Source organism: Pelmatolapia mariae, linkage group LG10_11, assembly GCF_036321145.2.
Source record: "Pelmatolapia mariae isolate MD_Pm_ZW linkage group LG10_11, Pm_UMD_F_2, whole genome shotgun sequence".
NCBI lineage: Eukaryota > Metazoa > Chordata > Actinopteri > Cichliformes > Cichlidae > Pelmatolapia > Pelmatolapia mariae.
In genome coordinates, this window is record NC_086236.1 from 74114134 (window position 1) to 74184778 (window position 70645).

The window sequence follows — 70645 nt, forward strand, 5'->3', positions numbered from 1 at the left end:
AGGCAGGCAGGTGTGAGCCTGGTTGCTATAGTGACTGCACCCAATGGCTCCATACACACGCACACAGACATGCACCTCACTTTTGCTGCTTAAAATGAACAGAAAAGTCAGCCCCAAACAAATCCTTCCCGAATGAAAAGTACACATCGTATTGACAAAATTCTTTCACCATGAGCGGCAGCAATGTCTAGTCTACTTAATTCTCAGCTTTCATGCCTGTGGAGTTTATTATATGGACGTAGTGACAGTGTAAAGACACCATGCTCTTCTGATTTTCAAACGAACCTTCTGAGCCATTTTAACATTGGAGTCTATGGAGGAGTTGGAGGGAGGAGGCTGTGCATTGGTGACATTTATGACAGAACCATAACGCCTAGTATAATAGTAAACACATTGGATGAAAGAGGACAGCGATGGCTACATTTTGAGGGTAAAATCATACCTGTAGAGCAAACGCTGTTGACACAGCAGCAGTTTTAAAACAGATTTTAAGATTAATTCCCCCTCTCCTCTCACTCTACCAGTTGAGCTGTCTCACTCTAGCGCCAACATTCCGTCCCATACACACCCATTATAAACTCTGAAACGGCTGAAAAAACATCATGAAACTTAAACTGGAACTGAAGATAAAGTATAATAGATATTGAAAAGATAAATACAAGTTGAATAGTTGAATGTCTTGTCTTCGTTTTAAAGTTTGAATGGTGGCTCTATGTCAACGTATGTGGAAGTAGTAGGAGTTTTAAAATGAGTAAGTTGAATGAGGATTTAAAGGGTCTCCCCATTGAAATACATGGGAAATTTTTGTTGAAAAAAGTTGAATAAAATTAAAAATATAAATGTTAAAAATGAGAAAAATAGAAGCAGTCATGTCCTAAAGAAGAGGAATCTAACGGTGTTTGAATGGTTTTTCTAAGTTGAACGGTTTTGAAGGAGTAGGACTTCAAAAAACGTACGGAAGATGATATAAAAAAAATAATAACTAGAAAGTGCATTTTCTGAAGAAACTGCAGTGTGAATGCTTGAATCTGAATGTGTGCACTGAAATGAATTAATTGCTGAATTTTAACTTAAAAATGTTGAATGAGATGAAAAATACAGAAATTTGCACCTGAAAACAAAAGTGCTGAACTGCTAAAAGCTGAAATCCACACAGAAGAAGTTGGAAAAGAGCTGAAAATGTTTTAAATGTAAATTAGAAAAACCTAAGTAATGAGAAAAGAAAATTTAGAGTCAGAAAACATCTGAATGAATATTAAAAGTTCATATTCTTTGAATCACTGAATGACTGAAATGTGTGATCCCTCCACTTGGATCCACACAGTTTAAAAAGTTTATATTTCTGAGCTTTGAAAGACATGCTGTTGGAAAGAGAACATCGATGGCGACGTTTTGAGGGTAAAATGATGGCTGTAGAGCAAACACTGTGGACACAGCAGCAGTTGAAAGAGAAGTGTTTAAAATGAATCTTGGCACAGTGAGAGAGAGAGCTCGTTAAGCAGGCAGGTGTGAGCCTGGTTGCTATAGTGACTGCACCCAATGGCCCCATACACACGCAGACATGCACCTCACTTTTGCTGCTTAAAATGAACAGAAAAGTCAGGCCGAAACAAATCGCTCCCAAATGAAAAGTACAGCTCGTATTGACAAAATTCTTTCACCGTGAGCGGCAGCAATGTCCAGTCTACCTAATTCTCAGTTTTCATGCCTGTGGAGTTTATTATATGGACGTGGTGACAGTGTAAAGACAGCCTGCTCTTCTGATTTTCAAAGGACCTTTCTGAGCCATTTTAACATTGGAGTCTATGGAGGAGTTGGAGGGAGGAGGCTGTGCTTTGGTGACATTTATGAAAGAACCATAACACCTAGCACAATAGTAAACACATTGGATGAAAGAGGACAGCGATGGCTACGTTTTGAGGGTAAAATCAGACCTGTAGAGCAAACGCTGCGGACACAGCAGCAGTTTTAAAAAAGATTTTAAGATTAATTTTGTCGCTCCTCTCACTATAGCAGTTGAGCTGTCTCACTCTAGCAGCAACATTCCGTCCCATACACACCCATTATAAACGCTGAAACGGCTGAAAAAACATCATGAAACTTAAACTGGAACTGAAGAAAAAGTATAACAGATATTTAAAAGATAAATACAAGTTGAATAGTTGAATGTCTTGTCTTCGTTTTAAAGTTTGAATGGTGGCTCTATGTCAACGTATGTTGAAGTAGATACAGTTTGAAAATGAGTAAGTTGAATGAGGATTTGAAGGGTCTCCTCATTGAAATACATGGGAAAATTTTGTTGAAAAAAGTTGAATAAAATTAAAAATATAAATGTTATAAATGAGAAAAATAGAAGCAGTCGTGTCCAAAAGAAGAGGAATCTAACGGTGTTTGAATGGTTTTTCTAAGTTGAACGGTTTTGAAGGAGATAGACGGCGAAAAACGTACGGAATCCAGAATAAAATATAATAACTAGAAAGTGCATTTTCTGAAGAAACTGCAGTGTGAATGCTTGAATCTGAATGTGTGCACTGAAATGAATTAATTGCTGAATTTTAACTTAAAAATGTTGAATGAGATGAAAAATACAGAAATTTGCACCTGAAAACAAAAGTGCTGAAGTGCTAAAAGCTGACAACCACACAGAAGTTGGAAAAGAGCTGAAAATGTTTTAATTTTAAATTAGAAAAACATAAGAAATGAGAAAAGAAAATTTAGAGTCAGAAAACATCTGAATGAATATTAAAAGTTCATATTCTTTGAATAACTGAATGACTAAAATGTGATTCCTCCACATGGATCCACACAGTTTAAAAAGTTTGTATCTATGAGCTTTGAAAGACACGGTGCTGGGAACAGAAGAACGATGGCGATGTTTTGAGGGTAAAATGATATCTGCAGAGGAAACACTGTGGACACAGCAGCAGTTTAAAGAGAAGTGTTTAAGATGAATCTTGGCACAGTGAGAGACAGAGCTCATTAGGCAGGCAGGTGTGAGCCTGGTTGCTATAGTGACTGCACCCAATGGCTCCATACACACGCTCACAGACATGCACCTCACTTTTGCTGCTTAAAATGAACAGAAAAGTCAGGCCGAAACAAATCGTTCCCAAATGAAAAGTACACGTCGTATTGACAAAATTCTTTCACCGTGAGCACCAGCAATGTCTAGTCTACTGAATTCTCGGTTTTCATGCCTGTGGAGTTTATTATGTGGACGTGGTGACAGTGTAAAGACACCATGCTCTTCTGATTTTCAAACGAACTTTCTGAGCCATTTTAACATTGGAGTCTATGGAGGAGTTGGAAGGAGGAGGCTGCGCATTGGTGACATTTATGAAAGAACCATAACACCTAGTACAATAGTAAACACATTGGATGAAAGAGGACAGCGATGGCTACGTTTTCAGGGTAAAATCATACCTGTAGAGCAAACGCTGTGGACACAGCAGCAGTTTTAAAAAAGATTTTAAGATTAATTATTTTGCTTCTCTCACTCTGCCAGTTGAGCTGTCTCACTCTAGCGGCAACATTCCGTCCCATACACACCCATTATAAACTCTGAAACGGGTGAAAAAACATCATGAAACTTAAACTGGAACTGAAGAAAAAGTATAATAGATATTGAAAAGATAAATACAAGTTGAATAGTTGAATGTCTTGTCTTCGTTTTAAAGTTTGAATGGTGGCTCTATGTCAATGTATGTGGAAGTAGATACAGTTTGAAAATGAATAAGTTGAATGAGGATTTGAAGGGTCTCCCCATTGAAATACATGGGAAATTTTTGTTGAAAAAAGTTGAATAATTTTAAAAATATAAATGTTATAAATGAGAAAAATACAAGCAGTCATGTCCAAAAGAAGAGGAATCTAATGGTGTTTGAATGGTTTTTCTAAGTTGAACGGTTTTGAAGGAGATAGATGCACAAAAACGTACGGAATATGATATAATAATAATAATAATAATAATAATAAAGATTACAACAACAATACTGTGAATGCTTTTACAAGCATTCACACTAATAAAGATTAGAAGAACAATACTGTGAATGCTTTTACAAGCATTCACACTAATAAAGATTAGAAGAACAATACTGTGAATGCTTTTACAAGCATTCACACTAATTATTGTTGAGGGGCACAGACAGGACTCCGCACGCACACACACATTAAAAAAATAAATAAATAATTTCTTTTTAAAAAGTTGCCTCAACAAAAGGGCACTTTGGGCACCCATCAGGAAAGGGGCGGGTGCTCAAGCCCCTCCAGCCCCCCCCTCTGCACGTGCCTGGACGGGAGGAGGAAGAAGAAGAAATCAGGAGAAACGCGAAGTGACTATTTCGTCCTGCAGGGGGCAGTAATGCGCCAGTGGAGGCCGCACTGACAGCGGAAGGATTTCCGGGTTGTTGAGAGGTCGTGGTGCTCGTGCTGCGACGTCCTTTTTAGATTTCATTGGAATGCCGTCAATACTTTGACATTAAGCGGTCAGAGTTCCGATTCCTTCCGCCGGTGTGGAGTCTGTTTGTCCTGGACTCTCAGCAGGTGTGTGGAGCGAGCAAACTTCCGGTAACCCCTGTGTGTGTGTGCGCGTGCGTCCTGAAGCTAGCCGATGTTAACCGTTAGCCACGCTGTCTGTACGTATAAACATCACCGCGTGCACAGGTGTGCTCTTTCCACAGGTAGGTGAGTTTAGTGGAACAACTGCACGCGTTCAGTTTAGTTCTCGTGAGTTTAACAGACGTGCCGCCAGACTGCGCTGGCGCGTGCACGAGGACCCACCGAGAGCTGCTGCGTGCTCGCGCGTAAAAACAAAGGTTTAATCTCCAGTAATTCTAAATAAGCCCACAGAAAGCTCGTGTTCTGCTGCCAAGATGAACCTTTTAGTTTCTTTTCAGCTTTTTTGTAATCAGATTAATTCATGTTTCATATCCAGCAGGTTAGATTATGGTAACACGTCACTGGCTCCCAGTTCTGCACAGTCACATTTTAAAATGGTTTCCATCCGCTCATAAAGCTCTCAGCGGGTTGTTCACACCGGTCAGTCACCAGCTGCTGGTCTTTGTGCCCAGATCAGATCTCAGAGCTGAGGATGCTTCTAGTTACTGTGGTGCTGTTCTTTGGGACACGCTGCCTGCTGACCTGAGGTCAGTTACAGAAACTGTTGTAAGTGTAGCTGTGACCAACCAACACCACCTATACTGAAACGAGATGGCTCTAAACATGCTGTTAAAAACTTTATAAAGCCTTATTTCTTAAATCCAGCTTCACACACAGAGTTACATCGATGTCAGTTTTAGAGAGCAGGGCTCCATGATGCAAATTAGCCTTTATGCACAAAGTGTTTCACGTCCAGTTTAAGACGCTGCAGAGCTGCAGTTTTATATTTTTGTACTGTTACAGGTGCTGACGTGTAATAACAGCCAAACTGACCTCGCAGGGAGGAAGTGAAGTATCACCGCCGATGAGCGAGTCCAGCTGTTAGTGAGCTGTTTGATTTGTAACACGAGACACAAACCGAGCTTTGCTCCAACGCTCGTCTGATGGACGAAGACGAAGACCACTCTGTTTCCTGAATAAATGCCAGCTCCGAGTCGTGACGAGTCGTCCCAAACGCGTCGCAGACAAACGTTTGATTTTAAAGTGCTGATGAAAAGTTTGGGCGGAGCCGACGTTAAAAGATGCGACCCGCTGAGGGGTCAGGTGACCCAGCCCAAAATACCAACCTGAAATACTGCAATACTCGAGTATGTGATGTGGGCATGTCAGCTGATGGTTGTCAGGACGGTCTCCTGACAGATGTCCTCCTCTGATGTTTCAGGAATGGCGTCTCTGTGGAGTCTGAGACCGGCACTGACGTCGCTGATTCAAGGTGAGTGTCAGACGTCAGGTGAACTTGGGCAAGCGCCGACTTTATTTCAGCGTTTAACCATAAACTCCTCCCTCTACAGCGTCCCAGCACGCCTCTGCGTGGACCGCCCCCCTCCTGTCCAGGACCATGGCCACGCTCAACCAGATGCACCGCCAAGGGAAGCCCAAAGTCCCTCCCAAAGCCGTTGGGGCCACGTTTGGCCGCCCCCAGCTGAAGGCGGTCATCCTGAAGACGATGATCCGAAAGCCCAAGAAGCCCAACTCCGCCAACAGGAAGTGCGCCCGCGTGCGGCTGTCCAACGGGAAGGAGGCGGTGGTGTTCATCCCCGGGGAGGGGCACAACCTGCAGGAGCACAACGTGGTGCTGGTGCAGGGGGGCCGGACGCAGGACCTGCCCGGGGTCAAACTCACCGTGGTCCGGGGCAAATATGACTGCGCTCACGTGGTGAAGAAGAAGCAGTAGACTGACTGTGGGGGGAGGGGTGCAGGGTGTATGTGGTGACCTCCTGCCAGCGGCGGCGACGGTCCTGAGCTTCACTCAGCTCCATGTTTGTGATGATCTGCTGTCAGTATCCAGAATTAAAGACACTTCCTGTTCATCCTAAAAAAAAAAAAACCACACTGTTGTTGTTGTCGTCACTTCAGTTTGCGTTGGTGTTTGTTTACGGCACGTGTCGAGGTCACATTTCAGAGGGAAGTCTCTAAAAAATATGTGTTGCATATGTATGAAATTTGGTGCATACAGTTTTGGCATGTGCAGGTTCCTCCTCCTCTTTGAGATGTAATCACACAGTTTCTCTGAGGCCACAGTGAGGCTGAGGTCCGAAGTTTAACTGTGAGGTCTAATTTGTGGTGCGGCGGCAGATTTCAGTCATTCGCCATGACGCGAGTCTAAATAAATTCGTAGAGATGAATAAGCTCAAATATTCAGTTTGCTTTCATGCGGGAGGAAGAATAAAATAAAGTCCTTGGATTGATCTGTGTGATAAGCTGTCCATGAGTTCCAGGTGAGTTACCTCCAGGTTGTTGCAGTCTCGCCTGCAGAGTTCAAAGGTGACTGTGAAGCTGCTGCAGATGTCGGTGAGGCTGAGGTGAAGTACGATGACGTAGATGGAAACATCTGGCTCCTTTTGTGTCACCTGAAGTGTGCGTGAACGCACGCAGACGCCCGCCTCTCGCTGCAGTGTTGTTGTAGTTCACCTTCCGACCAGCGGCGGCAGCACTGAGTGAGGTTCAGGTGGGACTCACCTGCTGTCTGGCTCTTTTACTTTTTCAAAAAAAAATTCTGTGGTTTTCAGTTCTCCTGGAGTCGGTGTGAATGCTCCTGACAGACAGGTGAGAGCTGCATCCGTACACCTGCGGGTTAGCTCGCCAAAGGCGGCTGTGAAGCCTTTAAACCGGCGCTCCACCTCCATCACAGCTAATTAGCGTTAGCATGCGCTAGCCGCACTCACAGCTAAGCATCAGCCGCTCTGCTGTCAGGGATGCTCCTGTAACACCGTCGGGTTTAGATCCCTTTTCGGGCGTTTCTTTGCCCAGTCTGTACGGACGAGTGTGTTTGAAGCTCCGGGCTTCTCTCTGAACGCTTTACGTTAACATAGCGGGCTAGCTCCTAGGCTAGCTGATGGGCTAGCTGGCTGTCCGTTTGATGCTCCGAGTTAAAGCACCAAAAACCATCAGCGTGAGCTCCGAGCTGCTCTCTGTGTGATCAGGAAGCTCCGAACAATCACTTTAATGCTCACAGTGCGGTAAAGGAAGAAGAAATAGACAGTGAGAGCAGACAAAGACACACAGCACTGTGCAAAAGTCTTGAGCCACCTCTCATTTCTTTATGTTCTGTGATGAAAATGTGAAATATGTGCAAACATAGACTGAGACACTCGGGCAGCTTCCTGTGAGGATCCAAAGCAGCAGCTCTCCAGCCTGCTGCTTTGGATGTTTCTGCCTGTTGTTCTGTTCCCTGTCAGGATGATCCCACACTGCTTCAGGGGTCCGGGCTCTGGGGCGGCCCATCCATGAGTCATGGTGTTCCACAGTGACGGTTCCACACCTGGGGGTCAGGCGTGTTTTCTCATGGGGGCACAGAACAAGAAAAGAGGGCAATATCTAATTTATTTGGAGCACAAACAAAATTAATTGAACATTGAAAAATAAAACAAATGGATTTCAAACATACTGTTCATGTGGACGATGCACATTTAAACAAAGTTTACTTTTTGTATGAAAGATATTTTTGTTCTTTTGTATTTATTTTGTTATAAAGTGACTTTTTTACAGCATGAATCTTAAACGTACATTCACATTTTGTGTTCAGTGTCTTTCATCCTCTAGCGCTGGCGCACAGTGTCCTGTAACATTATAATAACAGTACTCTTACAAATGCACTGATGCGTTTCTTTATCTCAGCATAGCTCCCTGTGACCAACAGAGGGCAGCATGCGGTGCCCGCGGAGTCGAGCTCGGCTTCCCGTGTCGTTTTGCCGTGGACTGTGCGGCAGCATCACATTGCTCACGACTGTTCAGTACTTAATCCCAGAATTTATCTGAGTCTAAAACCGCCTGTGGTGATCCACTGCGTGTGTTTCTATCCAGGTGTGCTTTCACTGCCCTGGCAGGTGCTGCCAATCAGATGTTTCTAGATGTTCCTGCATGGTGGATGAAACTCTGATGATCATACTTGATCAGTTTGATCAAAGCTCTCCAACACCGCTGGCTGACATGCAGCTGAAACCACGACAGAGCCTCCACCATGTCACAGATGGCTGCAGACTCACTTTTGGACATCCTCCTGACCACCTCGCACATACTGACCACGATTTGAACAGAGAAAGGTTAAATTCTCCTTGTTTCCCTTCTGTTGGAGAAGTGGCCACCAGTAGGGTAGTGGTCTGTGGGGAGGAGGCGTCCAGTGATACGTGGAGAGGTCTGGAGGATGATGAAGTTAAGCTGAGTGATGCTGTGTGCATGTGGAGAGGAGGCGGGGCTGCAGTGTATCGATCTAGCTGATTCAAAGTGATCGATCAGTGAAACGTCCGTCAGCGTGGAGCGCCGAGGCTTGTTTTCAGGTCACGAGGACAGAGAAATGAGAGAAGCCTCCTGATGATGGTGAGCTACGTGAGCTCATCGGTGTGTCGTCAGGACAGAGTGGTGTCGCAGACGCAGCACGCTGACGAACATTTAAGGTTGATTAATGTTTGCTTCTGTCTCAGTGTGAGGATTCACTCCAGCGGGGCGACGACGGCTTCATGCGGCTCATCTCAGAGGAAACGAACCAGGCTTCAGGTACGTCTGCGCACTAACACTCTGTGGTGCTTTCACCATGAGCAGGAAGTTTGTGTACGATTGTTTATTGGTCGGGGCGAATGTGGTTCAGGGACCGGAAGGTTGCCGGTTCGATCCCCTGCTCTGTCTGTCCTGGTTGTTGTGTCCTTGGGCAAGACACTTCACCTACCGCCTACTGGTGTTGGCCAGAGGGGCTGATGGCGCCGGTGTCCGGCAGCCTCGCTTCTGTCAGTCTGCCCCAGGGCAGCTGTGGCTACAACTGTAGCTGCCTCCACCAGTGTGTGAATGTGAGAGTGAATGAATAGTGGATTTAAAGCGCTTTATAAATGCAATCCATTATTATTATTAGTATTATTATTTCAGAGGCCTGAAGGAGACGCATCAACACTGAGGAGGAGGAGAGCATGAGGAGATGAATGGAGTGAAGGAGGAGCCTGAGGAAACAGGAGAGGACTGTCAGCAGCTCCCTGCTCAAGGTTAGTGACCATCGTTGGGTTATTTTAGTGTCAGAGCGGAGTTACGGGTGGAGCGCTGATATCAGGCCAAGGCTGAATCCGAAAGCTCTGCAGGTATCAGCAACAGGCTGCAGGAGGAGCTTCTGCCCAGCGTCCTCCTCTACCTCTGCTCTTCTGATTCATATTGAAAGTTAAAGGAAATCCTTTAAAACGTGATTTTAATGATCATTTATGTATTTGTGTCCTGCAGGGGTGGGGCTCGATCCAGGTGTGCAGAGTCTCTCTGCACCAGATGAACCGGCTTCAGACAGCGCTCACCGGTCAAAGCGCTGCCACCGGTGCTCGGTATGCGGCCGGGAGTTTTCGCGTCCCTCCCGCCTGGTCGATCACATGACCGCCCACACGGGCGAGAAGCCGTACAGCTGCTCGCTGTGCAGCAAACGCTTCACAAAGAAGATAAACGTGGTGGTCCACCAGCGGGTTCACACCGGAGAGAAGCCGTACTCCTGCCCCGACTGCGGCATCAGCTACGCCCAGCTCAGCTGCCTGCGGCGTCACCGGCTCGGCCACGCCGCAGAGAAACCCCACTGCTGCTCGGTGTGCGGGAGAGGATTCGTCCAGCGGCGCCACCTCGTCCAGCACGAGCGCACTCACACCGGAGAAAGGCCGTTCCTCTGCTCGCTGTGCCCCAAGAGCTTCGCCTCCAGGACGGGCCTCGTCGACCACCAGAAAACCCACACGGGACAGAACCTGTACTCCTGCTCCATCTGCGAGAAGGTTTTCTCCACGGCGTCGTCCTTCAGGGATCACGTGAGGCTGCACACGGGGCAGCAGCCGCACCCCTGCTCGCTGTGCGGCAAGAGCTTCAACAGGCCGGGTCTGCTGAGGAAACACCTGCAGAAGCACGCCGAGCAGATCCAGGTGGTCAAAGTCGAAGGTGTTGACGGAGAGGTGAGTGTTACACAGGTGTGGTCACATGACTGCTGGAAGAGTGTGAAAGGAGGGGTTGGTTTTTGTGAACAAGTGTCACATTTTCCTTTTGTGTCGTGACTTAAAGTAGGCGAGAGGCTCGCTGTGATTGGCTGTTTCTGGCTCACGCGCCGCTCCTCACAGTTTCTGTCTGTCATAAGCAATAAAATCAGATTCAAGCTCAATGAAGGTTAAATTCACTCATCTTAGTTTACTTAGTGTCACGCTTTCCCCTGACCTCCTCAAACTTCACACTGAAATCCTGGGAAAAGAGGTGGGAAGTCACTTGGACCATTCAAGCAGAATTCAGGACTCGGACGGATAACAGGAGAAACACCAAGTCCGAAGTTCTGCTTACAGGAGCAGTTTGGAGGTGGAGCTCACAGCGATCCAATTCAGTGTTATTTATACAGCACCAAGTCACAACAACAGTCGCCTCAAGGCGCTTTATATTGTAAGGTAGACCCTACAATAATACATACAGAGAAAACAATCATATGACCCCCTATGAGCAAGCACTTTGGCGACAGTGGGAAGGAAAAACTCCCTTTGAACAGGAAGAAACCTCCAGCAGAACCAGGCTCAGGGAGGGGTGGGGCCATCTGCTGCGATTGGTTGGGGAGAGAGAAGGAAGACTGACGTTCTCTGAGGAAACGTCAGACAATTCCCAGCGAGGTCGAACAGTAATGTGTCTCCCCTAGGGATGGGTATCGAAACCCGGTTCTTGTTGAGAACCGGTTCCCACTGTTTCAATTCCTTGGAATTGTTTGCCATTTTTGCAAACGATTCCCTTATCGATTCCAGTCGCCCCGAATTACGTCACCACGTTGCGGAGTGTCATTTACCTGGCAGGAAACATGGCGGCTCAAACGCTCAAAAGTTTGGTCATACTTTACGAGAACGGATGACAACAGGGCAACTTGCAATACTTGCAAAGTAGATATTTCATTTAAGGGAGGAAACACTACGAATATGCAAAAGTATTTGCTCACAAAACACACGATGACCTTAAATGAATGTCGTGTTTTTAATTCCGCTCTGGACTCGTGAATCTCAACCCAGCAGCAGCGGTAACGTTTGCACGTCCTCTCCCGTTAATGCGGCAGGTAAATAATCAACTTACAGTGCATATTATGTTAGCGCGATCTGCCTTATTACAAAACCGGCCATTACTGTGCATTTAGGTGACCATGATGAGAGAGACAGAGTCTGGCTGGCTCAGATGCTGGCAGTTCTCGCTGCAGTCTACCGGTAGCGTCTCCTTTCAGGCCAGTATGTCACCGAGCAGTGACTAAGTTTGTGGTCAAAGGCTTGCACCCATTTGCCACAGCAGATGCCCCCGATTTTTGGTAAGTGAATGTGTTTAATTGTAGGCAGGGACATTACTGGATATTCTTGTGTAATTGCTACAGAATAATTTATGTTATACTTTGTTATTGCTACAGAAGAATATTTATTTTATTATTTTACATTTACAATTTTTTCCCCGGGGACCCTGTGACACCCCATTGAAGAGCTGTAGGCTGTGGATCTCTTAAGATCTCACTGTTGGGTTTGTAAGGCCATGTTACTCCTAAATTTCTATCTTGTTCAAAGAGAAGATATAAAACAAAGTTCTAAGCTAATCGACCTTAGTGTTCTCCTTTTTTTAAAAATAAGAATCGATAAAGAATCGAATCGTTAAACAGAATCGAAAATGGAATCGGAATCGTGAAAATCTTATCAATACCCATTCCTAGTCTCCCCACAGCTGGAGAACCAGATGTTGAACACCAGGTGTTAACCTGACAGCAGAGCGTTGGGACAGGGTCCCCTCTCCTCTCCTGGTTCCTCTCAGGGATCATTTTGTCTCTTCAACTCCAGGTTGGACTCATTATCGTAGTCGACGCCCATCTGACCCTCGTGTCTGTGATTCGATTCTCAGGACTTTATTTTAAGACACACAAAGTGTCGCCACAGAGGGCGAAATATTGGGTGTCTCGTCTGCACTCATACAGACACTCTGGGAGGCTCTCAGCATTACCTCTGTTTATTCTCTGCTTTCTCTTCCCGAGCCTGGTTCTGTCTTCCTGCCTAAATGGAGATCTTCCTCCCTGTAAAGATGTAAAGCTGTTGCTGTGAGTTGGTTTGAGCTAAAAGTTGAAGCTTCAGGTTGTTCTCCGTCTGTCTGAAACTCAGGGGGAGATGAATCTTCACTGTTTCCTGTGTCAGAAGGACTTCTTGTCTGTGGAGAAGCTGCTGCAGCACCGGCAGCTCCACCAGAGGGCGCAGCAGTTCACCTGTGGGGTCTGCGGCCGAGAGTTCGGCCGAGCGTCACGGCTGAAGGAGCACATGCGCTCTCACACCGGAGAGAGGCCGTACCAGTGCGACATCTGCATGAAGCGCTTCTCTGTGCTCAGAGTGCTGAGGAAGCATCAGGAGATCCACAGCAGGGAAGAGTGCAGCACCGCCGCCGCTGACGACCAATCACAGCCTTCGGACCAGCCGGTGAGCAGTCAGCCTCGACTTCAGAAACATGCAGAAACTGGAAATAAGTGCAGAATGTAAGAGGATTATTTGGACGTGTTTGACATGTAGGAGCCGCAGGTTAGCGCAGCTTCATAATCTGACCTGCTCACAGCTGATGCAGGTAAACTGACCTCAGATCTGCGCTCTGTTCCAGAAAACGGGTGAATCGCTCAGCGGGATGAAAGTGGAGAACGGGAACGTCGGAGACTCGGTGACTGGTGAGAAACTCCTCGTTTCAGACGAGAGCTCGACGGGTCAGCCTGTTCGTGCTCCGACAAAGCAGTTTTTCATTTTACGCCACACGTTATGTTCTCCACAGTTTAGCTGTCTGTCCTTTTAGTCTGTGAGAATCCACAGAGGGTTTTTCTCCTGAAATGACTCCAGAGTGTAAACATTATCCCTGAACATCCGTCACATCTCAGCTAAAACCTTTCCTCGACGTCGGTGTGCTGCTGTTGGATGTTGGTGTCCACTGCGTGTCCTACAGCAGATTAGCTGGTGAGGACTCAGGCGTTAGGCAGTGTGGTTAGATTGAGACTGAGCTGTGTGAGTGAAATTTACTGCGGCATGAACTGAGTGATGTTTGGAGAGAGCATTGAGGTCTGAAACTTCTCCCAGCTGTGCAGGACGAGATGAAGGACGTTTGCAGAGGGTTGTCAGGTCTGGTGATTGTCAATAATTCTGCATGAGGGACCAAAATAAGAAAAAGGATGTGACATTTAAAGTGACTGAGCTTATTGTTGTGTTTTAGAAACTGGAACAAGTTCCTCTCAGAGGACGGCTCACACTGGTCAGCGTCACTCGGGTGGGCTGTGGCAGTGGGTAAATCTGTGTGGGTGGGAACAGGCTGAAGGAAGCGTGGAGCTCAGGTTTACACTGAAGCGAGCTTTAACGAGACAGTACCAGGTCACATGAACAGCTGAGTTAAACAGGTCCTTCACTCCCTCTTCCTGTTCGTCCTTAGGCGGGAGCACCGATACTGCGAAGGGAAGCTCCTCCCACAGCTGCCTCAGCTGTGGGAGGAGCTTCCCGGGGATGTCGGCTCTCTTGGAGCACGCCAAGGTCCACGACTCGGAGAAGCCACACCGCTGCCCGGTATGTGCGAAGATCCTCAGCAGCGCGGCCACCCTGCGAGTGCACAGGAAGACCCACATGGCCGACAAGCCGCACGCCTGCAGCATCTGCCCCCGGAGCTTCCTGAAGCCCTGCCTGCTGCGCCAGCACATGAGGACGCACATCAGGGACGGGCTCATCGCCGACCCCGCCGACAAGGTGACGCCCAGAGTCCGGACTGCAAACCTCTTTCATCTGAGCGTGCGTTTGACCGAAGGTGGGAGATAGAAACTGCACTCAGATCAGATTTTATGCATCTTTCAGGTGTTCTGGTTCGACATGAAGATCGAGGGCGGGAAGGTGGAGGTGGGGATGAAGAAGAAGGAGGAGGTGGATGAAGGTGTGAATGAGCAGGTAAGAAAACAGCAGGTCTCAGGTGAACTTTGACCTGTGTGCAGGTCTGAGCTGCAGAATGAGGTCAGCACAGAACGCAGCAGCTGTAAAGGAAAAGCTGCGATCGTTACCTCTGTCGCACAAAAGCCTCACCGACAGGACGCTCGCTCCGGTCCTCTGTGTGAACCCGCGTGCTCGTCATTCACATCACGTCACAGTGATTTTAAATTAGTTTCATTTATTTGGAGACATGATCACGCTAACGTTTAACTGTAGTTTAATTTCCTCCTGTCTTTGTCTACTTCTACAGACCTCTGTAGATGTTTTCACCAGAGTCGAGCCCTCTGTTAACAAACCCCGCCCCACTGAGGGGCGGGGCAACAGCGAGGAGCGTAAAGAGCCAGACGTGAGTGGACTGATAAACTCTGATGGTGAGGAAGAGGACTGGAGGCCAGCGCCCGGCAGTGAGTCTTCATCTTTAATTAATTAGTTATTGATTGTTCCTGACGGGTTCTGTGAGGGCAGCGGCAGTTTGATTTTTTTCTAAATGATGATTGGATGGCTGCATGTTTGACCCTGAAACTCTGACTGCCCTCATAAAGCCTGCAGGCACTCTCCTCAGCAGCAGTCGGTGTTTCTCTGAGTTCTCTCTGATGTCTCTGACAGACCCTGACGGACCCACAGACCCTGACGGACCCACAGACTGTGACAGACCCACAGTTCCTGATGTACCTTTACACCCTGATGGATTCTTAGATTGCGATGGGCCCACAAGTCCTCGCGGACCCTTGAACCCACAGGCCGACAGTGGGGCTGATGGGAAATCGCGGCACTGCTGCCCCGTCTGCGGGCGCGACTGTTTCAAAGCGTCGGCGCTGCAGAAGCACCTGCGGATCCACTCTGGCGAGCGTCCCTTTCAGTGCCCCACCTGCAGGAAGAGCTTCATCCAGCACGTCCACATGACGGAGCACCAGAGGATCCACACGGGAGAGAGACCCTACACCTGCAGCATCTGCAGCAAGAGCTTCACCTTCTCCAGCGCGCTGCGCCGGCACCAGCGTCTGCACACCGACGCCCGGCCGTACCAGTGCCCCATCTGTCCCAAGACCTTCAAGCAGCGCAGCTCGCTCAAAGAGCACCAGCTGACGCACTCGGGCGTCCGCTACCAGTGCCCGCTGTGCAGCAAGAGCTTCAGCCGCGCCCTCGAGCTCACCTACCACGTGGACGTGCACTCGGAGGCTCGGCCGTACTTCTGCGACATCTGCCAGAAGAACCTGAGCGGAGCCCGAGTCTTCAGGAAGCACATGAAGAAGCACGAGCTGCAACCAGCCGGGCTGAAGGAGGCCGGGACCTCCTCGACCAATGAGAGTCTCTGAAAGAGGCGAGAGGGGGAGGCCCGTGCTGGGAAAACCAGTGTGGACAAAAGTCAGCGAGAAACCTGTGAAACCAGTGTGAGTTCAGCCTCAGATATTAGAAGGACTTCAGAGGACGCGCTCGGTTAAATCTGCCTTAAAGGAAAGGTTCTGAGATGCTGTTAGCCCGCCTCAGCTCACGCCACTTCCTGTTGCAACTGTCATTACATTCCTGTCGTGGACACAGTGAAGAAACAGGAAGGAGCATGAGCCTTCAGACTGTATGCTAAGCTAGGCTAACAGCATCCCAAAGTAACAGAACGAATCTCTGCCTCCAAACGAGCCGCTGGTCCACAATCCGGCCGGCTGATTGGACCACACTGACCCTTTAACCAAAGTGCTTTTGGTGCCTGAACCACAGACACGTGTCCGGATGTGAACCCTGAACTTTGCCGACAGCTCCTCGTTTGGAGGTCACGTGTTTCAAACGAGAGGCGTGGTCACGAAGGGTTTTTCAAACTTTTAGTGCTTGTTGAATATTTGGTGCTACAGATCTGGTTCTGATTTCATTTCTATAGAGGTAAAACAGCTGATATATGAAGGTCAAAGGTCAGCCACACAGAGGCCTTCGTGCTGTTGTAGAGAGTCAGCGAATTCACCCGAGTCTAAACTAAAAAACTGTCCTCGGTCCAGTTTGCTCGAGTCTCACCTGAACCTGAACCTCGAGTTTGTTTCCGGAGCTCGAGCAGCCGCGTGCAGAACCACAGATTCCTCCACTACAACCAGAAAACACTAAAATACTCCAACACTTCATCGCATCCTGAGGAAAAATCTGTGGAATTATGTCAACAACAGAAATATTCCCGTCACTTTTACAGTAGAAACATTTAAAAACACAGAAACAACACGACTGATATTTTTCTACCAGCAGGTGGCAGTACCCCTCTATGAACTCTATGAAGTTTTATATTTACACTCACTGCCCACTTTATTAGGTACGCCTGCTGAGTTTACAGAGTACAGATCTCTGGGAGAAAATGCTCTGTTGGTGCCACAGATCAGAGGAGAATGACCAAACTTATATAACTCATTAGAACAAAGGTATGCAGAAGAGCATCTCTGAGCACATCACACCCTGAAGCAGATGAGCTACAGCAGAAGATCAATATCTGCCGCAACATCCAGGATCTCTCTGTCGGGAGGGCGTGATGGTTTCTTGGCACGTCCGTGACAAGTTCACTGTCCTCCAATGGCCTCCACAGTCACCACATGTCATGGATGCAGTCCACAGCTCTGCAGTAACTCTGTGATGATGTCACGTCAACACGGACCAGTCTCTGAGGAATGCTTCCAGCACCTCGTCCAATCTGAGCCATGAAGAGTTAAAGCTCTGGGGGAGGAAACGGGGTCCAACCCTGTACTGGCAAGGTGTACCTAATAAAGTGGCTGATGGGTATGATTTATCCTCTCTTGTTACAGTAGCTCAAGTTAAATACAACAAATAAGTGGGATTATGTCCATAAATGAAACTGAAATCTCCGCCAGGTGAGAATACCTGTGAGAGTTTATACGTCACGTCCAACAAACCTTTCTACGGAGCCCCTCTGATGACATGGTCCAAAAAATAAATCAATTGTGGCCACAAAATAATACTTCGTGGGCACGAAATAGGTATAACGTGCGCACGAAATGCTAATTTGTGGGCGCGAAACACTTGACCGATAACCGTGATCCTTCCCAGGCCCTTGCAGTTGGTTGACAATAAAATCTATCCCAGCATCCAGGTCGTACTTACGTCTGTAAAGCAACTGGGCTCTCAATAATAATAATTGCTATATAACTTTTGCACTGTCCACTTCCTGCTGTGACAAAACAAATTTCCCACGTGTGGGACTAATAAAGGTTATCTTATCTTATCTTAATATCCTGTTTAAATGTCTCTCCGTAATAATGGTTCCTTGCATTGCAGGCTTTTCAAAATGCATTTGTAGCTCATTCCCAGCCTAAAATAAAACTCAATCATACTGTCTCTGTCCATGGTGTATAGGTTTAGCCTACTCTTATGCTTATGTCTCTACGCAGCTGTCCAGGAATTGTATCAATGTGATGTGCACACGTTATCTATTTCGTTGCCACGTTATACCCAATTTGTCACCACAAATTAGTATTTCGTGGTCACGTTATACTATTTCGAGGGCATGAAGTAGTATTTTGTGGCCACAATTTATTTACTTTTTGGACCATGTCATCAGAGGGGCTCCGTACCTTTCACTTCCCGATGAGGGATTTTCCCACGAGTTGTAGATATTTCACGTGTTTAAATGTTTGCAGGTTCAGTCTGTGGGAAGCAGACAGGAATCTGAGGTGTCCCAGCATGGAGAGAGTTCATCATCAGTTTATAATCTGAAACATTAAACTGAGACTTTCACAAACTGTTCATGCATTTTATTATTTACATATCAAATGTATTTATGGCGTAAACGACTGTCGTCAAACGGCAGGTCGTGGCTGAGGTGAAGTCTCTGGGCTGTTTGGTGGTGTTCAGAGCACCACCTCTGGATGAAGCTGAGTACATTCTTAGCTACATCTTCTCTCACCCCAACCAATCGCAGCAGATGGCCCCGCCCCTCCCTGAGCCTGGTTCTGCCGGAGGTTTCTTCCTGTTAAAAGGGAGTTTTTCCTTCCCACTGTCACCAAAGTGCTTGTTCATAGGGGGTCATATGATTGTTGTTGGTTGTTTCTGCTAATGCAGAGTTTTCACTCTACAGTATGAAGCACCTGGGAAGGAAAAAAACTCCCTTTTAACAGGAAGAAACCTCCGAACCAGGCTCAGGGAGGGGCGGGGCCATCTGCTGCGACCGGTTGGACTGGGTTCAGTGTAAGCACACGGGGTTTTTTTTCTTTTTGGTGTGCCGTGTTGGACTGTGGGGGTTAACTTTCCATCAGAGAGAGCTTCACCAGATTGGGCATATGCCAAGAGACGGGGGCCTGGTACCACTGGATGGCACCGGGCAGTAATGAAACCTAATCCATCCACGCCTATCCAACGGGGCGGGGCTGTAACCGGGTGAGAGGTGGGGTTACCCACCATAGAACCGGCTGTTCACACTCACACCTACGGTCAATTTAGAATCGGCAGTTACACTAACGTGTTTTCACCGTGGAGATCATGCAAACCCGGGACCTTCCTGCTTCCAGGTGACGGTGGTAACCACCTCACCTGGCCTGTGTTCGTCACAGTCATGTGATGATACGGGCACAGTTCACGCAGTTCAGTCGGGCCACAACTACAAAATAATACTACAATAACTACAAACTACAAAAATATTCAACTTTAACAGATCAGGGGTGTGCCAAGAAGAAGGGCAGCCGGCGGGACTGGAGCCCCCCTGCCCTTTTACTTCCCCCCCAACATATTTGATCACAGTGGAAAGTTGATGATTCCTGTTATAGGAGTCATGATGTTAGCATGACTGCAGCGGCACAACACGCTAGATTACAAAAATCACGAACTGCACGGCCATCAGAAATTTGACATCGACTTTGTGGTACGAGGTCATTCGCCAGGCAGCGGACGGCGGGTGTAAGGCGCCCACAAAGACGACCTTTCTGAGAAAAGGCCCGACAGAATATCCTCACACATCATGGACTCCTCCAGAGGACCCAGGGAGTTCAACGATTCTGTAGCAAAAAAAGGAGGAGGCCAGGAATGCTCCAAAGCACCAAAACAGGACAGCTCAGCGTGAAGAAGCCAAGCGGCTCTCAGCTCTTTAAACGCTCCGACACGCCAAAGCGCCGCCGAACGATTCTAGAACGAGGCCAGACTGTGACGTGATTGACGTAGATCTTTTTATCCAGGAAGGCGGCGTGGTCTGTTCCACTCCTGATGTGTTCTGGTCATCTAGTGATGTCACGAACATAGATCATTCATGGCAGTGAGACACAAGCAATCACACAAATACCACTGAAGCTCTTTCAGAGTAAAAGCTCTAAAGATCCTGCTGACTCGGCTCCTGTTCATCAGGCGCTGGCTCGTGTCTGTTGCTGTGAGGTTGGAAGAAGCCAAACACCTGCTCACAGGGCCTCACTGACGCCTCCAGGTCTCAGACACCTGCAGCACGGCCTTCAGGCTGCTCGCGTCGACACATCTGGAGATGTTCTGCATATTTTCAGTTTGCTGAGTTTTTCCTAAAGTCATATTTATTTATTTCTCTCCTCCTAATTATGTCCCTCCATCTATTTACTTACCATGTTAATTTCACTTCCTGTGTCTCTTCCTCACGTCGCCACAGCTTGTGGAGGCCTGGTTACTGCCTGTTACTACTGTTGACAGTGCAGGAGCTAACAGCAGCTAACATGTGGTTAACTCGACATACGTTGCTGCATCTACTTTTAATTTCTTTTTATTGTTTCCAGCTTCACCTTTTCTCCAACTTCTTCCACAATAAATTTTTTCTACAAGTTGGAACAGCAACGGTAGGGGAGGGGCCTGTCTCATTAAGGACTCTGATCGGATATTCCAGGCCAACCCTGTGGGCTGGTAATTGGGCCTGCAGACCGGCTCATCGGCCCAAAAGTGCGCTGGCCCAGGGGGAAGATGCTCAGCGTCCCAGATCAGCAGTCCAGCCCTGCTGCCGAGACACATGACCTGAAATGAGCTTGAAAGCTTTGAGCTGAGCTGGGAGCACATGATCACATGATGAATGCTCCTAACTTCAGGTTCGAGCTCCTTTTCTAATCCCATCTTCTGTGATGGGCGAACATGTCTGACTGTGACTGTGTTTAACCTGCTGGGACGGAGAAACGTCCTGCAGAGAGACAAGACAAATACGCGCTTTAGAAGAATCTGTTATGGAAATATTCAAGTCATGATTACTGTCATTGTTTTTATGTGTCTGTTAGTCTGAAACTAAATATGAAAATTGTGTTTTAAATGTTTAAACATGCAGTTTGGCTGGTATGTTTCCTGTGGTTTTCTCTTTGTGTAATTTTCCAGTCCCACCAGCAGGAGGCACAAAACCACACACCTTTTCTGTTTATGCAGTTCAATCCAACCTTTGGACACTTTTCCATCAGTGATAATGAAACTTGTCCAGCAGGAAACGCAAACAAATTCAGTTCAGTTTCATTCTTCAAACTAGGCTCTGACCAAAGACCGTTCACTGCAGGTGGAAACATCCTGCCCTCTCAAATAATGGAATTTTATTTTTATAATTATTATTGAAGACATTGTTGAACATCTTTGAAAAAGGGGCAGCTCACAGTACAGAAGCACACGTGGCACAATCGAGCCGATCATTTCAGAGTGTGTCTGTGATGGTGGCGACCCGGTTAGTGAAGATGATTCAAACATTAAAGATTATTAATAACACAAAGCAGATTAGTTTGCTTTGCAAATTCCATCGGTTATATTTAACAGAACTGGATATATATTCTTTGTTTTTATATATTCAGTTAACAGATTTGTGACGTCTTAGAATTTGAGTTCTTAATTCAAATTCTTTCTCTCATTCATTGCCATGATTTTATTTTTGTAAATATTAAAAATGATCAGCAACATCTTTGCAGGAGGTCTCCTCTCTCCAGGAGTTCACTCTGCAGGTGGGGGAGAGATATTGGAGAGGTGGAGAATGAACTCAACCTGGGTGTCTATTGTCTTGTGTAGTCTGGGAGATGATTGGATGATGGGGTGGGTGCAGTTTTCTCTGCGGTGGGGTCGGGTGGGGCTGCCCAGGGTTGTGTGGGGCTGGGCGGTGCCGCTGCCGTGGGCCCCGGATGGGCTCCGGATGGGCCTGGGCCCCCTGGCCTTAGTGGACTCCAGAGTGAGGGGGTGCCTACTGGGGTCAGCGGGGGAGCTGGCCCCAGGGAGGGGCCGCTTGCCCCTCCCTTTCTTCCATCCCCAGCTGCCTCCCTCTTCCCTCTTCCCGCTCCACCACACCCACCCACACATGCAGGCCTTGGGGTGCAGGTGTGTCACCAGGGTGCAGGGGAGGCACTCCCCCTCTGCCCCTTCTGGCCGCCTGTGCCTCAGTTTTATTCCGCAACCTAGACGACAACATTACTCACACTCTCATAACACATACATACATACACATACACGCCTTGGGGGTGGACACGCTACACGGCATCCATGTATTCAAACCCACCTCTGGCGCCGGTGCCCACCTCTCAGTTTTAAATGCATATAGACACTGAGGGTTTTCGGGAGGAGCCGTGCTGCTCTCTGGCAGGAAGCACCGTGCCCTCCTGTGTTTTAAATGCACTTTAGAACAGCACGCAGCAACACTACATATGAGCGGGCGGAGGGAGGTTTGGAGTCTTCACTCACCCCCGTTCTGTTAACCGTGGGGGCTGGGGGGCTGGGAGGAGGTGTTGGCTGTCCGATTGGGGTCTGGGATGCGGGGCCTCCCTGCTACTGCAGATAAGGGGGCAGTCTGCTTGCCTCCACTTCAGGGAAAAGGGTTACATCTCCTGGGTCTAGGTACGGTTTGCCCCTCTGGGGGCGAGGGTACCTGGACCTGGGATATAGAGCATGTTTGAGGAGTGTGGATGTGTGTACAGGATCTATTTGTGTCTGTCTCCACGTCGGGTGAGTGCCGAGGATTTGTTTGTGTATATGGGGGTGGGAATGCATGTTTGTGTCTGCGTGCGCCTGTTCGTCTGTGTCTATATGTCAGGTTGGGTCTCAGACTCCACCTCTCTGGGAACATCTCAGGCTCTCCGAGGTATGGAGGCCCATCTCCCCTCACCACACTCCCTGAATAAAATAAATACATAATTATAATAAAGGTCAATCAAATGGATGATGATGATCCACTTGGTAAAGTAAATCCGCTTGGCATCTTTCTTCAGGCAATAATTCTGATGGCTAAAGATCCAAACCGGGGGGGGGGGTTTGGTGCCCCAGTAGGCACCCCCTCACTCTGGAGTCCACTAAGGCCAGGGGGCCCAGGCCCATCCGGAGCCCATCCGGGGCCCACGGCAGCGGCACCGCCCAGCCCCACACAACCCTGGGCAGCCCCACCCGACCCCACCGCAGAGAAAACTGCACCCACCCCATCATCCAATCATCTCCCAGACTACACAAGACAATAGACACCCAGGTTCAGCAGTTCCCTCAGGAGTCCTGAGCTGATGTATAAAGTATAAGTAAATGAAAATACTGAGTATATTACACAAGTACTTGAGTAGAAGTACTCACTGCTGCTGCTTCTAAGTCCATTTAATTATTTATTCATTTTAATAAAAGCGATAAAAGCGAAACTCCGGTGTCGTCAGGCAGGTGGGGATTCCCCTCACGGGCAGGGGGCGTAGTCAGAGCCCCGGGGGCGAGGTCAGCGGATACCGCGCCATCCTGCAGGATAAAAGCTGGTCCCGACAGCCTGCGGGAGGCTCAGCTGACCGCTCCAGGACCAGGCACGATCACGTGACCCTCTCACCTTCAGCTTGACTTTTTGAAATGCTCAGAGAGTTTCTGATGTCTTCAGACGAGATGATTCTGACCAACCACACAGCAGAAAACACCACCGGAGCCGAGGACTGGACGCAGGTGAGCTCATCGCGATCAGCACCTCCTGCGCTCTCAGAATTACTGCGCACATTCAAGCACTTTAACTGAGCTCAGCGACTTTACATGCGGCTGGATAAACGGTGTAACATGGAAATAAACTCGAACTATGTATTATTGTGGGGTCTATCTACAATAATACAATAATTCATGCAGCACCAAATCACGACTGTTGTTGTGATTTGGTGCTGCATGAATAAAAATGAAGCTATTTTATATACTCGTATTATTAGATTGTATTGATGTAGACGCTTGATGCTGCAGCTCGTTCTGTGCCTTACAGGGACAGTACACCGCGCTGTTACTCTGTGTGTGAATAACAAACCGGAGGAAATCATCCAGGTGTGATTTACACTGAGTCACCTGCAGAAACGGATCTCTTTGGTTTGTTTTCTGTAAAGAGTGGGTGAAACGTTCCCTCTCGGTCTGTGAGCTGCACTCGGACAATCAGTCAGTTCAACATCTGCCAAAAGTCCAGTAAAATAATCAGCTCGTGTTTTGTGCTGCTGCAGTAAATCGAAGCATCTCTCACTGAAAATGAAGGAAGTGAAATAGATTCATAAATTTCACTTCCAATAAAATCTTTGAAGTGCTCGCGCTCACCACTGAACAATAATAACCTGATCGATTCATACAGAAGCAGAGAAATCATCATAAACACACACACTCACTCACTCACACTCTTCATTTAACACACAATTCATTAAAGACAGACTCAGTGATGATGAAACAGGATCGCTGTATGAACAGTTCAATTAAGTAATGATGAACTCTTCTTATTTCTATTTATTCTATTTATCTTGTACATAATCATGGATTTGTTTATTTTAAAATGTCTGTTGATCTTGATAATAATTAAATATACATTATATGTATTATATTTATATATAGTAAATATAAACATATTTAGTTATAACATATTTTATTCATATTTATACTTTGATGTATTCTCACAGACTGTATTTAAAAGATGGAGGTATCCAACACGGCGTCGCTTGCTGGTTTTGAAGCGTCAGTATTTTAGCCATGTTGGTCTTTTGGCACCAGAAGTGACCATATTTGGACGAGAGGGTGGCGTGCTGTCGGTGCTAGCTACTTCCATCGATGGGTAGCTGTGGCTCCAGAGGTAGAGCGGCTTGTCTACCGACCCTGAGGGCAGAGCTTTGATTCTTAAAACAGGAAGTTAGCATTTTTTCGTGCACAGGTCGTCCATCGGAGTGTGAGAGCGTCAGATAATATGACTTTCGCGAATGATGAAAGCAGTCATCTGCTAACTACTGCTCAATAACGTCCAGATAAAATCCGCGAATTACACTCAACAGTGAGGTTACCACGGTAACGTCAATGCTGCAGCCTCTGCTGGACGTCAGAGGAACTGCAGTTTGATGTTTGGGCTGTGTTTAGTTTTATTCTGTGTATCGGCGCGAGGAGGCCGCGGTCAGCGAGCACTTTGAGGGTTGTGCGCACTCGCCGTTATCTTGTTGGTCTCTTTGTGTGTTGAAAACTGTGAATTTAAAGCCTCATCGGTGTCAGATGGTTAAACTGACATCTTAGAAAGGAGTAATAATGAGACTTTCAGTACAACAGTTTCCTTTTTCTCCTCTCGGAGTGAATTTCTGAACTTCCTCTGGGGTTTTTTTGTGTTTCCCCCACAGTTTGTTTGTCTCTATTTTTAACACTTTCACTCCCACATCTGCAGCTGATGTTAACTGACCTCACCGAGAGACAAGCACTCGCTGCAGCATCGAGTGCGATTAAAGCACAATCGCATTAAGAGTCATGCAACTCTAAGAGCTCGAATAAGTAACAAAGTAACGTTTGATGTTTGTGCTTCATCGTGAAGAAATGTGAAGTTTGCAGTGTGTGTCTGTGTGTGTGTGTGTGTCAGCCTGCTGACCGCCTGCCTGTTTCCCTGCAGGTGTACGTCGTGGTCAGTTGGATCCAGCTCGTCATGGCTGTGCTCAGGTCAGTGTCTTCACCACTTGCTGCTCCTTCATCCTCCACAGGCACAGCTGGAAAGTAAAGAAAAGGCATTCATGAGTAATTTAGAGCTTATTTTACATCAGTTACGTTCAGCAGCACTAACTGTCATCATTACTGTTTTTATCAGGAGTAAAACTGGAACAATAGATTAACATGACTGGGAAAGTCAAGATACTCTAACTACAGTTTACTGACACATACATTTGACCTTTTGTCATGTAACGTAGGCTTGGCAAACTGAGTAAGTGACGCACAGAGCTACTGTCTAAAACCTAAACACCTACACACTGTTTTTACTATAAATCTCTGAAGTCCTGCATTTTTAATAATCCGAGCGCTGAAGAAGACTCCGAGTCGTCAGCTGGGCTGGACTGTTGGACGTTCCCGATGTACAGAAACGAGGACTTGTTTGTAATGGGCTGCATCAGAGCACATTAGGCTTTTATTGCTGGTTCATTTACCCAGTGTGGGACCAGTGGGAAAGACCTGAGGGGTCAGAGGTCACAGCGCTCAGCCAATAGAGGCAGACACAGTTCCAATCAACTGTTTTTCTTTCACGCCATCTTTATTAAACACAGAGCTCTTCCAGTGAGGTTACACTCACACCTTCAGTACATTTCATGTGTGTTTGTGTTTGCAGCATTCTGGGTTCAGGCTCCATCATCTGCTGCCTGATGTTACGGGGACTCAGCCGGAAGCCCGAGGTCAGCCGCTTCTCTGTTCTTTGACGCTTTGCACAAACTGTGTGAGATAAACTGTGGTCTGAACTTTAAAGTTAAAATAACTGAGAGGAAGTGCTTATAAAAGCTGGACGTAGCCGCTGTGAAATCACCCTTTGTGTTATCGAGTTCTCTTTTCTCTCAGCCTGAGCTGCTGATTTGAAACTAGGCGTGATGAGAGGGGGCTGAACACTGACACTGTACCTATTGTTCAACGCTTTAACGAGGTCAGATTTCCCCGGCGCAGAGGGATCACTTTAGGACACTCAGATGTAAGCTGTACTATCGTTCACATGTTTATATTCAGAGTCAGTTCTGCTTTCTGACCTTCATGTGGATACGAATGAAAACATTACGTAACCGCTGGGTCCACTCATCGTTTAGTAGGAACGTACTAAGTACTAAGTAGGAAAAAGACACCCGATCAGTCACAAAGAAGCCCCGCCCTGAGACATGCGTCACTTTTCCTTCTCGAGTCCTAATGAGGTTTATAAAACCACCGTCGTGTTTATTCAGTGAGACGTGAAACCCACCATAAAGGTCTTCAGGTGAACAGGTGACTCGTTTTCTCATAAGCTTCTGTCCAATCAGACGTACCTCTACAACCAGGAGTCGCCCCCTGCTGGTCGTCTACGCAGATTGAAGGTTCTTCTACATTAGCTTCGCTCCGTCCTCCGTCCAGCTTTTAAAATCATTTCTCAGCACGCTGTAATCCCTGTAATCCTGTATGTGACCATGAACGTCACTCAGGTCAGCTGTGAATCTGTGGAACACACAGATATTTACGTGTGTGTGTGTGTGTGTGTGTGTGTGTGTGTGTGTGTGTGTGTGTGCAGCTGCAGCCTCTGATGCTGCTCAGCATCGCAGACCTGCTGCTCGCCGTGTGCTGGCTGATCGGCTCCATCCTGTTCTTTAAAGACTGCACAAGCCGGAGCGCGCACTGCTACTACCTGCACATCGTGGAACAGGTGAAACTACACTACACTACACTACACTGGACTACTGTGGTTATACTGTAAGACAAAGTGACCCACGGAGTAAAAACAAACTGAAAGACCCGAGGGTTTGTGTGTGTGGGGACCCCAGGCCAACTTTATTGATAAAGCTACTAAAATAAAATAAACAGAGAGGGAGACCGATCGCTGGCATGAACTCTGACGGAGCAGCAGCTCTGACAACACGACACCACACACAATATTCCAGATGAGCGACGGAGCGTCGGTGATTCCAGCACGGCGGTCAGACCACACCGGTAACACTTCCACATTCACATGACCCCAACATCTTCAAAACCAAGCTCCGCTTCAGACGGGCTTCCTTTGTTCTCTTTACTTTGTTTGAGGGGAAAGTTTTCAGATTTCAGAGTGAAGCGTGGAGCTGCCGAGGGATTTCCATATTCTCAAAGCAAAGTGTTTCCTGAGAAGTCAGCCAAAGTTGACCCCACACACATTTACAAATGAAATACAGAAGTTTAGCATGTGCCAACAAACAAAAATCAAGAACTTTCACACAATAAAGTCAGATGTTTAACATGTGGAGCACATTTACAGCTAAAAGCAATCATCAGATTATATCTATGGTTATCAGAAAAGAGTTTTTTACCCACACAAGAGTAAGTTTACTAAGATGATTTGTGCTAAAGGGCAAATCACCAAAAAAAGGAAAAGGAAGTAGTAGGAAAAAGGTCGGGGCAGCAGTCGTGATGAAAAGTTGAAAGAGAAACAAAAATAAATTCGATCAGCTCCAAGAAAACAGAAACTAAAGAGAAACTGGGAGAGCTGCAAAGCTGAGCTGTCGTCCGTATCGTAACCTGGTGAGCTTCTCTCTCCTTTAAATGTTTTATCCTCAGTGACTCATCCGCTTCCTCCAGCTCGTTCAGTCCTGTTTACATCAAATAAAACTGGGTGCGTTTTTACTGCTGTTTCTATGACAACCAAGCCAACACCTGGGTAAATGACGTCTCTGTTGCCAGAGATCTATCGAGTGAGCTATTCTGGCCCAGATGACCAGGTCCAGATCCTGAACTGGGTCATTCTGGGATGAAATGGAGCAGCAGAACCAGGACAGAACACATTCCTGACCTACATCTCTCACTCAGAGCAACAACCCCCGGGTCAGCTGCCCCTTTAGCTCTCGCGCTCTATTAAAGTCTGAAAAGGGGGCGGGGTGTCAGGTGACCCGTTTAGAAAATCAGCGATTTGGCTCATCACAAACTCTGTTTCAGGTTTTCTACATGGCCTCCTTCTTCTACACCCTCAACTATGTTTGGAACCTCTACAAAGGAATCAAGGAGAAGTACTACAGCTGCATGGATGGATACTCTGTACAGGTACACACACACATCTGTCCAGCTGCAAGGGCAGCAGAACGCACACAATAGACAACAACGAGACTCGTAGTAAACAAAGCTTTCAGGGTTTTGTTTGCAGCTCATAAAGCTTAAGAATAACACAAAGGGCAAAGCTGACAGGGTCAAACTCTGAGTTTGAACTCTGAGCAGCCCACAGCACCTGGAGGCTCAATGCCCGCTCAAGCCCAAAAAGTAAAAGTAGACTGGTTGGGGAAACCTAAGAGGATAAAAAGATGGTCCAGTGTCCTGAATGTGGCACAGACCTCCCCATGTTTGGTCCTGATGCTTCAAAATAGTTTGCTGAAGTTTTGATCTGGTACCTGATGACTTTGGTGCAGCATGAACAGCTTTGTTTGTCTCAGTAAACATGAAGCTGTAAAAATCATATTTTGCATCCTTGTGCAGGTTTCCAACCGAGTGAGCACAGCGGGTAAAATCGTTGCTCTGGTTTCATGGTGAGTGAGCACCAACGCTTCGCTCTGTGTGGATGCATGCAAACGCACACGCAGCCGTACTGATAGCAGTGTGTCCACCTGTGTGTGTCTGCAGTCTGCTTCCTGTGCTGCTGATGCTGCCGGTAATCATAGAGGGGAACATCAGCCACTGTCAGGCCAACCTCACCGAACCCTACAGGTGAGGCACGAACCCAAAGTGTTCACACCACGAGGAAATCCACCGATTCATTCCACACAGAAGCTCAGTGGGCTTTTTTCCACATCCAACCAGGTGCCTGATGATGCACACCGGAGCGCTGTTCCTGATGTCAGACGAGCAGCCGATGAGCCAAAGCTGCCTGTACCTGCACACCTACCACATCACCGTCTTCCTCATCACCGTGCTCGTCACCCTCCTGAGCATCACGGTGAGTTCACGCTCGTCGCACGGACGCGTCTTATTCTACCAAACATCAAATGGAGGTGACCTCTCCTCTCCCCCCCTCCCCCGCAGGTCCTCGTGGTCAAAGCGCGCTGTATTTACAGGCGCATCGTGACCTCTAACGGTTACCTGGGCAGCGAGCAGCGGGCCTCGTTCAGCGTGATGGACCGGAGGATGGTCCTGTACCCGCTGGTCTTCGTCTTCTGCTGGGGTCCAGGTTTGTTCAGCGCGGACTCTGATTGGTTCTTGTTGACGACAGGCGCAGTCAGCGAGGTTTCAGCGTGTCTTTGTTTGTCGTGTTGTTTCCTCAGCGGTGATTCTGGCGTTTCTGCGAGTGGCGGATCCCATGGCGTGCCAGGGCAAAGCCGGGGTGGTCCTCTACATCCTGCAGGTGAGTCGGTACCTGAGAAACACGACGATATTTACACTTTGAGCTCGTTTAGCCTGTTTTTGGTGGTTTGTTGTCTTTTTCTGAGGCTGTTGAACAGTTTGTTTGATTTGGATTTTTTGACAGCAGTCGAACCTTTTGTGGTTGAATTTGTGTGTCCTTGTTTTCGGGCTCATTTTGTGGTTATTCCAAGTCGTCTTTGAATGTTTTTCTGGCCATTTAGGAAGCTTTGTGGTAACTGTGTCTCTCTTTAAGCTTTATTTTTGTGCCTTCTTGCCTGCTTTACTGGTCTTTTGTTGCCTTCTGGTTACTGTGTGATTTATCACGTAGGATATTTCAGGCTCATCGTTTTGGTTCTTTTTTTCGTAATCACACGCCTCTTTCAGGCTGTTTCACGTGTCTTTTGTGCAGTGACCCGAGCGTGTCTTGTGTCCTCAGGCGTTAACCTCGGCCTCTCAGGGCTTCTTTAACTGTCTGGTCTATGGATGGATTCGCGTGTACCTGCGCCGAGCCCGCAGGACGGTTTCGTCTCGAGACGTGGACACTCAGACGCCTCTGCTGCGAGCGCAGAAGAGGAGAGGCTACCAGACCCTGCAAACGCTCGCCTGAGACACACTGAGACACACTGAGACTGAGGGGGTGTTTCTGCCATCTGCCTCAAGAGGAGAGTCTGAACTTTCGCTTTCCTTGAGGGGGGAAAACACTTTGTTTCGGCATCAAACTTCCACCTCTGATCCTGAACCACTGAGGCGAGAAAAAGGGAAGAAGCAGGAGGGGGGGGGGGGCTTTACACCGAGAGGAAGAGCGACGCCGAAAACAGGATTTGAAAGAGACGCGACATCATCACCTGTGAGTCCGTCGCACGGACGGGCCTCACGGGGGTTTGTTCAGGCAGGTCACATGACCCCTGCTAGTCACCGGCGTACAGTGAACTAAAACTTTACTCTCATTTCCTGAGAAATGACAGACTCACCTCTGCAGCTCGTTCTCTGCATTTAAAGAGCGGCTGCTAGAAGCAGAGCGGATCAGTGTGAGCTCAGCATCGTCTCCTCGGTTCAGAGTCTTAAAGGAAGCGCGTGAAAATGAAGACGCGGTTTTTTGGACGTTTGTATGTTTTAGGAAATGTGCAAATGAAATAAAATAATTCATTGTGTTTAAAAAATAAAATGTTTTTTTTGTCCAGATTTAATTTCTGAGACTTTTTGTAAATATGCTCCTTTAATCACATCTGAATTTGTGTATTTGTTTTCTTTTTATTTCTATTGACTGTCAGTTTGTGCATTAAAATAGAGATTTATACAGAACGCAGTCGTCGGTTTCCTTCCTGTCATTTGCCGCTCCATATCCACTCTTAGACTCCAGATCTTTTTCCTTACTTTTCTTAGATTAGCTCGTCAGTTCATCTGTCTGACACCAGCTCTCTTTAGACCCCTCCCTTCCCCTGCCTGCTTTCTTTTGATTGGGCAGCTTGTGGAAGCCCGCTGAGGGGCTACGTGTGCTTTGTGGGTGCTCAGTGCCTGCAGAACAGGGGTGTCGAACTCCAGGCCTCGAGGGCCGGAGTCCTGCAGGTTTTAGATCTCACCCTGGGTCAACACACCTGAATCACATGATTAGTTCATTCCCAGGCCTCTGGAGAACTTCAGGACATGTTGAGGAGGTCATTTAGCCTTTAAATCAGCTGTGCTGGATCAAGGACACATCTAAAACCTGCAGGACGCCGGCCCTCGAGGCCTGGAGTTGGACACCTGTGCTGTATGTCAGGAAATCTGTGACAGTAGGAAAAACACTCAGAGCAGCTCGAAGCGTTTGGCTTACGGGGATTTTATTTAGTTTGCTGCCTCAGTGTTTTTATCATAGAATGAAACATTTTTAATATTTATATGAAAGAAATAAGGAATATGTCTCCTTTAACGCCTGTAAAGAAAAGAAAATTCAAAGGTTTTCTGAATTTGAAAAGTCGACATTTGTTCTTCTGATCTTTCCTGGAGGCAAAAATGAATGAACATATAAATATGTGCATGCAGACAGCGTGCTGTGTTTAGAGACGTTTCATTGGAGTCAGAGACGAGCAGCTCTATCTAGTCTGATGTGCAGGACTCCTGCGTCTGCACACAGTAAGGATGTAAGGATGTAAGGATGCATCCTCGGCGTGTCTGTGTTTGCATGAGCGGAGATTCCGCATATGTGTGACGTCAGAGGCTTTCTGTGCCTGCTGACCCACCGAGGCCGTCACGCCACACGGCTGCTTCTTTCACGGAGTCGCCGCCTGACGCCGGAGCCTGACCTCACTCATTATGGGATGTCCTGTTCAGAGGGATCCCTGCCAATTCCCATCCTCTGCTGCGGGCGTTTCACGGCAATCTGCACAACAATCAGTTTGTTCTTCAGGCAGACGTCAGCGTCTCTGAAATGTTGGCGTTCGTGACGTGACTGCAGAAGAATCCGAGCTCCGTGGGAGAGTTTGCAGAGCTTCACTTTTAAACCACGAAGAACTAAAGAGGCTTCAAAACATCTGGGGGTGAAACTTTACCGCCACATTCACACCGACACACAAGAAGTGTTTGATTTGAAATGTTGTTTGCACTCGTGACATTAACGAGCTCATTTGGATTTACATCATAAATGATTCAAAGCCTGAGAACACGAATACAGTGCAGAGACAAAAGAGTCAAAATACTAAAAGACTGAACGCAAAATGAAAAGAGAGCTAATGACGTCACGTGCACACTCTGAGAGACGGAAACTTGTTTAGCATTAATGTTTTATTTATGACACTGATCTGTTGTTACGCAGTGATTGTGACGTTTGTTGCTCTAAGGAGTTTATCCTAACGGGCACGTCTGAACAAACACCAGGGGGCGCTGCAGTCTGTGTGAAGTCTTTGTTAAAACTGCACAGACTTAATGTATCAGGATCTTTACCAGGTAGTAAAATGAGAACAACACGTGACATTTTACACCGTGTGGTCGTTTATTTAACAGGATCAAAATGCAGATTCAGGGAAGTTTGAGTTTATGAAGCGGACTGTGTGAACGCTGGAACAACAACATCCACCTGTGACGCTGTCTGGGAGCTTTCACCTGTATCATGAGCTCAGCGCTGAAGAGATCAGGTTTACTGAAGCATCATTGCAATAGAAGCTACGTGACAGTTGAAGAGGGCGTTGTAGGTTTCTCCTCCACGTTTCACAAAATCAGCAACTTTCTTCCTCCCGTTAAACTGTCTGCTCAGGTGAAACACGGGCTGCAGGGAACACACACTTTATTACTTTATTCTGCCTCCATACTGCTCATCACTCACTGAAACACACATTTTACTCCACAGAGGAAATATCTTTATGTTCAGCAACTCATCACTCTTTTAAAAATGTCTGGCTCAAAGCTTCAGTTCAAACTCTGACTTACCTTCCAGTCTGAGCTCATGTGCCGAGCGCTGGTCACCACCGTCTGAGAGGAGATGCCGTAGCCGTCACCTTTGTGGATCAGCCACTGAGATTTATCAGCCAGCGTCACTCTGAGGGAAGAGAAAACGTAATGAGTCAGACGCTGCGCTCATCAAACATCTGAGAGTCCGAGAATCGAGATGTCAAAGCGCGTCTGTGAATTCAAGGAAGGAAAGGAACAAATCTGAGGATGTAAGAAGTGGACGCAATGCTTTTCAAAGAATAGCAAAGAGATGTGATGTCAAATGAAAAATGTGATTTACATCCAAAACAAAGCGTCGTCCAGGCTGTGGTTTGTCTTTGTTTTGTAGCAAAGGTTAAAAATGTTTCTAGCCTGGAAACATAAAAACCAGTCTGGGCTCAGATATGATGACATCTGTCATGTCGGCTTCAGAAGCAGCAGCAGGAGCTGTTGTAAAGTGGAACTGAAGAAAACTTTGAAGGAGTCTCAGGCAGTATCGTTTTCTGTGACGACGGTGGATTCCAGATGGATATCAGCAGTAATGAAAGCAGCAGCTTTTTAAATAAATACGATGAGCTTGTAGCCTGACCTGACGCCGGTGTGGCTGAGCGGTCCAAACGTGGACGAACTGGATCCAAACGGTCGGACCATCCATTCAGCTTTGTACACTGGAGAGTTGTAGAGATCTGTGAGCTCCTGACCCGACAGGTCGTAGTTGTAGTTGCTGTATCCTCCTGTCAGAAGGAAACGTTGTTAGTTTGATGTAATCTGTGTTCTGTACAATCAGCCACGCAGCTGCTTTTAAACCTCACCACAACATTGAAACTACAGAACTTTTTACCAGACGAGGAGTCCACGGTCACGGCCAGAAGAGTCAGAGTCAGCGCACGGAGGAGCACTTTGAAGGAACCCATCGTGGACATTTATCCCGTCACAGCTCAGAGAGACGTCCAGCAGACATTTTATAGTCCTGACAGACTCCCTGCTTGGACTCAGTTATCTCTGCTGTTTGTCTCTTGGCAGATGAACCGGAGTTTCCACACTGCTGCTGGTAAACAGGTTTCATCACATCAGTAGAAAGAGCTCAACCTGCACGTATGAAAGGATTTACTGACGTGGATTTCTAGACTGTAACTAAAATATGCTGAAATTTTACGAAATATTTAGGAAAACATTTGTAACTTTTAATATTTAAAACTAAATGTGAAATATAAATGGTCTGTATTTGTATAGCGCTTTACTAGTCCCTAAGGACCCCAAAGCGCTTTACACAACCAGTCATCCACCCATTCACACACTGGTGATGGCAGCTACATTGTAGCTGCCACCCTGGGGCGCACTGACAGAGGCAAGGCTGCCGGACACTGGCGCCACCGGGCCCTCTGACCACCAGTAGGCAACGGGTGAAGTGTCTTGCCCAAGGACACAATGACCGAGACTGTCGGAGCCGGGGCTCGAACCGGCAACCTTCCGATTACAAGACGAACTGCCAACTCTTGAGCCACGATCGCCCCCTGTTGTTACGGGGAACTAAATATTTAGCTAATATGCAAATTTACTGGTCAAAGAAAATATCAAAATAAAAGCTTTACAAAAACCTCCTGTAGTGGACTGACGGTCACTTCTCAGCAGCATGAGCTGCTTTGCTGCTCGCCTAACAGCACGTCCAGCGGTTTAGCTGAAAACATCAGAAGAGCCGCTTTGTCGGCCATCCAAAGGTTCAGCAGTAGTGCACGCTCAGCAGCCTCCACTTCACAATCACTGCAGCACTTGGTGAGTTTATTGAAGACAGACATCAAACATCATACAACTCTATTTATTTATTTGGTAGGTAACAGCCGTTCATGATGTAAATATTTCCTTAGGACTCCAGAAATGCACCCGGACCCAGTAGACCGGTCGTCTCCACCAGGATACCACACTGCTCGTAGGCTTTGGCATTTAGCTGACTAGTTTTTATATACAGTCAGGTCCATAAATATTTGTATAGAGACTTATTTTCTAATGTTGGTTTTGTACATTACCACAATGAAATGAAACAAGTCAGATGGAGCTGAAATGCAGACTTTCAGCTTTGAGTCAGTGGGTTGGACAAAATGATTAAAAATGTGAGAAACTGAACTGTTAGCACAGTCCCTTTGTTTTAGAGGCTCTAAAGTATTTGGACAAATTAAATAACTGAAAAAAAAATGATTGTTTCTATTACTTTATTCCAAACCCTTTGCTGGCAATAACAGCCTGAAGTCTTGATCTCACAGACATCACTGAATGCTGGTTTCCTGCTGTTTAATGCTCTGCCACACTCACTCACACACTGCACCGACCTTCAGCTGATGTTTGTTTGTGGCCTTTCTGTCCAAAGTTCAGAGTGAAATGCTGAGCGGGGTTAGGATCAGGTGACCGACTTGGACATTGAAGAATATTCCACTTCTTCTCTTTAATAAACTCCTGAGGTGCTTCAGTGGATGTTTTGAGTCATTGTCCATCTGTACTATGAAACGAGTCCCAGTGTGACTGCATTTAGCAGGACGTGAGCAGACAGTCTGTCTCTGAACACCTCAGATTCATTCAGCTGCTTCTGTCCTGTGTCCCAGTGCCACTGGCAGCCGTGCACGCCCACAGCATCACACTGCCTCTGCTGTGTTGTACAGATTATGTGGCGTGCTCTGGTTCATGAGCTGTTCCACTTTTTTCTTGATCTTGGTTTCACGTTTCCAAAGAAAGTTTTTCCAGAACAGCGCTGGCTTTTCTAGATGTTTATTTTAGTCATGTCCAACCTAGCCTTTCTATTCTTGAGGCTTGTGAGTGAGTTACACCTTGCAGTGAACCCTCTGTATTTACAGTCTTCTCTTTGTGGTAGACTTGGATATATCGATGTGCCTTCCTCCTCCTGAGAGTGTTGTTGGTTGGCTGTTGTTGTCAGTTTCTCTTCACCATGGAAATGATTCTGCGATCATCCACCGCTGTTGTCTTCCGTGGACGTCCGGCTGCTTTTACACTGCTGAGGTCACCAGTGCTTTCTTTCTGCTCAGCATGTACCAAACTGCCACTAACACTGTAGACATTTCTCAGATGGTTTTTCTGTTCTCTTTGACCGCATGTTGTCTGTTCACAGTAAAATTTTCCAAATGCAAGCACCACACCTCAAATCAGCTCCAGGCATTTCATCTGCTTAATTACGACATAACGAGGGAATTGCCCACACATACCTATGAAATAGCCCCTGAATCAATTGTCCAATTACTTTTGGTCCCTTTAAAAAGAGGCTGCCACATGTTAAGACGTCTTCAAATGGGGGTTTCCTACATTTCCCACAATGCAGCAAACTGTGTTGGGATTCAGGCCCTCTAAAGTCAGCTAGGTTCTCTTCTCAATGACTTGCTGATGGAGTGTCTTACCCTTAGGTGGCGCTATGGTGCTGCTCAGCAACAATATCTATATACAATAGTATACAATATCTGACATGAAATTACAATGGCTGTGTTTGAAATACGGATGCACTCAGTGCTGCACACAGCGATATGAACTGTGAAATGCTCGGCAGAGCTGTGAGAAGTGTTTGCAGTCAGGACACCGCAGCGCTGGAGTGATATTTACCAGAGGAAATCAGGTCAGCAGGTCAGTGACCTGCTTTCAGTCTGAAGTTCAACTTTAATTCATTTAAACGGTTTTATTTTCTAAAGAACATCATTCACTTTTTTTGTCTTCGTTTAACTTGATGATGTTATTTTTCTTTGGAAGATTTTGGAAGTTCTCTATAAGCTTGTTATTATTAAGATGTGTGAATGTCTAAAGTTCACCCGGACGTGGGTCTCTGGGGCAGTTTATCCACGTTTCATTAAAGATGATATAAAACGTACTGCTCCGTGGCTGCTAGAGCTCCAGCAACACTTGGAGGAACCCACACATTTCATCCTGTAGTCTTCATCAGGGTCAGGCTCGAAGCTGAGCTCAAAGTCAGAGACAACATCTGTCTTCTTTTACTTTAAAAAGGTTTTTAGAAATGAAAGAGTCAGATTTTAATATGAGTGTGTCTGTGAAGGTTCTCAGTCATCCAGGTCATCGTAGTCTAAGGAGCTTGCAAAGAAAAGCGTCTGGACTTCATTAAGTTGCTTGAAGACGTTTCACCTCTCATCCGAGAAGCTTCTTCAGTTCTAAGGTCAAATGGAGAGTCCCAGATTTAAACCCAGTGGGAGTATCCCCCCAAAGAGGGACAAAGGACCCCCTGATAATCCTCTACCTAATCACATGAGCCAAGGTGTGAAAACGGGTGTGGGTCCCAATCAGCCAGGGTTTCGGGTGAGCTCATTGTGAAACCTGACCTCACCCTATCATGTGATTTCCAGAGGTCAGATGTTTGGTCGAGGAAGGTCGGGAGTTAGAAACGATGCCATTTCATCGTGCCTGCGCGATCTCGCGCTGCTCTGCCTTTCTTTTCTGAGATCAGTGAGAAAAGTATTTTAATAGTTCATTGTTTATCTGCACTTTTCATGAGTTCTTTGCAAGCAAAATGTTCCAGTGTTTATTGGATAATTGTTTAAAAATACTTTATGGAAAACTTTATCAATCTAGTGAAGAAAAAGCATTTGAAACCGATGCACAGATTATTGTGTGTTTTAATGTTTATTTCCAATTTGTAACATGGGTAACATTGCAAATAATACATTTTAGGTGATAGTGAACTGTGATTATATGAGAACTTAATATGTCCTATGACACTGTCGTTGACAGGTCAGGTTTTTCCTTTGTGTCTTCCTTTTGATGGATCCTGTAATCGATGGCGAGCCAACCCCGTTGAAGGACCAATTGACTTTTTTCTGTGCTGCACAGAAGAGTGTGGTAGGCCAGCTGCAACAAAACAAAAAAACACACCACACCACTTACTGTTCCCCTTCTTCACACACATCCCCCTGGACCTACGGACGGTTTATTTTAAGGCCTTTTTACGGACTCTATACATCCCACGAACAGGAAGGGAAGTGGGTGTGGGCGGTTGGATCTATTTTTCCAGCTTAATGGTTGTTGCACTTTGTTAACAAAGTCTATGAAGTTGCAAACAAATGTTGCCATTTGGATTTTGGTAATTGAGATTGTGGTTCATTTTGAACGTGAACTTTGTACATTTAGAAGGGTGCACCCAGGTAAGGTGCTTACTGTGATTGTGCCACAGGGTTGTCACTGAGGAAAATACTGGTACCAAAAAGAGAGACTTTTATTTGTAATGTTTTTGTATGTTTTCTGGGTGAGTAAAAATACAGAGCCGGCGTTTTCAAAACTCACAGTTGCCTGAGTCTCATTCAGTTTGCCTCTCCTGTACGTAGCCGAAACTACTGGTCCAAAGCAGTGAGCTCTTTTGCATCAAATTTGCAAAAGAGAGTATTAGAAACACATTAGTGTTACACATGACATAGATGGGGAGACACAGAACAGAAGGAGAGACTCAGATAAGAGGGACGAGGACACGGGCATGACTAACAGTAACACAGAGGACAAGACAGACTTATACAGGAAACAAGGAGACATAGAAGAGACATAACTAGACTCACCTAAACCCCAACAAAAATAATAACACAAGAACTTCACATCATTTCAATATAAAAATCAAAAATGCAAAATAAACTCATAATGCTGGGTCACAACCCCCTGACAGATGTCGCAACTGTGAAGTCTAAAATTGTGGTGTTTAAATCCAGACAGGACGCATGATATGTTAGCAACTTGTCAATGACATGCTCGGTTCTAATGGGGCCATCATTTACAAAATGAACATCATATTTTATTCAGTGAAACTCGAAAGCAGTGACTGAGACAATGAAGTCATCGGGAAAGTCTTCACCGAGCTTAGAGGTCGTTTCCTCACAGTCTCGTGTATAATCAGATGTACTTGAGTTGTTTGAGCTCTTTTATTCATCAGTCGATATTTTAATTTTAATGCCGTGCCTGTAAACCTGTTATCTGTTTGATTTCATGTCAGGAATGTTTTTCTTTATCAGTCTTCAGTTCAGTAGGGTTGTCCATCACTACCTGGTCTTCTCTGGGCTCCAAGTGTTTCCTGAAAGCCTCGAGATGTTTTTGGGCGCAGCATCCTGCTGCGATACAAATCCACTCCACAAACACTCGGCAACACTAAGGCATGTCTCTGAAGGATGGAGTGCTGCTTCTCTTTGCTTGGACTTGAATCTCCATGTGGGTTTGATCCTCTGTGACCTCCTTATATTTACCCTTCTGTTACTGACACTTGTCTCTAAACGGACTTTATCAGAAAACTGGACTTTCCTCCATCATCCAACTCTTTGTACCGTTTCTCCTCCTGAGAAGACGTTTAGAGATGCTCCTCATCCTCTGACACAATTTTCTTCTGAGAGGACGTTTATGTTATTTATTTAGTCCAATCTGGGTCTGATGAAGCTGCTTACGTAATGATTATTTAGACTTTACTGATAACAGAAAGTGTTCCACAAGTTCCAGCTCCACTTCTTTTCAAACTTCATATTTATAATATTTTTTCATTATTCTGTACTTTTATATGCAGATATTGGAGTGTCTTACAGTATCTACACAACCAACCATCAGAAGCTGAATGATTCGTTTAATGTATGCGAGCTGTACCTAATGATCTTAAACTTGTGTTGTTTGCACACTGAGTTTGTGTTGTTCTCCAGAGGGGCAGGTGAGAGCTGCAATAACTGACACACTTCCACGGTTCAGTGAATCAATATTACAGAGCTTAGCATTTGGAGAGACAACGACTTCACATATAGACAATGTTGTTAAGAAAGAAAAAAACAAATAATAACACATTTTTGTGCAGAAGCTAACTTTTATTCAATGAAGACCCCAGACAAAGCTCTAGAGCAGGGGTCTCAAACTCATGGGCTGGGGGCCACTTGCCCCCGACTTTTATGTTGACCTAAAGAAATCTAATGCAGTTTGACTTTTCTGTTAGGGAGTATTTGTTTGTTGTTGAGTGAAATGTTAAAATAAGTTCTTTAAATGATTGAATATGAAGACAACATGAGCAGAGAGCACAAACATGCTGAGGGATTGTCTGTGTTAGCTCAGTGAGAGTGTCAAACATTAATGTGCACACTTATGTCTGCAGTTTGATTTTGTTAAATACGAACACGGTGACAGCAGAGGTGCTGCCAGGTGTCTGACAGACAGAGGGGATCAATGTGTTTATTGGTAGATCAATGAAAGGCTTCAGTTAGTTAAGAGGGAGGAAAAAATGCAGTTTTGTCTTATCAAATAATATTTGAAATAAAATTTTAAAAAAAACCCACTACATTTTCTGAAATATTTGTGGGTGTTTTCTTCTGTGTTCATTTTTTTTGTACTACTTGAACACTAAAGTGGCCCTCACAGGAGATGACAGTGCCAGCAGTGGCCCACAGCTCATTTAGGTTGGCTCTAGAGGAACAGACGGGGATGATGGTGGACTCTGAGCACTAACTGAGTGAAAGAAGTAGGATCTCAGATGGAATCCAGCTTCCACATGGAGACTCCACCTGCATAGAGAGGAAAAAGCAGAGGTGATAAGTGCTCCCAAAGGCTCCATCACCTGTCAGTCAGTGATGCAGCACCTCAGCATAAAGAGCAGCAGGGATATCAGCCTGTTCAGAGCAGCAGTGGAGTTCAAATCAACTCAAACACAGGATCACAACAAGTTTGGGGCTGCTCTGACTGTTGTGTGTCTGTCACCGTCCTCCTCTCACAGCTTCACGAGGAAAGCAGCCGCTGAGACGACTGTAGATTTACAGGAAACTGGATCTTTGCTTTCACACTGACTGTGTTTAGTACAATACCACTGAAACAGCATGGACTCACTGCAACAGTTCACTTACTCCAGAGTCTTCAGACTACAGTGTGGACTCGCCACAAGGGCAGAGAGCTGCACCACGTCTGAATCCTGCAGGTTGTTTTCCAGAAGCTGCAGACCTGTCAGATGGCAGGGGTTGGACTGCAAAGCTGCAGCCAAATATGAACAGCTGATCTTTGTCAGACTGCAGTTTACCAAACTGAAAAAAGAAACAAACGTGGATAAAAATCAGTGATGATGCAATCAGATGTGTTCAGGTTTGAAATGCATGACTTTATTCTAATCAATGAACTTTTCTCTAAAATGAGTAGAGCCACTTTGTGCTTCTGTTACTGTGGATCATGATCACATCAGCCTTAAACACCAATTCTTTGCTGCAGGAAGGAGTGCTTTCGCAGGTCATTCATCCCGACACCGGTTAGACTCTATAACTCCTTAATCACGATGTCATAAGTCACTGGACATCAGCGATGGGCAGTAATCCGATTACTTTTTTCAAGTAACTTGACCAACACTGCTGCACATTGTGGACATCCACAGTCACAATCCACCTTTAATATGTATGAAAGTGTGCAGGTATATGTGTATGTATATGTACACATATGTATGTTTAGTGTGTACATGTGTGTGTGCGTGTACATGTCTATACTTACAGATACTTATAGATATCTATTACTTACATAGTAATAGTAATGGCAGACTAGTTAAATTTATGTCTTACATATTTCCACAACCCTCTATCCATAATAACATACTGTGTATGCTACCATTGTAGATAGTTTATGATCTTACTTATTTTTTATTGTTTTCTATTTTATTTGTATTTTTCTTCTGCTATCTGTACCTTAGCTGAGGTAACGCACAAATTTCCCCACCGTCGGATCAATAAAATCTTATCTTATCTTATCTTATCTTATCTTATCTTATCTTATCTTATCTTATCTTATCCCTCTTGTTATCCGTGCACCTTGGGCCCCTTGCATTCACTCTAATCATTGCAAAGTGCTTTGAGAGAGTGGTGCTGGCCTACATCAAGAGCAATATTCCACACACTCTGGATCCCTGCAGTATGCCTACTGGCCCAACAGGTCCACTTCAAATGCCATCGCTGCTGCCCTTCACTATTCCCTCTCCCACCTGGAAAATAATGACTCATACATGAGGGTACTTTTTGTTGATTACAGCTCCGCCTTCAACACAGTCATCCCTCGCAAACTCACTCACAAACTGTCGACACTCGGCCTGCACCCCAGCCTCTGTGACTGGTTTCAGGACTTTTTGACTGGCAGGCCTCAGTCTGTCAGGATCGGCAACAGGACCTCAGCCAGCATTACCACAAACACTGGAGTCCCACAGGGTTGCGTCTTCAGCCCAATCCTCTACACCCTGTACACTCACGACTGCGTCCCCTCCAGCAAAGAGAACATCATACTGAAGTTAGTGGATGACGCTGCAGTGATTGGTCACCTCACTCGAGGGGACGAAGCGGCTTACAAGAGAGAGGTGGCTGGTCTGGTGTCATGGTGTGAGGACAACAACCTCACCCTCAACAGTGACAAGACAAAGGAGATGATAGTGGACACGAGGAAGAGAGGAGGCCTCACCAGCCACTGTCTATCCGGGAGAGTGAGGTGGAGAGGGTGAGCAGCTTTAGATACCTGGGCGTCTACATCAGTGAGGACCTCACCTGGACACTGAACACCACGCAGCTGGTCAAGAAGGCTCAGCAGCGGCTGTATTTCCTCAGGAGGCTGAGGAAATCTGGGATGTCAGCCATGTTCCTCAGCAGCTTCTACAGCTGCATAATGGAGAGCACACTGACTGCATCACTGCATGGTACGGCAGCACTACTGCTATGGACCGCAAACGTCTGCAGAGAGTGATAACAACCATGGAGAAGATCATCAGGACCCTGCTGCCCTCTCTGCAGAGCATCTACCATCGCAGAGTCCAGAGGAGAGCTGCCTCCATCCTCAAAGACCCCACACACTCCCAACATGGACTGTTCACTCTTCTGCCCTCGAGATGAAGGTTCAGACGTGTGAAATCCAGAACATCTAGACTCAACAACTCCTTCTTCCCCACTGCCATCAGACTCTTGAACAGCTGATCTACCTCAATTGCAATTTGCACACTAAATTTATTTTGCACATTAAGCTCCTTTGTACATCCATCTACATCGACATCTGCATACCTCACTTGTCTTCACATACTTATTTTGTACTTATTTATTTATCTTTCAATAATTTTATGCTTATTTTTATCTTTATTTTTCTTATTATCTTATTTTATATCTTTATTTATGTTGTTCTTTTAACCATTACCTAACTTGGCATTTGTGCGTGGACAGCAAAGGAAGAATTTCATTGCACAGAGAAATGCTATTTCTTCTGTACATATGACAGTAAACGCTTTGAATCTTGAATCTTGTCTGTTCCCAGTGTTAGGCTTGTTCAGGTTCACTAAAGTTCCTTTCTGATCTTTAATTATAGTGTCTTCCTGCTTTTGTCCAAATGGTCTAGGCATTAACTTATAATGGTAAGTTTTTGTTTGCAATGTTAGGAACTTCCTATGTTGTCTTTGTTTGCATTACATGCATTAGATGTTTTGTGCCAACTGTGGCTTGTCAATAATCTTAGAAACTTCTAAAACAGGGGGAGGTAGAAGTGTGTGAGTTCTTCTGGAGTGGGTCTATAGTGGAACCGTCTTATCCTTCCACTCAAAAGTTAGTTTTGTGCTCCACATAGAGTTTGCTCAGCTCTATGTTCCCTGACTGTGGACCCAAGGTGCAAAATTTTGAGACCCAGTCTGGATTTTCTGCATTGTCTTCAAATCTGAGGTGATTTCTACAATCCGCTAGTTTACTTGATTCCATTTCATACTCCTGCAATTGAAGGGTGTTCCTGCCAAAGTGCAAGGCAATATGTCTGTGTAGGTTCTCGGTCATCCAGGTCATGGTAATCTAAGGAGTTTGGAAAGAAATCTACTGGACATTTTTTCCAGAAGACATTTCACTGCTATTAGCGGACTTCAGAAACCATCTCATCCTTCACTTGAGACACAAACAAATCAGAGTGGTTCCCAGGAGTTTGCACCTTGAGCCCAAAGATAAGTGAACATGGAGCTGAGCAGGTTCCACACCACCCACTCTCCCTCACTCTCCTAACTGCATAATAGCCTCCTGTGAAAGACATGACACCCCTCTCCCATTTGTCACTTTCACTCTTGAGTAGGTCCAGTGGAGTGGATAATATAACGAGTGAGGGAGAGAGTATGACCGTGCAGCGTTTAAGTTTGATTGACTGATTGAGTTTGATTCCGTAAAAAGTGACAAAAACATTAGCCTCCGCTGCTCACTACATGGGAAGAAAACGTATTTTTACAGCGAAAAAACCCCTAAACTCTGAGCAAGCACCGAGTACGCTACCACTGACCGCTGCAGCACACCTGCACCAGGGCAAACCTCCGCCTGCCCCACTCCTGCTATACAGGTGAAAATAGAGCAACAGGACCACTGAGTCTTTGACTTCATTTATTTTCTGCTGTTTTACGTGCATTTATTTGAAAGAGTGAGTGTAAACACAAAAAACTATTTTATTTTATGTGCTGGAATGTGCAGAAAATAGGTTTAAATGTTAAACAAATTTCTTCCAGTCAGAGAATGTTGCATATAATTTAATGTTTGGTTTATGCATAAAGTTAAAAGATTAAAACTAATAAAACAAGTTTTAAAAAGAGACTTTTTCATTTGATTACATTTTATATGATAGATTATGCAGAAAAAGTAGAATTACAAAAAAAGAAAAAGTAGATTTACAACCCTATTCGGGTTGTAAATCAGGTTTTTAAAAGTAACTAAGTAACTAATTACTGTTGAAAATAAGTAATAAGTAATTAGTTACTGATTACTTTTTGGGGACGTAATCAGTAATTAGTTACTAAATACTTTTTTTAAAGTAACTTGACCAACACTAAAGACTACTCAGGCAAGTCTACAGGAAGGGCCAGTCAGCTCTATTTTCTGGGGTCAACATCTGTCGGACAATGCTCAGGATTTTCTATGAGTCTGTTGTGGTCAGTGCTATCCTCTGTGCTGTTGCATGCTGGGGCAGCAAATTAAGGAGTGTAGATGTCAACAGACTCAATAAACTGATCACAAAGGTCAGCAATGTTGTGGGGATGGAGTTGGACCCTCTTAAGGTGGTATGAGACTAAAGTTGCCCAAAATGCATCACTGCCTGTAGATATCTCCCTGTATGATGACTCCATCTAATGCACTACAAATACATTTTTGTACACCCTCCACAGAAATGATTACAGAGTATTGTATAATAAGAGGGGCACCTCAATGTCAACTTTATATGTTTATTTTGTGTAATATACTGGGATATTTATAGTTAGGCCTATTTTGTTATATTAGGTAACCTTGTCATATATTGTATTATTTAATGTAGTTTAGTCAGTAACTGTTCTTACTGTAGTGACCACATAAATTGTTCTGGGACTTATATTTATTTATAATTTTTATTATATTATTATTTATTATTTATTATTTATTAATTTATTTATAATATATATATTTATATATTATACTTGTATTCTGATTCTGATTGTGGGAAGGAGGAGCAGGATTTTGAATTCTGGATTTAACAGGGAGCCAATGAAGGGAAGCCCTCAGCCCCAGCTCTCTCTTTCTAGTCTCTGTCAGTACTCTTGCTGCAGCATTTTGGATCATGTGTGGTGAACTTATAGCAAAGCAAAAATAAAGTTGTCATGGTCCTGGGTCGGTGACCCAGTGTTTTTGGTTGTGTACTTTTACTTTTGATAGTTTTTTGCATTATGACTGTTGTTTTGGGTTTCCCAGGGTTTAGTTGTGTTCCCTCTGTTTGGTGTCATCCCTGCTTGTGTATCCCCTTTAGTGTAGTAGGTCTCTGTGTTTAGTCTGCGTCTCTGAGTCTGTGTCATTACGTGTATGTGTTTCCTGTTTTACTTTGAAGGTCTCTGTCTGATGTCAGTGTGTTCTGTTTACGTTTCCCCTGCCTCGTCAGCTGTTATGTCTCCCAGGTGTGTTTCCCTCCTGTTTCCTATCCCCTGATTACTGGTGTGTGTATTTATAGGGTGTGTTCCCTCGTCCTCGTCACTGGTTTGTCTGCTTCTCTCTGTCCGTCTTCCGGTGTATTTTCCTGTGCCTCCCTGCATCTTCGTTTCTGGTTTTTTTTTTTTAGTTTTGCCCAGTTTAGGTTTTCCTGTTTCACGTTCACCCTCGCCATTGCTGTCTGTATCTTCATTTGTTATTAAACTCACTTGCACCAGAGCTGCTGCTTCCTGGGTCCTAAATCATTCACACACGGCTTGCACTGCAACCCGTGACAAAAGTATCAGGTTATATATATTGATGCATTTGGGATTTTGCTTAAGCTCCAAGATCAACACATGCTTGTGTCTAGTAATGTTTCTACGTTTCATGCTGTGGTGAGGAATTAATCTACAAACTTATGTTGACTAAGTAATTGTAAAGATTTTGCTATAAAAGCTTCAACTGCACATGCTCAGAGTGACACAAGACACAACAATCTTTTGTTGGTTTTAGCACTTTTTCTTCTGGAAGAAGAAATTTAAATGTTAGTTTACATGTAGGGAGACGTGTCTGTAGCCAAACGAGGTTCACTTGGTAAATAGACAGATAAGACAGACAATAGACACACAGTCAGTGAACTGACCCCAGAGTCTGTAGTTTACATTCTGGGTTCTTCAGAAAACCACACAGCTGCTTCACTCCTGCATCCCGCAGCTTGTTGTCACTGAGCCACAGCTCTCTCAGGTGGGAGGTGTTGGACTTCAGAGCTGAAGTCAGAGATACACAGCTGATCTCTGACAGGCTGCATCTCGACAATCTGAGCAAAGAATAAAACAGCTAAAACAGACTGAGATGATCCTCGACCTGCTTACAACACTGAGGTCATAGTCTGGTCATGTGTGCATTCATGTCTAATTCTAATCCTACTCCTAATCTCAACGGCTTAATAATGCGGGAGGTCTAAAAAGACCACTACAGCTGAAAAGGCGGGTGTCCCTCTATCCCATCAATGTCCATGTGCAGGCTCTAGAGAATTGTCCATTGTCAATTAAAATCAATTGTCCATTAAAAACCCCCTACTAAGAGAATCATATTCCTCCTTTTGACAACTGTGCTCAGAAGACTTGCTCAGATTTGAGATCAGATGAGCATCGCCGTCAATAAACATGTGAATCTGCTCTGTTATTTAACCTGTTTGTGATCCTCAGTGCAGTTCAGCTCAGTGCATTCGTTGGAAATGTAATAAAATCCTACATCTCGATTTATAATAATGCTGCTAATCAGCAACAGTCAGTGAACTCACATCAGATTTTTAAGTTTACAGTTTGGACTCTCCAATACAGCAGACAACAGTTTCACCCCCGAATTCTGCAGGTTGTTCCAACTCAGGTCCAGAACTGTCAAATGGAGCGGGTTGGACTTCAGAGCTGAAGCTAAAACTTTACAGTGAGTCTCTGAGAGTCCACATTCAGAAAGTCTGTCATGAAACACAAGAAAAGCAACTTGTGATTTACCACCAGAGCATTGAGACTAGTAAAAAAGCAGTAGTTAAACCTTTACTTAAAAATCCATTTCTAGACCCAGCAGTCTTAGCTAATTATAGGCCAATCTCCAACCTTTCTTTCATAGCACACATTCTTGAAAGAGTAGTTGTCAAACAGCTAACAGATCATCTGCAGAGGAATGGCTTATTTGAAGAGTTTCAGTCAGGTTTCAGAGCTCATCACAGCACAGAAACAGCTTTAGTGAAGGTTAAACGCTGTAGGTATTACAGGTACTGCACTGCAGTGTTTTGCATCATATCTATCTAATAGACTCCAATTTGTTCATGTAAATGGAGAGTCTTCTTCATTCACTGAGGTTAATTATGGAGTTCCAAAAGGTTCAGTGCAAGGACCAATTCTGTTTACATTATACATGCTTGAGCAACATATATTTGGGCGGTCTTGATTTCATATCTAAAAATGGTTGTAGGATGCAACGGCATCTCAAACTGTGTCTTTAACAGTGTACTGTGCCCAGCCAATGTTAAATATACAGTACCATAGTGTGATTACTATCTGCACCCCAGCATGATGCTCCAACAGAACTGTCTCCCTGAAAATAACTTTTAAAAATAATAATTAAATAAGAATATATTAAACTAATTAATTAAATAATAAAAATAATTACTAAATATATTAATTTAGTAATTAATAAACAATAATGCTGTGTACGATTTCCTCCCCGTCAAACTCAAGGAAGTTTGCTTTTCGTGAGTGTTTCTGCATTACGATGCTGAAACAAACTGAAGTATATTCAGGTGTCGATTATTAACCGCCTGTTTAGAATCTGCTGTACCTTACTTTATAGAGTCTATGTGTGGTGGACATGTATTAAAAAAAAAAATCATGTCCCATATAATGATGCATTCAAAATTTGCTCAGTATTCCAAGATGGACAAATATGAGCCACATGTTTGTTACTAATGTTTCATACTGAATATTATCTACAAATTGTGTGGTACTGCTGTCCCTGTCCCATTTTTATTAAACCAGACAACAACAACAAACACAGTGAAATGACCTCAGAGTCTGCAGTCTACATTCTGGATTCTCCATAAAAAAACACAGGTGCTTCACTCCTGAATCCAACAGCTTGTTGAAACTCAGGTCCAGCTCTCTCAGATGGGAGGGGTTGTATTTCAGAGCTGAAGTCAGAGATACACAGCTGATATCTGACAGGTTGCAGCTCTGCAATCTGAACAAAGAATAGAATAAACATAAAGTCAATAATGATCCAATCAGATGTGTTCAGGTTATCACCTCCTGTTCCTGTAATCATGTTTAATCAGCCTTTCAAAGAGAGTCTGTGCTGCAGACTCTCTTTGTCTAATTCTGTTTTTTTCTGCTAACCGCTACAGTTGGGCAACATTTTCCTCCACAGAGCTAATTTGACTCAGACAAAGCAAATTTAGACACATTGGATAACCTAACCAAAACATCTTTACAGGTTAAAATTAAGTTTTGCCTTTTTACTTGTGGTTTTTGTCTCCCTATTGAAGCAAGGCATAACTTTTAAATAACTTTTACTGCACACATGAAAACAAGATTTACTTAAATTTGAGACCAGATCAGCTAATGATGATTTTTAAAATCTGTTTATATTAAGGAACAAGACATGATGTGAAGTGTGAAATATACGTGATTTTCTCCTTAACTCCATTTTAACTGTCATGGTTTCTAGTCAGTGTATTTGTTTGGACAGCAAAAAAGTATTGTGTCTCCAATTTTATAACTTTGCTAAACAGTAACTGTATTTGAACTGACACTAGAGTCTCCAGTTTACAGTTTGCACTCTCCAGTCCGGCAGACAACAGTTTCACTCCTGAATCTGACAGGTTGTTCCAACTCAGGTCCAGAACTGTCAGGTGGGAGGGGCCAGATTTCAGAGCTGAAGCTACAACTTCACAGTGAGTCTCAGAGATTCCACATTCACAAAGTCTGTCATAAAACATAAAAAAAGCAATGTTGTAAAGTTATTCATAAACAGCAAAGAGAATGATAAAAAAGAGGGACAGATAATTAAAAATAAGACAAACCTTTTAATTTAAAGCAAAACTAGGACAACATTGTATATTTTAGATAAAGTATATAACTTAATATTTAAAGGAACACCCTGTCAGTTTTTTTTGATAAAACTGACATAATTAAAAAAAACAGAACTGAAAAAATAAAAATGTAATATATTTGGCACTAAAATATGTTTGACTTTCTCAAATGTTTTCTTTTGACTTCACTTAATACTCAATCTCTCAGTGGTGTACGCGGCTTAAGAAATACTAGTTTTAGAAGAAGTGCAACATTGCAACTAGGGATGGGTATCAAAAACCGGTTCTTGTTGAGAACCAGTTCCCACTGTTTCAATTCCTTGGAATTGTTTGCCATTTTTGCAAACGATTCCCTTATTGATTCCAGTAGCCCCGAATGACATCACCACTAGGGCTGGGTATCGTCACTGATTTCTAGAATCGATTCGTTTCTGATTCACAAGGTCCCAAATCGATTAGATCCATGATTCGATTCAATTCGATTCAATCCGATTCGATTCAATTCGATTCGATTCAATTCGATTCGATTCAATTCGATTCGATTCAATTAAATTCGATTTGAGTCTGGGAAATTTTGACAGTCAGAAATATTATAATTCAGATCAGTACATTTACATATTTTTGTATCTATAAAAAGGAAGCTGACACACGCAAGACTTTATCAAAGGTGTAAGTGTCACAGCAGATGCCTTTGTGTCAAAGTAGCTGAAGATAAAACACAGAAAAACGCGCGCAGCCGCTTAAAGCTGCAGCGCCCGTCGGGTGAGAAAGGCGACATCTCACTGATTCTGATCCACGGGTCCACGCTGTGTCTTTACGTCCTTGTGCAGAATCCGTGTACCTGGTCTCATTTACTGTCTTAGCTGTTTGGTGGTTGTTGAAATTTTGTGAGGTTTCACCTGAGATTCTGGCGTTTCGGGCAAAATAAATTTATATAAAAAAATCGATTCAGGATTTTAATGAATCGATTTCACGTTATCCAAGCCAGAATCGATTTTAATCGATGAATCGATTATTAAAACCCACCCCTAATCAATTCAATTCAATTCAATTCAATTCAATTCAATTCAATTTTATTTATATAGCGCCAAATCACAACAAAAGTCGCCTCAAGGCGCTTTATATTGTACAGTAGATTGCACAATAATAAATACAGAGAAAAACCCAACAATCATATGACCCCCTATGAGCAAGCACTTTGGCGACAGTGGGAAGGAAAAACTCCCTTTTAACAGGAAGAAACCTCCGGCAGAACCAGGCTCAGGGAGGGGCAGGGCCATCTGCTGCGACTGGTTGGGGTGAGAGAAGGAAAACAGGATAAAGACATGCTGTGGAAGAGAGACAGAGATTAATAACAGATATGATTCAATGCAGAGAGGTTTAACACATAGTGAGTGAGAAAGGTGACTGGAAAGGAAAAACTCAATGCATCATGGGAATCCCCCAGCAGCCTACGTCTATTGCAGCATAACTAAGGGAGGATTCAGGGTCACCTGGTCCAGCCCTAACTATATGCTTTAGCAAAAAGGAAAGTTTTAAGCCTAATCTTAAAAGTAGAGATAGTGTCTGTCTCCTGAATCCAAACTGGAAGCTGGTTCCACAGAAGAGGGGCCTGAAAACTGAAGGCTCTGCCTCCCATTCTACTTTTAAATACTCTAGGAACAACAAGTAAGCCTGCAGTGTGAGAGCGAAGTGCTCTAATAGGGTGATATGGTACTACAAGGTCATTAAGATAAGATGGGGCCTGATTATTTAAGACCTTGTATGTGAGGAGCAGGATTTTGAATTCAATTCTGGATTTAACGGGAAGCCAATGAAGGGAAGCCAAAACAGGAGAAATCTGCTCTCTCTTTCTAGTCCCTGTCAGGACTCTTGCTGCAGCATTTTGGATTAACTGAAGGCTTTTCTGGGAGTTTTTAGGACATCCTGATAATAGTGAATTACAGTAGTCCAGCCTGGAAGTAATAAATGCATGAACTAGTTTTTCAGCGTCACTCTGAGACAGGATATTTCTAATTTTAGAGATGTTGCGCAAATGGAAGAAAGCAGTCTTACATATTTGTTTAATATGTGCGTTGAAGGACATGTCCTGGTCAAAAATGACTCCAAGGTTCCTCACAGCATTACTGGAGGCCAAGGTAATGCCATCCAGAGTAAGAATCTGGTTAGATAATCACCACGTTGTAGAGCGTCATTTACCTGGCAGGAAACACGGCAGCTCAAACGCTAAAAAGTTTGGTTATACTTTACGAGAACGTATGACAACAGGGCAACTTGCAATACTTGCAAAGTAGATATTTCATTTAAGGGAGGAAACACTACGAATATGCAAAAGCATTTGCTCACAAAACACGCGATGACCTTAAATGAATGTCATGTTTTTAATTCCGCTCCGGACTCGTGGCCGGCAGGTAAATAATCAACTAACAGTGCATATTATGTTAGCGCGAGCTGCCTTATTACAAAACCTGCCATTACTGTGCATTTAGGTGACCATGATGAGACAGACAGAGTCTGGCTGGCTCACATGCTGGCAGTTCTCGCTGCAGTCTACCGGTAGCGTCTCCTTTCAGGCCAGAATGTCACCGAGCAGTGACTAAGTTTGTGGTCAAAGGCATTTGCCAGACCAGATGCCCCCGATTTTCGGTAAGTGAATGTGTTTAATTGTAGGCAGGGACATTACTGGATATTCTTGTGTAATTGCTACAGAATAATTTATGTCATACTTTGTTATTGCTACAGAAGAATATTTATTTTATTTTACATTTACAATTTTTTCCCCGGGGACCCTGTGACACCCCATTGAAGAGCCGTAGGCTGTGGATCTCTTAAGATCTCACTGTTGGGTTTGTAAGGCCATGTTACTCCTAAATTTCGATCTTGTTCAAAGAGAAGATATAAAACAAAGTTCTAAGCTAATCGACCTTAGTGTTCTCCTTTTTTAAAAATTAAGAATCGATAAGAGAATCGATAAAGAATCGAATCATTAAACAGAATCGAAAATGGAATCGGAATCGTGAAAATCTTATCAATACCCATCCCTAATTGCAACAGTGTGAAAACAACAGAAAGCTGTCAAGTTGTAGCCAAATGCTTTGCACATGTTTGTGACAGTGTGTTTGTTAGCATTTAAGGACAGGCATTGGGCTTCCCTACTGCAGATTGTGGAGAATGCCAATGACGCAGCTGATAGCAATGCCTCCTATTCAGTCAGCACTCACTAACACACATTACATTTAATATTCTCCAATGGCAAGGCTGCAAACATTTTTTAAGTGCTTTGTGCATGTCTGTGAGGTGGGAAATGCATTCAGAGTGTTTGTTCACTTTTTGGACAAATGCATAGTGTTTTGGTCAGTAGCTCTGTTGTGAACAATTGTGCAATTGTTGACAATCAATCTATGAAATGTGAGGAAAAAGACAATCCAGTTTACAATGTTTACAGATGAAGCTTAGTGCAGAATATTGTTCTAGCTAGAGTTGGGCCTGCAGTTCATAGTGTCACAAAATAGCTTGATTATACCACCTTGTATTACTGCTATAAATTTTGCTTTACATCTCTGATTCGTGTCTCCTTATTGAAATGAGGCTTACCTCTTAGCAACTTGTTCAGATGTGGGATCAGATGACCCAGTAAGGATGTTTTATATTTGTTGATATTAAGAAACAATATATGATTAGCACATGATTCTGCTCTGTAATTTAAAGTGTTTGAGATCCTTTTCTATCAGTTCAGGGCAATTGTTGGCAACTGGGCTCATCAACAACAGTCCGTAAACTCACATGAGACTTTCCACTTGGCAGTTTGGACCTTCCAATCCAAGAGACAACAATGTGATTCCAGAATCCTGCAGCTTTTTGCCTCTCAGGTTTAGCTCTGTCCGGTTGGAGGGGTTAGAATTCAGAGGTGATGATCTGACTCCACAGAGAGGGGCTGATAGTCCACAGTTAGAAGGTCTGTCATGTAACACAATGAAAGCAATTTATTTTGGGGGTGCAACCAGTCACGTCTCCACAGGGAGCCTTCACTAGGCATTGGAGTATCTTTAGTATCTACATGGATGTGATGTTAAAATCACCCACAATAATTATTTTATCTGAGCTGATCACTAAATCAAAAGTCTGTACAGAATTCACCTGCTTGCTGCATACAATGCAACTACTGCACATTCACCTAATGTATATAATGTATAATGTTCTCCCCCCCCCCCCCCCCCCCCCTTTTTGCACAAGTCAAGGAGCGTGTCAGGTTACATTTCACTGTGTGTTATACTTGTATAACCATGCATGTGACGAGTAAAGAACCTTGAACCTTGAAAAACCTAAAAAATCAGTCAGCCAAGTCCACTTTATTTATAAAGCACTACAAAAACAGCTTGCACTGACCATAAAGTAGGAAAAAATAGAAATAAAAATACTGAAAATAAAAATACAGTAACAGTAAACTGGCTTAAAAGAATCAGAATTGTATTTATTGGCTAAGTATATGCACAAACACACACGAGGAATTTGGTTCCTGTCAACGGTCTCTCTCTCAAGCACAACGATATGTAAACGGCACAGTATACACACATATATACAGCGGCTTGCAAAAGTATTCGGCTCCCTTGAACTTTCCCACATTTTGTCACATTACAGCCACAAACATGAATCAGTTTTATTGGAATTCCACGTGAAAGACCAATACAAAGTGGTGTACACGTGAGAAGTGGAACGAAAATCATACATGATTCCAAACATTTTTTACAAATAAATAACTACAAAGTGGGGTGTGCGTAATTATTCAGCCCCCTGAGTCAATACTTTGTAGAACCACCTTTTGCTGCAATTCCAGCTGCCAGTCTTTTAGGGTATGTCTCTACCAGCTTTGCACATCTACAGACTGAAATCCTTGCCCATTCTTCTTTGCAAAACAGCTCCAGCTCAGTCAGATTAGATGGACAGCGTTTGTGAGCAGCAGTTTTCAGATCTTGCCACAGATTCTGGATTGGATTTAGATCTGGACTTTGACTGGGCCATTCTAACACATGGATATGTTTTGTTTGAAACCATTCCATTGTTGCCCTGGCTTTATGTTTAGGGTCGTTGTCCTGCTGGAAGGTGAACCTCCGCCCCAGTCTCCAGTCTTTTGCAGACTCCAAGAGGTTTTCTTCCAAGATTGCCCTGTATTTGGCTCCATCCATCTTCCCATCAACTCTGACCAGCTTCCCTGTCCCTGCTGAAGAGAAGCACCCCCAGAGCATGATGCTGCCACCACCATATTTGACAGTGGGGATGGTGTGTTCAGAGTGATGTGCAGTGTTAGTTTTCCGCCACACATAGCCTTTTGCATTTTGGTCTCATCTGACCAGAGCACCTTCTTCCACATGTTTGCTGTGTCCCCCACATGGCTTGTGGCAAACTGCAAACGGGACTTCTTATGGTTTTCTGTTAACAATGGCTTTCTTCTTGCCACTCTTCCATAAAGGCCAACTTTGTGCAGTGCACCACTAATAGTTGTCCTATGGACAGATTCCCCCACCTGAGCTGTAGATCTCTGCAGCTCATCCAGAGTCACCATGGGCCTCTTGGCTGCATTTCTGATCAGCGCTCTCCTTGTTCGGCCTGTGAGTTTAGGTGGACGGCCTTGTCTTGGTAGGTTTACAGTAGTGCCATACTCCTTCCATTTCTGAATGATCGCTTGAACAGTGCTCCGTGGGATGTTCAAGGCTTGGGAAATCTTTTTGTAGCCTAAGCCTGCTTTAAATTTCTCAATAACTTTATCCCTGACCTGTCTGGTGTGTTCTTTGGACTTCATGGTGTTGTTGCTCCCAATATTCTCTTAGACAACCTCTGAGGCCGTCACAGAGCAGCTGTATTTGTACTGACATTAGATTACACACAGGTGCACTCTAAACAATCTAAATCTTATATTCAGAGAATACAGGACTACAGGAATGCAGAAATGACTACCACAGAGTGTACTTAAGGTGCAGTTTCAGTCTAGCAGTGTGAGCAGTGTGACAGTTCAACTCTTTAGGAGGGAGATGGTGAGGGGAAAGAAACTGTTCCTATGTCGGGTGGTCCTGATCTGCAGGCTTCTGTACCGTCTGCCAGAGGGCAGTAGGTCAAAAAGTCTGTGTCCAGGGTGTGAGGGGTCTGTGATGATTTTCCCTGCCCGTTTCCTGGTTCTTGAGAGGTACAGGTCCTGGATGGAGGGCAGGGGGGAACCGATGATCTTTTCTGCTGCCCGTATAGTCCGCTGCAGTCTGCTCCTGTCCTGTTTACTGGCTGCTCCATACCAGACTGTGATGGAGGAACACAGGACAGACTCAATGTGTCACGGTTCTGGGTCATTTTGACCCATCTTTTTCAGTTTCTTATATTTTGGTATTTCTCTGTATTATGATTTATGCTCTTATACTTCAGTTTGTCAGTTTTTTATTATTATTCTAGGTTTAGTTCAGTGTCAAGTTTGCATCGTGGGATTTGTTTCTTGTTTCCTGTTTTATTTTGATAGTCCCAGTCCTATGTCAGTGTATTCAGTTTTACTTCTCCCTGTCTCGTTAGCCCTAATTTCTCCCAGCTGTGTCTCCCTCCTGTTTCCTATTCCCCGATTACTCCCCTGTGCATTTTAGTCCTGTGTTTGCCTTTACCCTCTCTTGTGTCGTTAATGTTTGGTACCCTTAGTATGCTGTGTGTGTGTGTTGTACTTCTGTTTAGTTGCTCAGTTCCAGTGTTTCAGTTCCTTTGTTCAGAGTTTTGTTTTGTTTTTTGTGAGTAGTTTTTTCCCACAAATAAAGCTGCGCTTTAAGTTTAACCTCCCAGTTTTGAGTCCTGCTCTTGGGTCCACCTTTCCGGCGTGCCTGCCACACAGCCTATCATGACACAATGACTGCTGTGTAGAACTGGATCAGCAGCTCCTGTGGAATACTGTACTTTCCCAGTTGTCTCAGGAAGCACATCCTCTGCTGGGTCTTTTTGAGGATGGAGGAGATGTTGGTCTCCCACTTCAGGTCCTGGGAGATGGTGGTACCCTGGAGCTTGAAGATCTCCACAGTCCATGCCAGGCTGTCTAATATGGTGAGGGGGAGCAGAGTTGAGGGATGTCTCCTGAAGTCCACTGTCATCTCTACACTCTTAAGCGTGTTCAGCTCCAGATTGTGCTGACTGCACCAGAGTACCAGCCGCTCAACTTCCTGCCGGAAATTCATCACCATCCTGAATGAGGCCAATGATGGTGGTGTCATCTGCAAACTTCAGGAGTTTAACAGCCGAGGTCTTGGAGATGCAGTCATTAGTGTAGAGGGAGAACAGTAGTGGTGAGAGGACACATCCTTGAGGGGCACCAATACTGAGGGACCGAGTTTCAGAGGTGATCTCCCCCAGCCTCACTTGCTGCTTCCTGTCGGTCAGGAAGCTGGTGATCCCCTGACAGATAGCTGGTGACATGCTGAGCTGGGAGAGTTTGGAGGAGAGAAGTTCAGGCACAATGGTGCTAAAAGCCAAACTAAAGTCCACAAACAGGACCCTGGCATAAGTTCCCGGGCGGTCGGGGTGTTGCAGGATGTAATGCAGCCCCATGTTCACTGCATCATCCACCGACCTGTTTGCCCTGTAGGCAAACTGCAGAGGGTCCAACTGGTGGCCTGTAATGTCCTTCAGATGGGCTAACACCAGTCTTTCAAAAGATTTCATGACCACAGATGTGAAGGTGACAGGTCTGTAGTCATTCGGTCCTGTAATGGTGGGTTTCTTGGGGACCGGGATGGGGACTTCATACAGCTCCAGGGATCTGATGAAGATGCGGGTAAAGATGGGAGCCAGCTGTTCAGCACACGTTTTTCGGCAGGGGGGTGAAACACCGTCTGGTCCGGGGGCTTTCCTGGGCTTCTGTTTCTGGAACAGTCGGCTCACAACCTTGAGTTTGTATTCTGAGTTCCTTGGGGGAGGAAAGGGGGGTGAGAGGTGTGTTGGAGGTTGCTGAGTCTAAATGTGGGGGTGGGGGTGTCAATGTCTCTGGGGAGGGGTCTCAGACCACATTTAAAGATATCAATTGTAATGGCAGTGCGTTCCACAATTTGGGAGCTGCAGCTGCAAAAGCGCGATCCCCCGGAGCTTCTAATGCGCCTTTGGCACGTCCAACAACATGTAGTCAGCTGATCTAAGAGACCAAGAAGGGTGTGCACGCACAGCAGTTCAGAGGGGTAGTATGGGCGAGACCATTTAAAGCTTTAAAAACAAATAAATGAACTCCAAAATGGACAGTCAGCCAGTGTAGTCAGGATAAAACAGGAGTAATATGCTCCCTTCTCTGTGCAGCAGTTCAAAGCTGTGCAGCTGCATTTTGCTCCAGCTGAAGACGTGACAAGGATGATAAAACCAAAGTACAGTGAGCTACAGTAATCCAGCTGAGTTGTAATAAAAGCATGGATTACTGTACTGTTCTTTCGGCCGAGACTAGCTGCCTCATCTGAAAAACGCTGCTGCTCTCACCTGACTGTAAAACCTAAAATCACTGGTGACAGTGGGCTTTCCATACTGTGCTAGAAGGCCCATGTCCACAGGAAAGGACCCACCAGTGACACCCGGCTCTAAAGACAAAACCTCTGTCTCATTTTCATGAAAATTTAAAACATTACGAGCCAACCAAGCTTTCACTTCCTCAAGCCAGTCATTTAGCACTTGCATGGAATAGTCATTTTTCTCTTTTAGGGGCATATAAACCTGCGTTTAAATGGAAAGCAATTTTGTGCCTTCTAAAAATAGAGCAAAGGGGCAGGAGATATAGGGAGAAATGCAGAGGTCCGAGTATTGATCCCCACAGACTAGGGCTGAGGAAGATCTGAAATTCAAAAGACTGGTACAAAATGTTCTCTTAGCCACTTAAACCACTGCAGAGTGGCACCACAAATGCCTACAGTGTTACAACTGAGACAGTAAAATATTGTGATCCATGCAGCTGATAAATCTAGGAGAACCAAGACCACACGATCCCCTACATGTGTAACCAGGAGGATGTCATTAAACCCCCTAAGCCACGCAGATTCTGTATTTGCAGAGATTTAAAACCAGACTAAAAAATCTCAAGGACATTATTTTTTTATCTAAAAAGGTTTTTAAGCTTATTAAAAGCAATTTTCTCAAGACTTTTATAGAAAAAAGAAGCTTGAAATATGATAAAACAGAGGGATCCAAGCTAGTTTTCTTAAGCAGAGGTTGAACTGTAAGATTTTAGGAAAAATACCAGATGAGAAACTTGTATTAATAATAGCAAGAACAGACTGACCAAGAGTAGAAATGACCTCTTAAATGATCGAGCTGGCACAACATCAGTAGGGGAACCAGAGCGCTTCAAATAAAGAGAAAGGCTTGACTGGTAGAAAGCAGCAGAGCGAGGAACAGTGAGTGAAGGGTGAAGAGCAGGCGGTGTTGTGCCCTGGCCACATGCCTCGGAGGAAAGTTCAACACCCTCAGACTCAGGAACATTTTGAACAACATCAACAGTATCAAATCAAACACAAGGTTTGTGACAGCTCAACAAAACGATATTTGACAGATACTTTCTTTTGTCATCTTTAACTGTTTCCTGAAACCTGTGCCAACAATGCTGTAACATCTGAAATGATATAAGGAGCTTTTATTCACAAATCCGTCTGACAGCATGAGTTGTGTCGTTCAGACAAGGCTCAGCTTTAGTTTTAGGCTGTCTATCCTTTAAAGCAGCCACAGCATCTAAAACAGTTCGACAGGTAGAGTGGAATCAGCTCCTCTGTGTTAGAAGACATCGACGCCCTGTGTAAGAACCAGGTGGACAACAGATGGCAACAAAAAGACTGGGTGGACAAGGCTAAGCATCAGGCTTTTAAATCAGTGTAAAGAACCCACCCACCACTTTAATCACACTCTAGATCTTGTTTTAACATATGGCATAGAAACTGAACATTTAACAGTGTTTCCTGAAAACCCTCTGCTGTCTGATCATTTCCTGATAACATTTACATTTACAATGATTGATTACACAGCAGTGGAGAGTAGACTTTATCACAGTAGATGTCTTTCTGAAAGTACTGTAACTAAGTTTAAGAATATAATCCACCCACTGTTATCATCTTCAATGCCCTGTACCAACATAGAGCAGGGCAGCTATCTGAACGCTACTCCAACAGAGGTCGATCATCTTGTTAATAATTTTACCTCCTCACTACGTACGACTCTGGATACTGTAGCTCCAGTGAAAACTAAGGTCTCAAATCAGAAGTACCTGACTCCGTGGTATAATTCTCAAACACGTAGCCTAAAGCAGATAACTCGTAAGCTGGAGAGGAAATGGCGTGTCACAAATTTAGAGGATCATCATTTAGCCTGGAGAAATAGTTTGCTGCTTTATAAGAAAGCCCTCCGCAAAGCCAGAACATCTTACTATTCATCACTGATTGAAGAAAATAAGAACAACCCCAGGTTTCTCTTCAGCACTGTAGCCAGGCTGACAAACAGTCAGAGCTCTACTGAGCCAACAATCCCTTTAACGTTAACTAGTAATGACTTCATGAACTTCTTCACAAATAACATTTTAATCATTAGAGAAAGAATTACCAATAATCATCCCACAGATGTAATATTATCTACAGCTACTTTTAGTACCATTGATGTTAAGTTAGACTCTTTTTCTCCAATCGATCTTTCTGAGTTAACTTCAATAATTACTTCCTCCAAACCATCAACGTGTCTTTTAGACCCCATTCCTACAAAACTGCTCAAAGAAGTCCTGCCATTAATTAATGCTTCAATCTTAAATATGATCAACCTATCTCTAATAATCAGCTATGTACCACAGGCCTTCAAGGTGGCTGTAGTTAAACCTTTACTTAAAAAGCATCTCTAGACCCAGCTGTCTTAGCTAATTATAGGCCAGTCTCCAACCTTCCTTTCATATCAAACATCCTTGAAAGAGTTGTTGTCAAACAGCTAACAGATCATCTGCAGAGGAATGGCTTATCTGAAGAGTTTCAGTCATTGAGGTGTGTTCAGTCCTCACTTTAATTCATTTGAAAGATGTTCAGGTCAGTCAAGTTCTTCCACACCAGACTGACTTATCCATGTCTTTATGGACATAGCTCTGTGCACTGGTGCGCAGTCCTTTTGGAACAGGACAGGATCTATGTATGTCATGGTCCGGAGTCTAGTGACTCCATGTTTATGTTTGTGATTATTAACATTGATCGTTTCAGTTAGTTTCTGGTTTTTGGTTTATGATTTCTTGTGCTCAGGTGTCACAGTGCCTCCCTCGCCTCCCTTGTTATACCTCTTGTCATCCTTTCCTGTTTTATTTTGATAGTCTTGTGTCCTGTGTTCAGTGTTTTGAGTTTTGCTTCCTCTTTGTCTCATCATGTCTCAGCTGTGTTCCCCTCCTGTTTCCTTTTCCCTCATTTCCCTCAGTGTGTTTATATAGTGAGTGTTTCCTTTTGTTCCTCGTCAGGTCGTCTATGTATCATCCTTGGTTTATCATTCCCGGCATTTCCCCTGTGGTGTTTCCATGTGTCAGGTTCCCAGTTCCCAGTTTCAGGTTTTTGCACTGTTTTTTATGTTCCACATGTTCTTTCGTTTAGCTTCTCACAGTTCAGGTTTTGTTCGTGTTTTCAGTTCCCCCTTTCGTTAGTTGCTTTGTAGTATTTTTGTACAGCCACCAATAAAAGGCTTGCTTTCAGTTTAAATCTCCATCTGTCCCTGTATTTGTCTTCTCTTGGGTCTGCATCTCTCATCTCCACATGGTCTGCTCTTGCAAACCGTGACAATACATGACTAATATAGGTAATCGTCCTCACAGATTTTCAGCTGTATACAGATACAGACAGAAGAACTCGTTCACATGTTTCTCAGTGAGTTTGATGTTTTCAGGCCAAACTTCGCTGCTCCTTCTAGAGAACCGGCTCTTTCAGCTCCCAACCGGCTCTTCAGGTTGTTTTGTTGCTTTAATTAATTTATTATTAACAACAATATAAAATTATGCACAAAAGGAATTACTAATGTAAAAAAAATGTGGTTTTATTTATATGTGTTTATATATAAATATATACGGTGGCCCTTAGAGACAAAGCAGAGAGAGAAAGAGAGCCAGGGACAACAACAAGAGACAACATCATCACATCAGAAAGGTATAGTAATCATCCACAACTATTTTCAATTGTGGATGATAAAGGATTCAGAAGTGTTTTGTGTTATTTCAGAGTTTGTATGTAAAACACTGTAAACCACAACACAATAAAATTAAAATTAAAATATGCAAAACAAAAAGAGGATGCACATTCTCTATCATACAGGCCTGGGATGAATTTTTGGGAGAGTGTTTTCCTGCTTGGAATTGCATACATAGGATTCAGCGCATGAATAAACTTTCTGAATCCTTGATCATCTGCAACTGAAAATAGTTGTGGATGATCACTATACCTTTCTGATGTGATGATGTTGTCCCTGGCTCTCTTTCTCTCTCTCTCCCTCCCGCTCTGTTCCTGTGCTACTGAGTGTAACTACCGCCCCTCCCCCCTCTGCTCAGTGCAAGAACAAGGCTCGCGTGCGGAGTGAAGCGGAAAAAAGTGCGAGAGAGAGGGTGAGAGAAAGAAAAAAAAAAACATGACTCCCAACAAGGAGCCGGCTCGTTCACTTCAAAGAGTCGGCTCTAAGAGCTGTTTCGTTTGCGACCGACACATCACTACTGGAAAACAAACTGATGAACATCCTCACTGAAGCTTTGCTGTGTTAGTGGGAACGCAGCAGCTCAGTGAAGCTGGTCTCACAGACACAGCAGCAGAATCATCTTAAACACCAGTTTACAGCACAAACAGGCTCTTACTCTTCGTCTGAGGGTCCAGGATCAGTACTGAAGGCCGGAGGAGGATTTTTGGACCGATCGCTCTTCATAGACAGACGGCTGGATCCTGGAGACTCTGCTGTGTCCTCGTCTTCCTCCAAACCACTCATGTTCAATCAGTCTGAGAGAGAAACCAACAACACTGACTGTGAGTGCAGAACAACACAAATCAAACAGTAAGCTTAAGAGTCACGAGACAAGATAGGTCATGAAAAATATACACAGTCCAGTGTTTAGTGAAGCCACCTTCCACCACGGATGTGGTTTAGTGCTCTCTGTTTTTCTTAAGCCCACAGAGAGACCCAGAGACTATCTTGTAATAGAAAAAAAGATTCCCGAGCAACAGTCAGCTGGTTTTCCTCTTGCTCTTCTCTCTAGAGGCTCTACATTGTAGTAAAGTTTCTGAATACTTGGATTTCCCTCTTTTCTCACGTGACCACTGCTTCCTCATTTTAGAGAAAATGCCATGACTGTGTGTGTGAGGCGCAGACGCCTTCTTAAAGACATACCGTATGTAATGAATATTACACTGGTCAATGAGCAGGGTGATTCAAATCTGGTTAAATGTATGGTAATGTAATGTAAGGGCCTGAAAAAAGCAGGTGTGGGGGCCTGTCTCCTCCACCACACTCCTTCCAGTAGCTGGTGCCCCCACCTGGCAGTGCATTGGTGGCTCACTGTGTCCGGGGCTGGGTGCTCGGGTATGTACTGGCTCACTCCCAGCAGCTGCATGACCCCCTTGGCTCTGTCAGGCCCCTTCTGGGGTGTGGAGGGCCCTCAGATCTCAGGTCTCTGGGCCCGGGGGCTCGGTCTGCTCTGGCATAGCCGGCTGCTGGCAGAGCCTGCGGGCTCATCCTCACGGCCCCCTGTGGCTTCTGCACCGTGGCTGCCGGGTCACACACACACACACACACACACACACACACCTACTTTCAGTCTGAAGTTCAACTTTAATTCATTTAAACTGTTTTATTTTCTAAAGACAAATGCAATCACATGGCAGGATACTGTAAACGGACCAAACTTCAGTCAGGAGAACAACTGAGATAATCCATCCACAATACCAGGTTAGTCATTAATATACTGCTGCATGGGCTGGGCTGCAGTTACATTGTAAGGGTTTAAAAACTGAGCTTTAAAACGATTAGCGGTAATAAAAACCGAGAGAGGCTAAAAGTGATCACTGACTGTTTTTAGGGGCTTGTTCAGATTAAATAGACCAAGATACAAAACATTAAATCATGTTAAAAACACAACAGCCTTATTAAACAAGGAGTAGTTTGGACCTGGAAGCAGGATTCATCACGTCATCACTTAAAGACTGGATAGGACTTGCTGCTTACACCCAGAGTTACACAATGAGTCTTTCAGATGTCCCAAATGGAATATCCGGCTGCACGCGTAGTCATGCTGGACACCGCATGGTCTTATTTTTATTAGCCCTCGACTCAGCTGCAAAGTGCTTACAATTAGTTATGGGGTCAGTTTCCTTTTCATCAGAAATATATGCTGTCATCCAGACATACCGTATTTTCCACACTATAAGGCGCACTTAAAATCCTGAAATCTTCAAAAAAATCGACAGTGCGCCTCATGTATGAATGTTAGTTTGTGCTTACTGAGCTCGAACCAATTTTATGTGGTACACGGCGCAATCTGTCAAAAAATTTTTTTAGTACCTCTTGGTGTGGTAGCTGTAGCTCAGGAAGTAGAGCGGGTCACCTACTGATCGGAAGGTTGGTGGTTCGATCCCTGGCTCCTCCAGTCTGAAGTATCCTTGGGCAAGATACTAACCCCAAGTTGCTCTCCGATGCATCGGAGTATGAATGTGTGTGAATGTGGTTAGACAGCACTCAGCTGCATTGGCTCCCTGTCAAGTTCAGGGTCCAATTTAAGATCCTAATCATGACTTATAGGGCCCTGCACAGTGTAGCTGCCACATACTTAAGTGATCTTCTTCTTTCTTATCACCCCAGCAGGTCCCTGAGGTCTTGTGACCAGGGGTTGCTGGTTGTCCTGCATACAAGGTTAAAAACAAAAGGTGACAGAGCGTTTGTATCAGTGGCTCCCAGACTCTGGAACTCGCTCCCTTTGAGTTTGAGATCTGTGGACTCAGTCATGTCTTTTAAAAAGCAGTTAAAAACCTATCTGTTTAAACTCGCTTTTGGTTAATTTTGTTTTGTTTTGGATTTTAATGTCTGTTTTCTGCCTCTGTAAAGCACTTTGTGATTTTTATCTTGAAAGGTGCTATATAAATAAAATTTTACTTACTTACTTACTTAGTGCTTGTGTGACTGGGTGAATGTGGCATGTTGTATAGAGCGCTTTAAGTCCTCCGGGAGAGTAGAAAAGCGCTATAAGAATCAGTCCAAGCATTATGGTTACCGTTGTCAGGAGCCTCGTGGAGTAACACGTACTGTGCTTCAACATAAGCTAATGGCCAGAAACTATCACCCATGCGCCCATCTCACCGATGCTGTCAAAACTCAGCTGAAGCAAACTAATTCGGAGCTCGCCCTCATTCAGGGTGGATCAACCAAAAAACTCCATATTGGTGTCAACAGGTCGTTCAAAGTTAAATTACGAGCTGCGTGGGAGCGTTGGACGACAGAAGGCGAACAAACAATCACCGAGACAGGGAGGCAACGCGGAGCGAGTTACGCCTCTATCTGTCAATGGATATCCTGTCCGCCTTATACTGCGGAAAATACGGGAAGTTAAGCAATGGTTTAACCAATTTCCCATCAAACCATAAAGGGAAGCCAGATTTAAATAGAACATAGGATGTAAGTTAAGGAAATAAGAGTTTAAGTGTGACTATGGAGCACATCTCCTTTAGCACTCACGATGAGTGGACTGCATTTCTCTGACTGTTTAGGGAAAAAAGCAGCTAATAGTTTAATAGTTATAGTTGGTGGGTTCTGTGTTTGTGGTTAGTGGACGTCTGTGGGTTGTTGCTTTTTATCAGACTAGGAGTGAAAAAAAGCAAAAAAAAGTGAAGATGCAGACTGTGAAAGTCTGGTTTACACCATAATTACAAACTTTTTTTTCCCACACTGCAAAAACTCAAAATCTTACCACGTCTTACAGTTGTAACTGATATTAGAGTTTTTTGTCTTTTAAGCCTTTTGTTATAAGCACGTGTCAACACTTCTGTCTCCCAGCAGCATTGCTGAAGTGACACTTTATCCTTCTTTCCTCTTTTTTTGTTCCCTATTAATGATCTACAGTAATTAATAAAGATTTGTGATATTGCCCCCATAATGGTTTTAATGAAATCATTGTGATACAGAGATATTGATTCTTCACGATGTGCATGAAGTAGATAAAAAGTAATTTTGTCAAAACTGAATGTACTTCTATGTTTACCAACTGCTCAGGAAGTCCTCAGTCTGAGCTCACTTTATGGTTCATAAATGCTGCACTGCAGCAGCTTCTGGATTTTCACTCTGTTGGATTTTAGATGAACAGTCACATAAAATTCATTACAAATTTTTTACCTTTGCTTCAGTTAAGATGTGTCTTTAAATCTATGAAACCTTTTTTGTTCAAATAGTTTATTCACATAGTAACGAAGCAGCTAGGGAACAACAATAGTTTTGGGACATTTTCTAAAATAAAGAGGATTTCATCACATTAAAAACAAATCAGTAGATTCACAAATGATGGATGAACACTCTTTTCAAGGTAGAGGTACGCTTCATGTACTGATCAACATACAGTTCAAACGTGCATTAGAGTGCATGGTTACACCATTGTGGATTTTGCTACATAAATATGCTCACGAGTCTATCATATGTTTGACATCCAGCTAAAAACTTGAAAATATACATATATTTTTAAATCAGTAACATTGTATATCGAGTCTTGTTTTAAACAGTGTTTGAATAAACAAACAGACATTTATGAAGCTATAACAGACATGCTTACTGTGTGAAAGGGCATCTTAGAGCAGAAAAACACGCTGCATTGTTGCAATTCTCTTTTGCATGAGCCACACCAGAAACGCTCTGTGCGGCTAGCAAAGTCTGCGCTTTGGAGGCGGTGCGGCTGGCTGGACCCTCAGCTTCCACGCCGGGATCTGCCGCACAACCTCGCACTGGCCCCTGGGGCATCACAAAGCTTGTAAGCCCTAGTTCGGCTCCTGAAAAAGATGCTTGAGTCGTTCTTGCATCTAACAAAATTCTTTTTTTTTAATGTTACTCTGGGCTGCGTTGAACAAAGCGAGTTAGCACAATTTAAACTCCAAAACTGATTGGTCGCTTAAGTAACTGACATGTGACGTGCTACACCGTCACCGGGGACTCGGCGAGTGGTAAGAGGCTTAAAAACAAACTATCTATACTGTCACCAAACAACTCTTGGTCTGCATTTTGTCAGAATAAATTGTTTTCCATCTTGTGCACCTGAGTAGTTCGATTCCCACCCAGTATCCAGTAAGGGTCCTGGCTAGACCCCCATGCTAGAAACCAGGCCTGGAGTGGCGCGGCTACGTCTGCAGCCTGTCCGCAGTTCAGGACACAAGCATTTCACTGCATGTTCACTATATTTGTACTGTGGATGACTGCAGCAGTAGCTGACATTAACAGGTTATCTGGAAGTTACAAAGAGCAGCTGACCTACATTTGCTCGCTCTTTCAAGACCGTGTTTAAATAAACATGGTCAGAAGTTTACACCATGGGCGTAAATGTCTAATTTTAGGCTTTTAACGATTTCTTTGACATGCTCTTTTTGGAAGGATACCACAGTCTAGCTAGAATCAGGAACCAAACAGAGCAATGCCAGTCTTGTCAGGTCCTGATTTAAAGTTGCCTCCTCCAAACTCCACCCTCCCTCTCAGGATGAACATAAATATTTCTCTCCCCGGATGTTCGGTCGTCTGACTCCTTGACCCGCGGTGTGCGTAAAAGAAGGCCGTTTCCCTCATGTCACTGTAATTTTCTTTTAGGGTTGTGTTCTTGTTTTTCTGTCTATCGAGCATTTCCGCTAATGAGAAAATCTGCTTCCCTGCTGTAAAAGTACCTCTAAAAATGAAAAAACCCAAAACTCTTTCCCTCACTTAACCTCAGTCTAAGAGGGCGTGACATTGATTTAATAAAGTTTTTTGGGACGATAAATAGGACCGAGTTCTGAATATGTGTGCGGTGCTTTTTCATTCAGGGTTAGGGTTATATTATTTTACACATATAAGGAGTTGAGTCGGGGCCGTGTGCATGTATGAAAAATAAATTCTTTGCACGGACATCGATACTTATAGGTTACAAGCATTAGGAAATACGACATCTCAAACATTAGCTGAACAATGAGAAAAAATCATGCTCATGGTCACTCAGATAATCTTAAAGGTTTAAATGTGATGACAAAGTTCATTTTATTGTGTCTGTAATAAGGTTATAATCAGAAGGTAAAATAAATCTAAATCCACTCTTGTAAAAAGAAAGAAGAAAGAAGTTTCAGTCTTTACCAAAAATGGTTATCAAGACCTCTACTCACTATCTAATATTGATACTAATAATAGAGACTGAAACATTTAAACTGTGTACTGAACAGAATTCCAACTACACGCTTCTCACTTCTGGAGGTCAAAAGGTCAAAGGTCATTAATCAAACTCACATTCTTGAGTGACACAAGCCATTTAGCCATAACTACTGTCAGACTCTGATTTAGTGCTCAGCTCAGATAAAATAATTATTGTGGGTGATTTTAACATCCATGTAGATGCTAAAAATGACAGCCTCAACATTTAATCTGTTATTAGACTCAATTGGCTTCTCTCAAAATGTAAAAGAACCCACCCACCACTTTAATCACACTCTAGATCTTGTTTTAACATATGGCATAGAAACTGAACATTTAACAGTGTTTCCTGAAAACCCTCTGCTGTCTGATCATTTTCATGGATGTTGAAATCACCCACAATAAATATTTTATCTGAGCTGAGCACTAAATCAGAGAAAAAGTCTGAGACGTTTTGTTTTTGTCACGTTTGTTGTAATGAGGAGTTTCCCTCGCAATAAAGCTGCGTCCTAAGTTAACTCTCTGTTCTGCATTGTGGGTCCTTCGTCTTTCCTGCACACAGCACGCCGTGACATTGAGTCTCTGCCTCTGAGCTGCTTCACTTTTACTTTGGTTGAGTTTGCAGAACTGCCTCCCTCTCCTGCGTTGCTGGTAAGTCCTTCGTTCCCTCACACTGCAGGTCATTACATCACACAGGTGTAAACAGGTGTGCTATTTGCAGGTTGTATCCGTACAGGTCGCCTCCTTCCTGAACCTGATAGTCAGAATGAAGCAAGCTGCTTTCACTTTGGCGTGTTCGTGTTTCTCAGGAATGTTAGGCTTGGATTGGTGCTCAGACTCTCCTCCTGCTGCTGATCAGCCTTTTTGTTGTTACTGTGACCTGTTACTTTAGACGTGTTTTGGCCTTAGGGCTGGATCAGGGTCACCGGATCTAGAGAAAGTTTCTTAGGGGGGCATGGTTAGCTCAAATCAAAGCCTTTTTAAACACATATGTTACATATGGTTACAATGGTTCACATGCAGTAAGTCTACACGTTTGTATAACTGAATTATTTTCTTTAGCCCACATAATGAAACACCTCAGTTACACGTGTGAGTTTGGATGTTATGTACTGTGTAGCCTGTATAATAAATAAATATGTAGCCCAATAAAGCTACACAACATGGGGCGGTTCATTTACAAACACAAGTCTAACTGAAGCTTCACACTTTGTTTGTTAGAAAAAATCAGATTGTTGCTTAAATTTACACAAAATGTCAGAAATCTGCACCGTCATGAACAAAAAGCTCATTTTCATGATTTGTTGGGTTCACCCTCTGGGGAGCACGACATAACCGCACACTTTTCACTACTTTGTGTTGCCTCACGTGTTGCCTTTTTTCTTTCTTTACTGTTTGTGTGACGATAGTATTCAGAAAAAAGCATAGCTTTTATATATATATTTTATCCTAACTCTGGGTTTAGTCACCTGTCATTAAAATTTCAAAAAAGGAAGTCTGAACGTTCAGCGTGGCTGCAGCTTGTTGCTACGTCAGCTTAAATCAGTCATGTGATTTGGAGGTGCAGCACACTGAGAGTTAATTACACTCACCTTCAGTCCATTTCCACAGTGTCACAACCAACCAGCTGTGTGAAATCCACAGTGTTGTTCAAAAAGTGCTCTGGAACAATAATAGGCATCGGTTGCTACTGACAACAAGAAATATAGCCGCTCCACGCTATGGGCTGAACCATTTGTTAATGGTAGAGGCGGGGGGAGTGGGGGTAACACTGTGCAATATATTCAGCTTTAGAATTTGACAGCCTCGCCTCTGTCAGTGCGCCCCAGGGCAGCTGTGGCTACAATGTAGCTTACCGTCATCAGTGTGTGAATGTGTGGATGACTGGATGTAGTGTAAAGCGCTTTGGGGTCCTTAGGGACTAGTAAAGCACTATACAAATACAGGCCAATTACTATTTAATGCTGTCTTATTTAAATATACATCACTGTCATATGCTAAACTAGGGTGGCAAGAGATCATTTTGTCGTCTTTGTTCACTGTGAGTCCATCAGATACGGAGCCCCGCAAGGGACATGGGAGAAAAAAAATTAAGATGAACTTTTGCGAGATCTCGCAAAACTAACTCGGGATCTCGCAAAAGTTTTGCGAGATCTCGTCCTATTCCACTGCAGGGCAACCTGCATGTGGCCAATAAAGCTTTGATTGATTGATTGATTGATTGATTGATTGATTGAAAAGTTGAATTCCAACAATGGCGGCAGCTACTTAGTTGTAATATTACTCTTTCTGGGTCACAAAATAAACTTTTAAGATATTTTGAGGCGTGAATGTAGCTGTGTAAACGTCAAATATCTGCTCGATTTACAAGACATCACATATTTGGAAAAGTGCTCCGACGTTTTTGGAGACGTCTGACACGCACCATCTTGAAGCTAACGAGAGGTCGAGACCTACTACAGCCGGGGGGAACACTGCTCTCCCGGCACATCGTGCCTCGACCTCCCGGTCGGCTTCGAGCTGGCAGCCTCCGAATGCGGCTAAAACTTTTGCAAGATCTCGCAAAACTTTTGTGAGATCCCGAGTTACTTTTGCGAGATCTCGCAAAAGTTCATCTTAATTTTTTT

General features: G+C 44.4%; 3 protein-coding genes and 1 long non-coding RNA gene across 7 annotated transcripts; 3 read left to right on the forward strand and 1 right to left on the reverse strand.

Annotated features, from left to right (window-relative positions):
- Window positions 1–4364: 4364 nt before the first annotated feature.
- Window positions 4365–6449, forward strand: mrps12 (mitochondrial ribosomal protein S12). Of its 2 annotated transcripts, none has more exons than XM_063485877.1 (3): window positions 4365–4542; window positions 5819–5869; window positions 5949–6448. In XM_063485877.1, the coding sequence occupies exons 2-3, from the start codon at window positions 5821–5823 to the stop codon at window positions 6329–6331; spliced, it is 432 nt and encodes a 143-aa protein (XP_063341947.1). In that variant the 5' UTR covers window positions 4365–4542; window positions 5819–5820; the 3' UTR covers window positions 6332–6448. The 2 variants fall into 2 exon arrangements, with proteins under 2 accessions (XP_063341947.1, XP_063341946.1); XM_063485876.1 differs by lacking the exon at window positions 4365–4542 and adding an exon at window positions 4573–4679 and having other exon boundaries at window positions 5949–6449.
- Window positions 6450–6879: 430 nt separating this feature from the next.
- LOC134636080 (zinc finger protein 850-like) lies at window positions 6880–18473 on the forward strand. Of its 3 annotated transcripts, none has more exons than XM_063485873.1 (10): window positions 6880–7203; window positions 9078–9150; window positions 9514–9626; window positions 9856–10556; window positions 12753–13061; window positions 13237–13300; window positions 14047–14354; window positions 14460–14549; window positions 14839–14992; window positions 15195–18473. In XM_063485873.1, exons 3-10 carry the CDS (start codon window positions 9563–9565, stop codon window positions 15902–15904), a joined length of 2400 nt encoding a protein of 799 aa, XP_063341943.1. In that variant the 5' UTR covers window positions 6880–7203; window positions 9078–9150; window positions 9514–9562; the 3' UTR covers window positions 15905–18473. The 3 variants fall into 3 exon arrangements, with proteins under 3 accessions (XP_063341943.1, XP_063341945.1, XP_063341944.1); XM_063485875.1 differs by having other exon boundaries at window positions 12786–13061; XM_063485874.1 differs by lacking the exon at window positions 6880–7203 and adding an exon at window positions 8176–8973.
- A 4784-nt stretch (window positions 18474–23257) lies between these two features.
- tmem116 (transmembrane protein 116) lies at window positions 23258–31025 on the forward strand. Its single transcript, XM_063486987.1, has 11 exons — window positions 23258–23429; window positions 25366–25412; window positions 26071–26134; window positions 26986–27117; window positions 28374–28478; window positions 28905–28954; window positions 29049–29132; window positions 29226–29361; window positions 29448–29592; window positions 29687–29766; window positions 30202–31025. Exons 1-11 carry the CDS (start codon window positions 23340–23342, stop codon window positions 30370–30372), a joined length of 1104 nt encoding a protein of 367 aa, XP_063343057.1. The 5' UTR covers window positions 23258–23339; the 3' UTR covers window positions 30373–31025.
- A 9495-nt stretch (window positions 31026–40520) lies between these two features.
- LOC134636891 (uncharacterized) lies at window positions 40521–46771 on the reverse strand. Its single transcript, XR_010095036.1, has 3 exons — window positions 46707–46771; window positions 41012–41185; window positions 40521–40675 (listed from the first exon to the last, which is right to left on the reverse strand). It is a non-coding gene; the product is annotated as an uncharacterized LOC134636891 (long non-coding RNA).
- Window positions 46772–70645: the final 23874 nt, after the last annotated feature.

Bases quoted from the DNA above. Each gene is read 5' to 3' on its own strand.
- LOC134636080 (XM_063485873.1), top strand. From the start codon at position 9,563: ATGAATGGAGTGAAGGAGGAGCCTGAGGAAACAGGAGAGGACTGTCAG. The intron at 9,627-9,855 runs GTTAGTGACCAT...TGTGTCCTGCAG, and splicing joins TCAGCAGCTCCCTGCTCAAG to GGGTGGGGCTCGATCCAGGT. The intron at 13,301-14,046 runs GTGAGAAACTCC...GTTCGTCCTTAG, and splicing joins CGTCGGAGACTCGGTGACTG to GCGGGAGCACCGATACTGCG.
- tmem116 (XM_063486987.1), top strand. From the start codon at position 23,340: ATGCTCAGAGAGTTTCTGATGTCTTCAGACGAGATGATTCTGACCAAC. The intron at 23,430-25,365 runs GTGAGCTCATCG...GTTTCCCTGCAG, and splicing joins GAGCCGAGGACTGGACGCAG to GTGTACGTCGTGGTCAGTTG. The intron at 29,362-29,447 runs GTGAGTTCACGC...CCTCCCCCGCAG, and splicing joins TCACCCTCCTGAGCATCACG to GTCCTCGTGGTCAAAGCGCG.
- mrps12 (XM_063485876.1), top strand. From the start codon at position 4,610: ATGTTAACCGTTAGCCACGCTGTCTGTACGTATAAACATCACCGCGTG. The intron at 4,680-5,818 runs GTAGGTGAGTTT...CTGATGTTTCAG, and splicing joins CAGGTGTGCTCTTTCCACAG to GAATGGCGTCTCTGTGGAGT. The intron at 5,870-5,948 runs GTGAGTGTCAGA...CTCCCTCTACAG, and splicing joins ACTGACGTCGCTGATTCAAG to CGTCCCAGCACGCCTCTGCG.